Source organism: Culex pipiens, chromosome 2 (genome assembly GCF_016801865.2).
Source record: "Culex pipiens pallens isolate TS chromosome 2, TS_CPP_V2, whole genome shotgun sequence".
NCBI lineage: Eukaryota > Metazoa > Arthropoda > Insecta > Diptera > Culicidae > Culex > Culex pipiens.
The window spans coordinates 115,558,954-115,627,532 of record NC_068938.1 but is presented as its reverse complement, the minus strand read 5'-3'; the positions used below and the strand labels follow the sequence as shown (position 1 = coordinate 115,627,532).

Sequence of the window (68,579 nt, the reverse complement as noted above, 5' to 3'; positions counted from 1 at the left end):
TTGTTGTTGTGCTGCCAGCTGCCAGCCACGTAAACAACGGGGTTGTCTCCGACCTGGCCTGGCCGAAAACTGGTCCGCCGACCGCAGTCGACTCTCCGGGGCCGTTTCCACCGACCAACGACCGTCTCTCGCCTCAGCTGCCTCCGCGGCCGCCCGCGCTAGCTCACTCCTGCCATGCTGCGCTGCTCGGTGGACCAGGCACTCGTTCTACCTCTGCCGCTGACTGCAGCCGCCCGGCCGATGTCGCACGTCGCCCAGGATTTGATGGCCTCCTCTGACTCACCGGAACGGGGCCTGTCCGCTCGCTACACGCCTCGGATTTCGCCGTGAAACGTTAACGCGCCATAACACACCGCGAAAAAACACGACTAACCGCTGAGACTTCTGCCGGAGCAATGGAAGCTCGTTTGCGCGCGCTTGTTGTTGTTGTTGTTGTGCTGCCTGCTGCCAGCCACGTAAACAACGGGGGTTGTCTCCGACCTGGCCTGGCCGAAAACTGGTCCGCCGACCGCAGTCGACTCTCCGGGGCCGATTCCTCCTGCCAACGACCGTCTCTCGCCTCAGCTGCCTCCGCGGCCGCTGCTGCTGACTCCTCCTGCTGCTGCTGCTCGGATGCAGGAACTCGTTCCTCTTCCACTGCTGCACCGCCGCCGTGTCCACGACGACCAGATTGTGGCTCCTCTGACCACCGGAACGGGCCTGTCCGCTCGCACACGCCTCGATTTCGCCGTGAAAAACGCGCCAAACACACCGCGAAAAAACACGACTAGCCGCTGAGACTTCTGCCGTAGCAATGAAAAAAAATCTTATTTCTTCCAAATTAAAGTAAAATAAATGTTGCTTATTTTGTTAGCTATAATGTTTAAAAAGTGAAAATTAACGATTTTTTCACAAAACTCTAGTTTTCTTTTTAAAAGGTCCTATTAGCTATTGTGTTTCATATGTTTATAGGACCTATCTAAAAAAAAAAACTCTGGAATTATGCTATGCTGGTTTGCCAGATTGTTCCTGATTGTTTTGCCTGATTTTGTGTTTCTCTTCAGACCTGGTCACCCTGCCTGCAAGATTGATTTTTTTTATTTCCTAATTTTTTTATTAAGAACTTTTGAAAAAAATGGATACCTACTTATTGTAAAACAAATTTACAGAAAAAAAAGTTGAGCAGATATGAGAGCGAATTTTGTTTATCAAATTTGCAGCCTTATTAAAAATGACAATTCTAGAGTAAATTTTCAAAACAACCTAAGAGTCATAGGTTTCCTATGCAGATCTGGCCTCTTGAAAATTTAATCGAGAATTGACAATTGCGTAAATTTGTCTTACATAAATGCTCCAAATGTGTGCAATTCTTATGAAAATTTTGTTTTAAAATCTGTATTTTGGATTTACTCAATAACTCATATGACCGTATACTCGCTTTCTTATTTCGAAAGGATTAATAGGAATCCCATAGTGCATAGTACCATTTGAAAAAGAACTAAACGGTAATAAAATTCACTTGTAGCCCCAAGCATATTTGGATTTGAATTGTTTTTGATTGGATTTTGATTTTTTTTTTCAAACTATTTCAAAAATCAGTTTAAAACTCAAAATTCAATCAGAAAACCTAGAGTTTATTTTAAATGTTTAAAAAAAACAGAGATTTAATCTCTGTCATTCCTTCATATGCTTTGAAAACTTAATTAAGATAGGGTTTTAGTCTAGGTTTTAGTACCCAAATAAATATGAAAAGATCGCTCCATTGGTGCAAAATTTGCATTTAATACTGCTTGAAAATTTTCTTAACACTGCTTCAGCTGAGAATTTTGTTTTTCAAACTCGAGCATCCCTAAACTAAAACAAAAGCATTCACTTTTTGCAGACAACGAAGAAGCTCACTCGTTGCCTGTCAAGAACGGAACCCTACAAAAGTTTCTAAGAAGCAGTGACAGACCTACAGATTTTTCAGTGCAGATCACTGTCTTCATAGGACTTTTGTTAATTTGATTTGGTTAACCGCGGTGGATTTTCTTGAAATAATTCGAACTGTCAAAAATCCACCAAAACATCTACCACATTGATCACACAAAAAACTGTGGTAGAAAAGTATCCACCGGTAGATCCTTTGGTGGATTTTTGACAGTTCGAATTATTTCAAGAAAATCCACCGCGGTTAACCAAATCAAATTAACAAAAGCCCTCATGTGTTAGCAAAGTTTTCGTAAGTTTTCATATTTTTTTGATTTTTATCAATTACATCATTTTCTTCAGTTTACAGAGTTCAAACTTATTAGATGACATTTCTGCTCAAACTACAACCGATCAACGCCGGTTAGTAAATCAGTGGAACTCCTCCGGCCGCTGTTAGGAATACTGTTTCTTTTCGAACCTCCGGACGCGCGTTTACCCCGTGCAGCTGCAGCTCAAATGCCATCACTACCGTCGGAACCGCCTGCCATGATTTATCGAATATTTCGCTTTATTCTGACGTGTCTTCGTGAACACGCCCATCATCTTCCGGAAGTTGCCCTGGTGCGTCCGGATTCTCTCCAGCATTGCCCGCATCATCTCCACGTCTTTCCGTCAGCAAGCGTGTGTGCGCATCGGCTACCGTAACGACAGCTCCTGGTACACCGAATCCGGTAAAAATCCGTCGTCCCAACGAACCTTCTGATCAAACCACCCAATCGACGGTCAGCTTGGCCGGATCTACGACGATAAACGCAATTATGCAGTCTTCGAGCACCTCAAGCATCGCTCAGTCGACCGGAGGAATGGCACCGACGCTTCGGTAGTCCTGGTCTGTCCCAGATAAGACAACTTTTGATGCTGGCGCCCAAACCACCGCCCATTCTGATCCATGATAAGTAAGGCCCTCAACAAACTCAAGGAACTGCAGGTTGGTTTTCTAGAACTTCTTCTTTTTACCTCACTGATGTTGATTTCGTTTTAGGATTGCGACATGAACGCGGTGCTGAAGGACCACGCCGGAATGACGAATCAATTTCTTCGATAAAGCAACACGAACCTGCCCACGAAGGAGGGCCCGAGTACGGAGTAACGGGTGTTCTATTTGTTGGAAAGCGTCAACCTTGCAGACCGGACCGGAAGAACCGGTCAAGGACACTGCCATCTCCAGACCACTAGCGCCGATACCAACATCAATCTAGAACTCGAATAATATCACTGGGAGTTCCATCAACTAAACACTGGCAGCTCCGACAACTCACTGCGCATTTAGAGCTATATGATCACCAACAAAACAAGAATCCACCCACCATCAAAACGGTCGAGTGCGACTACACCCATCTGCGTGTCTGACGACGGGCATGAACCGAAACCGGCACGTAACCGTCGCCGGACGCGAGTTTCGTTGAGAAGAGTGAGTACTTCTAGAGTAACATTTTTGAGTGTTATTGATTTTGTATAATTTTACAGAAACCTAACCCTTGGCCAACATGAAAAAGTCGGCGAAAAATGCACCGTCGTCGTCGAATCTAACCTGGTCAAGCGGTATCCTTGTTATCTGCAGCTAGAGAACCTTCAAAGAGAAATGACATGGCACTCAAACAACAAAACTCGCTCTCCCGTCTCTTTCCCACTCTTTTTTCATAAAATTATTTTTATTATGTCCTTTTCGGCGCTGGGACCTGGTTAGGACCGAGTCGGCTTTTGTAATTACATTTTACTTAAGGCTAAATCGCTCATGTGCTTCTAAACTAAGGAACTCAATTTTGACAAGTAATTCAAGCGCTGCCCCCCCCCCCTTCACCTCCCCCGTCAGATGGAGCGTGAACAAGCGTTCGTGTTTTATGGATGGTCCCAAAACAGATTTGGGACAATGGGATTGAAACCAATTTGTTAGAATATCCGGTGCCTGTGCCCTCAGGGATGTTCCAACAGGTGATATAAACCGGTCCATAAATGACGCAGTTAGTTACAAACTGAAAATCTCAATAAGATTAAAAGATATAGCGTTATATAGATTTTTGAGCTTTGTACAAAGTTCTTTGTCGTACTGGTCATGTGTAACATAACCACCTGCACATTTTTTTGATAGAAATTTGTATGTTCAGAATCAACAGATTTGTTATTTTGTTGTTAATCTGAACTGAGTTGTGTTAAAGAATTTTTTAGATATATAATACATAATAAGATTTTTTTCGGGTTTTACCTCAAGTTTAACCCTAATTTTAATCAGTACATAAATCTCACGGACTTAACAAAAGCCGTAATGTATAGCAAAAAGCTTGACCGAGCACATCTTTTGTTGGTCGATGTGAGCTGTGAGTCCAAGAGCAAAGCCCCATTCCATTTCAATAAAACGCCAATAAATTATACGCATCCACTAAATTTTCATAACAAACATTAGTTTTAAATTTTTATGGAAACACTTTATTTACGTTTTATATCGAATGAAAAAGCCATTCCGTCTGCATTTCGGATAACAGCTTTAATTTATCGTGATAATTTATACGTCTTTTTAGTGGTTGTGTGCGCCTCCACCCAGCCGGCCTGGCCACAATGTTCCAACGGGGTCGTCGGCAGCCTCTAAAAATGACACCCATCGAACACACCGAAGTCGACGTCGGTAAACTTGAGAAAGAGTGAAAATCACCAGCTCGTTCGGTAGTAGGAGATATGGCTTCCTTTTAACGACGACATTTCGGCTACAAACGATTGCCGAGAAATGAGCAAGACGACGACAAAATTAAGTATCTTTATTACGAAACTAATTTAAATTTCGAGTGTCATAAATAAGATGATTCTGCTTTAAGAGGCTTTTTTTCTCTCTTATTAATAAATATATTTCTACACCATTTAACTTAAGTTAATGGTGTCGCTGATACAGAGAAGCGAAGAAAATGGTTTAAGATGTTATTTTTAATTAACCTTTCCGAGGTCGCCCTTGGCCACTGTTGTGGTCACAGCAGAGCGGCCAGAGGCAGCGGACACGAGTCGTTGGTCGTGGGCTGGTGGACACCACAGCACAATCGAGAAGTCATGTAAAGTTGTGCTAAAAAAACGAAGCAAGAGGGAAATATACGAGTTGAGTTTTCATTCGATGATCACCTTTTGAATTACACTGCAATGCATTTTTTTTGTATAATTTAGAGTGTTAAATAAGATTTTTTCAATGATGAGTAGTTGAAATACTGAAGTTCAAATAAAATAATATTTTTAAAATTATCTAAATGCATTGAATAAATGCATTGCTTAACTATATTGCATTTTCCCTTATCTTTATGTTTAGTTTTCAGTTCAAAATAAATAAAACGAAAGGCTTCCGCAAAACGGAGGATTCTATTTTTAATGATTTTTTATTTCACTTTACTTTTTTTTTCTCGAGAGATCAACACTATCTGGGAAACTTAACGAAAAAGGTGAAATATATATATATATATATATATATATATTTTAACGCAGCTTTTTGTGAATCCACAAATTGTGTAGTTGTTTGTTTGTTTTTATTATAGAGGTTTTACACAAAATTATGTAGTGCAGTGTACTTGAATCGGCATATAATGCGAATTAACTTATCGTTTCGCGGCTTCATGTTAAAAGATTGTCAGTTTTTAGTTTCCGCTATAAATCTTCACAGCCAGCGGTATCTTTTGAGTTTCGAAACGATTCATTCAAGTACAGCTGTACCATTTTTGAAAACAGCAGGTAGTGTATGGATAACAAATAGTGTATTTTGAACATATAAAACAACTAATTTAGAATCCAGCTTCAAGATTTGTTTCACTATCTTTCAATTTTTTTTGCAGACTTTTTCTCACTTCGATTTAAATTTAATGGCTGTGACAAATTTAACTTAAAATCTAACTTAATCCACCTATGTGGTTGGAGCCTTCCTCACTCATTACCAACAATGGCTGTACACAAATTTCATCTATATTTTAGATCCGGATTAAAAAAGTACCGTAAACTGGGGTGACTTTGATAGCCCGGGGTGACTTTGATAGGTTTGTCAAATGCCCGTCAAATAAATATCTAAACATTTTTGAGAATTTTGAGTATGTAAGCATTAAGGGATAGCTAATTTAAAAACATATATGCAAAAATGTAACTGTTACATTGGATGTATCAAAATTAGTGGCCAAATCAAATTTCTATCAATGCCACCCCGGGCTATCAAAGTCACCCCAGTTTACGGTACATAAATATCACTTAATTGGCCATATCTCAGGCAGGGTTGCCAGATCTTCAATGTTATGGACTCGTTGGAAAGGTATTTTGATAACCTAACCAACGATGGGTCGGATGGTGGACCCGGACATAGTTTACATACATTTAAGTGAGATCCGGCTTCCAAAAAGTACATCAATATCACTTAAGTGGCCATATCTCGAGACAGGGTTGCCAGATCTTCAATGTTATGGACTCGTTGGAAAGGTATTTTGATAACCTAACCAACGATGGGTCGGATGGTGGATCCGGACATAGTTTACATACATTTAAGTGAGATCCGAATATATGTGAAAACACATTTTTATACATAACTTTTGAACTACTTATCGAAACTTCAATCTGTATAAAACTCGATCTATGGGACCCTAAACCAAGTCGAATGCAACAGGTTCGGGTCAAATCGGTTCAGCCAGTGTCGAGAAACATGAGCTAGTTTGTTGGTCACATACATACATACACACACACATACACACACACATACACACACACATACACACAGACATTTGTTCAGTTTTCGATTCTGAGTCGATATGTATACATGAAGGTGGGTCTACGACGTTTTTATACAAAGTTCATTTTTAGAGCAGGATTATAGCCTTACCTCAGTGAGGAAGGCAAAATGATAAACATATTCGTTCAAAGATCGTAAGATCTTGGTCACTGCATTAGTGACCTGTGGACAGCATCTTGAAAAACTACTCATCAGCAAGTTTTTATTCGCTGCTTGGTGCGGCAAACGGAGAAAGAAATGATTACTCCGCGTTTTGGGGCCGCCAGCAGTACCCAGAGTGCGGCGCAGGCAGATTCTGAATAATTTATGACCCACGGTCCACGTCGCCGCCGGTGTGCTTTTTAGTATCGCAATTAGTGCGCGTCAAGAGCAATGGCGTAACGTAAGATTTATCGCCTGACCAGATGTGGATTTTTCAGACTCGACACTTTATGGAGGTAACTTACTTGGCGCGCTTATTTTTGATGGTCGTGGCGTTTCTCGCTTATTTTTGATGGTCGGAGAGATTCTTGCTGGCAAGCTGACAAGTAATGTAGGTTCAGGACCAGCACTTAATTGTTCCGAAAGGAAGCTTCCATCCTTCCAGCTTAATTCATTTAGTAATTCACGCGAAAATCGGTAATATTTTTAGAATTCTAATTTTTGTATTTTTTAATCCGACTGAAACTTTTTTGGTGCCCAAAGAAGCCATTTTGCATCATTAGTTTGTCCATATAATTTTCCATACAAATTTGGCAGCTGTCCATACAAAAATGATGTATAAAAATTCAAAAATCTGTATCTTTTGAAGGAATTTTCTGATCGATTTGGTGTCTTCGGCAAAGTTGTAGGTATGGATATGGACTACACTTAAAAAAAATGATAAACGGTAAAAAATTTTTTGGTGAATTTTATTTATCTTTTTGTCACTAAAACTTGATTTGCAAAAAAAACACTATTTTAAATTTTTTGATATGTTTTAGTGCCAACTTTTCAGAAATTTCCAGGTTGTGCAAAAAATCTTTGACCGAGTTATGATTTTTTTAATCAATACTGATTTTTTGAAAAAATCGAAGCATCGGTCGCAAAAATTTTTCAACTTTCGATGTAAAATCAAATTTACAATCAAATAGTACTTTAGTGAAATTTTGATAAAGTGCACCGTTTTCAAGTTAAATCCATTTTTAGGTGACTTTTTTGAAAATAGTCGCAGTTTTTCATTTTTTTAAATTAGTGCACATGTTTGCCCTCTTTTGAAAAAAATATTTTTGAAAAGCTGAGAAAATTCTCTATATTTTGCATTTTTGAACTTTGTTGATACGACCCTTAGTTGCTGAGATATTGCCATGCAAGTGTTTAAAAACAGAAAAATTGATGTTTTCTAAGTCTCACCCAAACAACCCACCATTTTCGAATGTCGATATCTCAGCAAGTAATGGTCCGATTTTTTATGTTAAAATATGATACATTCGCGAAACTTTACGATCTTTTCGAAAACACTATTTCCAAAAATTTTAAATCAAGACTAACATTTCAAAAGGGCCAAACATTCAATATTACGGAAAATTTCACGAATGTTTCATGTTTTAACATTGTAAATCGGACCATTAGTTGCTGAGAAATCGACATTAGAAAATGATGGGTTGTTTGGGTGAGACTTATAAAACATCAATTTTCTTGTTTTTAAACCTTTGCATGGCAATATCTCAGCAACTAAGGGTCGTATCAACAAAGTTTTAAAAAGCAAAATATAGAGAATTTTCTCAGCTTTTCAAGTATATTTTTTTCAAAAGTGGACAAACATGTGCACTAATTTAAAAAAAAATTGCGACTATTTTCAAAAAAGTTACCTAAAATGGATTTAACATGAAAACGGTGCCCTTTATTAAAATTTAATTTCATTTATTTGATTACAAATTTGATTTTACATCGAAAAATAAAGTTGAAAAATTTTTGCGACCAATGTTTCGATTTTTTGAAAAAAATCAGTATTGATTAAAAAATTCATAACTCGGTCAAAGATTTTTTGCACAACCTGGAAATTTCTGAAAAGTTGGCACTTAAACAAATCAAAAAAAAAATAGTGTTTTTTTGCAAATCAAGTTTTAGTGACAAAAAGTTAAATAAACCGTTAAATTACCGTGTATCACTTTTTTTCAGTGTAGTCCATATCCATACCTATAACATTGCCGAAGACACCAAATCGATCAAAAAATTCCTTCAAAAGATACAGTTTTTTGAATTTTCATACATCATTTTTGTATGGACAGCTACCAAATTTGTATGGAAAATTATATGGACAAACTAATGATGCAAAATGGCTTCTTTGGGCATACCGAAGGCACCAAAAAAGTTTCAGTCGGATTAAAAAATACAAAAAAAAAATCGAATGACCGAAATCTGAGAGAACTGCTCACCTGTCTAATTCATATTTGTTTTGTAATATTTAAGACCGAAATTTGTAGTAATTTTGTTTTTCAAACGAACAATATATTTACCTACCTGAATTGAATGGAGCAGCAAACTTAATGTCTAATGAGTCAGCAAGTTCCAGTATTTGACTAACATTCCTTCCTTTTGCTTAACTGTAGGCTTGTTGGGAGGGCACCGATGCTGGCTAATAAAGAGATCGTCAAGGATTAAGCAGTAAATTATGGTTGGCTCTAACTAATCATTTTTGTTTCATTGTTTAACTTCAACTGATCGTCAAAAACGGAGTAGCGCCTCACAGGCAGCCAACCATGATCATGCTCAATTCCAGTATTTGATTTTTGGTCTCCCAAATTTTAAATCCAGATTTCGTTTGGAAGATGTGATATTAAGAAGTAGAAACGGGAATTTTAATTCCAAGAAAATAGTTTTATTTTTTAGCCTTCTTTCCAAATATTGTAATAGAGTACCTATAGCTCGTCAATGTTATTCCTGTGACTTAAACTTGATACGAAGAAAAACAGAGTAAAAATATGTACAAACTGATAGCGACTACACTGGGCATGAGATCTTCAGACAACCTCATGGATGCATATTGTTTGACCCGTTTAAACGCGCTCCGTAGAACGCATACGGAGAGAAATACTGCGCTAACGATGGATGCGGCATCGGCAGTCCGGCCATGGACGGTGGCAGCGGCAGCGATGGCTTACCGTACGGGTGGTACCGCGCCGAAGAGAGCGGACTCAGGGGAGGTGTCGGGTAGGTTCTTTGGAACAGCGGATGAGTTGGTGGTAGCGATGCGGCGGCCGCAGCTGCAGTCGCCGGATTGAGTAGAGCCTCGGACATTGATGCAGCGGCAGCGTGTTGCGTACGGAGGTGCTGGAACAGCTCGTCGGAAGCTGCGAACCGTTTGCCGCAGTAGGATGAATCACTTCCGATCCAGTTGCACACGTAAGGCAGCTGGGAGGCCGCAGCCAGGGCAGCAAGCTGAGCATGTGCGTACATTGCGGCTGAGGATTGACTTGCGGCTAGGGACGCAGCCGCTGCGGCAGACGATTGGTAGTTTTTGCTTCCGGGATGATCACACTGAGTACAACCCGCGGGGCAGCCGGACGATCCGACTTTGCCCAGCATATGAGAGCTTAAGGCACACCCGGTACAGTATGGATCTCGACACACGGGCATCAACGAATCAGCAGCCTTCATTTTGGAGTAGTTGTAGTAGGAGTTCATGGTGGCCGCTTTCAGCATCTGATGGTGGGGGGACATTAGCGCACTGGCGGTCATTACGTCCATCGGGAAGCTCCCGTACGGTGAGTAGTAAGGTGGACCAATGGATACCGAAGTTGGAACCGTTGAGGTTGCTGGCTTCGGAAGGCTTTCACTGCTCGCCGAACTGCTGGTTGCGATTTCGGCTTTGGATGTCGAAGCGTAATCTGTGGCCGTATCGTTGGGTGCCAAATTCGGTGAATCTTTGGATGGGGTTCGGTTCGGACTTGAGTGACGCTCCTTGGCGCCGTTAGGAGTTCTTCGGCTGCTGTGCGCCAGCGAGGGTGAAGCTCGTGACGACGTTGCACTTTGGTTCGACTCACAGCGTCCATTTGTGGGAGGTTGCGCCATGCTGGTATTGGGATGTTTTGGAGATTTGTTCCTCGCAATAGGTTGATGACGTCCATCTTCCGGTTGTGACTTTGCCAGATCGTGCACCACCGATGAGGTTGATTCGTATGGCTTAAAGCTTGACTTGGGTGTATCGTTGGATGATCCGCTCGACAGCGTACCGGGAGACAGCTTGTCGCGACTACCCTTTGTACTCTTCTCTATGTTGGCTAGCAGCTTTGGGTTGGGTGAATCCGATCCGATGGCACTACAAGTCTGCGCCAAAAGCGCCAGCGGGCTGGTTTTGGAATCAAACTGCAAAATGAAAGAGAAATGGAAAAAGTTCTAATTATAAAACTGACAAAACAACTTTTCGCGCAAAACTGAAACGTGTTTATGTCTTGTCGGTCAGTCTGAATGATCATCGTGTCGGCATTGCGGCGGCCGAGGGTTAAGTAAAACTTGTCAAGTCATTTGATATGGTGGTGTCCATCAACTAGACGAGACAAGACGTATTCCGTGATATAGGGTTAAACGAGGCGATAATTTGACTTTTGATCATTTTCCGCTTTGATTGTGGCGGCGCGGCAGCCTCTTTCTTTTATTTCATCACATCTCTGAACTGAACGGACCACATAATGACCGCTCGTTGACTTGCTCGACTCGCAACCCGACCCCGACGGATGGCATTAATGCGCGAACAGGCAAAGGACACACAAATAAAGTTATTTCCATTTCATTCTTGCTCTTGGCGGCGGCTGCGGCCGAGAAAAAGATTTGCCGCCGGCTCGGGACGACTCTCGGACACTTTGGAGAGCGGAAACACTGACTGTTAGTGAGTGACGGTAAGGGGTCGTGCATAAACCACGTGGTCTCCTTAGGGGGGGGGGAGGGGGTCCAAAATCTGACCGAAAAAAACCATGAAAAGCCATGGGGGGGAGGGGGGGGTCGACGGCTGACCACGTGGCCTTTAAAAAAAATCTTTTCTATAAAAAAAAAACAAAAAAATACGCTCATTAAGTTTACTTATATGCATACATTTTTTGTTACACTTTAAAATCACACAACTATTGTGTTTAGAATTATTGCTTATATTTCAATGTCACAATATTTTCCAATTCAATATTTAATTATGTATATCAGCAGATTCATATCAATACTTTGAGCCTGTTATTGAATGAACACTTTTTAATACTCATGTAATTCCTTCTTACAAAAGTTTAAAAGCTCGTCAGCTGTGTGCTATCTTGTGACATAGACCATTTTGGTCAAAAATGAGTTATTGATGACGTTTTGCTATACTTTACAAACACTACAAGATGCTTTAACCCGATTTTGGAAACTCGCTTCCGTTTCCCGGATATCGCAATACACACTTGTGACATAGACCAATTTATCATCAAAATGATCGTGCACACTTGTGACACGTCATACATGTTGTTTGAAAATGTGGAAAATTTGTCTTGTTTTTCACAAATTTCTGTTGATACACATTTTCTGAAGGCGATACAATCTTTTTTTTTTTTGAAAATATACTGATTAAGTCGGATAAACTATTGATTTAAGTCTATTTTTGTTTGTATGGAAATTCTGTGCACACTTATGACACGTAGTACAATTTTACTTTCGAAACACACTTGTGACACGTGCTTTTCAGATTTTTGATTACATAATTTACTGCATCTTTTAACTGGTGTAACCAAATTAGTTGAAACTTGAGGCGTTTGTTAAGCGATAGTATACAAACCGATTGCTTGCGAACCGATTGCTTCAAAAAATTTGGCTCTACCATTCATAGTTTTGAAAATATTTATCATCAAACTTTAAAAATCGATTTTTTCGAATAGTACTAAATGGTCGTTGTCACAAGATAGCACACAGCTGACGAACTGTTAAAAAATAAAGTGACAGTATCCAAAGTTAATATACCCTAAAAATGCAAACAAAATTTCTTTTTTATGTTAATGGTATCTTGTAGCTAAAAATGTGCTTGCAAATTTGCATTGAAAGTAGATGTAGAAATATATTTTCAAAATCTTAGATCTTAGCTACGGTGATTATTGGTCCTATAAGTGATCGAAGAACCCAACCCCGCCTTTAGACGGGATTTGTTACAATTTTAATGAAAATGGTGCTATTTTGTAGCAGAAAATGTGAAAAACAAGCAAAATTAAAAAGTGACTGTAAAAACAAGAAAAAATTAGAAAATAGGCCAAATACTACCAAAAACAAACATAAACTAAACAAGATAAATGCAAACTAAAATACTTAAAATTAAACAAGCAAAACATAAAACAAGAGAAGTAAAGTTTTTTGTAGAACAAAAGTTGCTCAAAATGACTTCCTGAACACGGGAAAAATAAAAAAATTCGAAAAAAATTTGAGTATTAGAGGGTTAAGCTGGGAAAATGTCCTATAACTTCAACTTCATACCTCAAATAAAACCACTCAAATATATAGACACATTAAAATAATTTGAGTTTAAAAGAGTCACTTAATTTTCAAATACCGATATCAATATGTGAAATAAATTTCAATACAATGCCGTTAAAGATCAACATAAATAAAACTCCTTAAAAAGATGGAACGGTTTTTTCAACTCGTTGGTTGGGCATCCGTGTATATTGGACATACGTTGGGCGTCCCAGTGTTAATAATTTCAAAGATATTGAAAAGATTGGAAAAATAACTTATATTTAATTATTTTTTTGTATATATTTTGAGGTAATATCTCAGCAACCAAAAGTTGGATCAAAAATCTTAAATCGTAGATAATTTCCTAATCATTCAGATAGCCTATTTAAACAACTGAAAATATATTGTAAAATCAATTCCAAATTTAAGCTCAATCTTTTTTTAAATTTATCAAAACACGTAGTCGACAGCAAATTCAATTTAAAGTAAGAGTAAGACTTAAACAATTTGGCGGTCCATGATTAAAAGAATGGTTTTTAGCGCGTTGTCTACAACTTTGCCAAAGACACGAAATCGATTTTTTCGATTATTTTCACATAACTTTTGTTTGTACAGCCGTGCAATTCTCTACAAAATCGGTCTACAAAATCGGTCTGAAACTTTTTTGATGCCTTCGGTATGCTCAAAGAAGCCATTTTGCATCATTAGTTTGTCCATATAGTTTTCCATACAAATTGAAATATGAAAATTCAAAAATCTGTATCTTTTGAAGGAATTTTTTTATCTATTACGTGTCTTCGGCAAAGTTGTAGGTATGGATATGGACTACACTGAAAAAAATGATAAATGGTTATTTATTTTGCTGATTTTTTGTTTCACATTTTGTCACTTAAACAGGTTTTTGTATTTTTTTAATTTTGTCTACTTTTCAGAAATTTCCAGAACGGGCAAAAAATCTTTGTTTGAGTTATGAATTTTTAAATCAATAATGATTTAAAAAAATCGATATATTTATCGCAAATTTTCAACGCAAAAAAATTTCAACTTTATTTTTCGATGTAAAATTGAACTACAGTGAAATTTTCATAAAGTGCACCGTTTTCAAGTTATAGCAATTTTTAGGTACCTTTTTTAAAAATAGTTGCAGAAATAAATTACACAACTCGACTTTTTTTGGACACACTGAATCTTTGGAATCAATCATGTTTAATTAAAAAGAAAAGTAGCTTTAGATTGGATTTTTATGAATGTTAGGAATAAAATTAATATTAACATAAATATAAGCTTTCATATTTAGATAATTTCCTTAAAATAATATAAAAATATTTTTTCCTGAAACAAAACTTTTTTTTTATTTAATAATTTTGATTTAATGAAAATATTTAAAAGCGCATTTTAATTAAATCATGAATGCTGATTATATAACAAAGTAGTTTTAATTCTTAAAGCATATTTATTCTGGATGCAATTAATTGCACTGCAATTCCATAATTTTGAATGCATATGTTTTACTTAGTTTCTTGTTTTGTTGAGAGTTTTTTTTTTTACTTTCTGTACCTGTGATTATACTCAACTTCTGGGAAAATGTTGGTAAATCATTTAGGAACATTCCTCAACATTGTTTATTTCGATATAATTTGAAATGTTTTTACTGTGTTAAAATAACAACAGTAATATCGTTTTTTGACCCAAAGTCATCCCCACTGACAGCATATAATTTGTGGATAAACATTTTTGAAATCTAAACTAATTTTGTTTTTTTTTTTTAGATTTTTCGCTTGGGAGGAAAAAGCCACGTGGTCATATAGGGGGGGGGGGGTTTGCTGTGAAACCACGAAAAACCATGAGGGGGGAGGGGGGGGGGTCAAAAATACTCCAAAAAAAGGCCACGTGGTTTATGCACGACCCCTAATTTTTTTTTTTGCGCAATCTTCACTCTTTGCTGTGTGCGAATCCACAACCCGAGCGAGCGCCGACGACGACAGTTTGGACAGCTGACGAATGACGGTTGGGGCTCGTGAAGGCGTGAAATTAAATTGGACAGCACGGAGAGGGAAACAAGGCTTTACCCGGCCACCACCGGATTCTACAAAGCAGCATGGCCGGTCCGGTCGACAGTTCAAAGCTAAGCCTGTCAAAGCGAGCTGTTATGACATTTTGTTGGATGACGAGATTTCGAGTGTCAGAAACTTATTACATGCTGCGGGATGACGACGATGATGACGGCGGTGTCGCGGCAAAGGTGATCCTTGTCACTGTTTCCGACTGACATCGTGTGTCCCCCCCTCAGGTATGACAGGATGAACTGACTTTCGTTGAGTGTTAGATAATCAGAACGTGTAATATTAAAATTGGTTGAATATTGGATCTATAATTAGAAATCATTTTTCTAATTTATTCAAATTTGTTTCATACTGTTTTGCAAATTGTAAATATGTAATATTAAGTTTACTGCCCATGATCACAAAAATGACCTATATGTAAAAACAGGAACCTGTTAAAAACGCAAGACAAGTTTGTCTCACACCTAAGGCTACGTGTTAAGTTTTTCCGAAAAAACTTTTTTTTCAGATTTCCTGAATAAAGAATAAGATATATTTTTTCTGAAAGGTCACACGATTTTGAACCAAACTGCATCAATAATTCCAAAACATATGAAAATGCATTCATGTGAACAGGGGCAGTACAGTACTTCTTTTTGCTACCCCCATAGATAAACGTTACATTATACATACAATTTACAATTTTATTTAAAAACAAAATCTATAAAAAATAATTTCTGTCGGTAAGACCGTTTTCAGGGAGCCCAAATCTATCAAACCTTGAAAAAGTTTGTAATGTAACAGAAAATCAACTTCTCTAATTTTAATAAATACGCTAAACTCGGATTTGACCCATTCCAATCTACAAAGTGAACACACATTCCCTGTCACATTAACACCAATCTAGATATAAATTCCCTCTTTTTCTCGAGCTTGGGAGTTTAGGTGTTAATAAATAAATACTAATTGGCTGCAATATTGGATATTCTTATATAGATTTATACTGCCCATGTACGCATAAATGTCCCATATGCAAAAAAAAATACGCATTTGAAGTTTGTCCCACACAAAAGGTTACATGTTATGCTTTCGCGAAAAAACTGGATTTCTAGAACAAAGTACTGGATGTTGTGGGCTTTTCTGAAAGAGCACACGATTTTGAACCAAACTGCAAAAGTGATGAAAATGTATATGGGACATTTATGCGATCAGAGGGAAACCAGTGAGAATTTTGGCTCGATCCTCGTGCCGATTAAGGATCGTGCCAAAATTCTCACTTGGAAGAAGCAGTCTTAGAACGACGTTTGAGCTCAACGATCCAAAATCAGGTTTTTTTTCTGGATTTCGCGATTGGATAATACGAAGTATCAATAATCGACTCAGAACTGTTTACATGTACTCCATGTAATTTTACCATAATTGATATGCACATTATTCTGAATGCTGCCCGTACAAATTTCAAGGTCTTAGAGGCAAAGGATCCCGTGGTCAGAATGAGCTAAAATTTTTAATATAGCCTAATGATTGGTCAATAGGGTGCCCAGAATACAAGACTTTTATTTCAAAACCACTTAAGCTATTTTAGAATTCTGGGTCGAATATGAGCAAAATCGGTCAACATTAGGGTGACAAGAAAATTTATTTTTTTGAAAATTTTAGGCAATAATAAGTATCTGTGCTAGTTTGGAGCCAAATCGGTTAAGGTTTAAGGATCACTTTTTATCGTTGAAGATAGTGCGTCCATCCCGGGAATTCCCGGGACAAAAATCCCGGGATTTTTCCAAAACCGGGAATTCCCGAATCCCGGGATTTTTTATAATTTGTCCCGGGAATTCCCGAAATTGAAGAAAAATCAAATTTTATTCTGGAAATTCAGATTTGATTGTGGAAATAGATAACAAGTTGAATACTTAGTAATCGATAAGAATTTTAAAGCATTAAGATTTTTACTCGGCATACATCAGCTTTCATTTATTATGGAAAATTGTGAAAATTTTAGTTTACATAATGTATAGCGCTTTAAATATTTCTATTTAATTTTATATATTTATACAATTAGTTCACCGATTTCCAAATGTATTGCTCTAAAATCTACTGTAGCTATTCAAAATGTAGTGTCGAGTTTCCCCATTTGGCGGTAGTAACTCAATGATAATTTTTAAAATATGTTTTATATAAAACATGAAATTGAAAACCTGTCTGAAATTTTACATTGACCGGTATCATTTTATTTGTTTACACTTCTTGTTTTTTATTACATTTTCAAAGAAATTTTTCAGGCTTTTGCAGTCACGCCATAAAAAAATTTATGAAAGAAATATATTTATAAAAGACATATTCAATTTGAATCACAATATATTTTAAATTGTGGTTTATCCAAAATCCAAAGCACAACACAGATAAAAGACAATTTTAATTTCTTTTAAGCTATCTAAAAACTGCTGTCCTTGTTTCGATTGAACTTTAGATTATCACCAGTTAATATTGTTGAGCTAATTCTATGATTTTTAGCTTGAAAACATAACCAATATAATGAAAACATAGAATTTATGACTGTATCCAAAATTTCCCGGGATCCCGGGAATTCCCGGGATTCCAAAAATATTTTTCCCGTTTCCCGGGAAATTCAAAACCCGGGAAAATTGGACGCCCTAGTTGAAGATTATATGAGGAAAATCGCGAAAATGTATGGGGAAAACATCGCTTCAGGATATAGGCTGCAGTTAGCGCAGGTCTCGCCCAAAATTGCCCATGTGCGAGATTCTCGTAGGAAGATCCGAGTTGATCCTGATGAGTTATTAGCAATGCGATGAAAAGAAATCGGCTCATATACTTAGAAGAGCAATTCTCTACCAAAACCGGAAATGGATTTTATTTGTATTTTTTGATTTAGCTCAAACTTTGTGGGGGCCTTCCCTATGACCAAATATGCTATTTTGTGTCATTGGTTCACCCATACAAGTCTCCATACAATTTTGGCTGCTGTCCATACAAAAATGGTATGTAAATATTCAAACAGCTGTAACTTTTGAGTGAATTTTCTGATCAATTTGGTGTCTTCGGCAAAGTTGTAGGTATTGTTGAGGACTTTTGAGAAAAAAATAGGTACACGGAAAAAAAAATTGCAGATTTTTTTAACAACTTTTTGTTCACTAAAACTCAATTTCCCAAAATACGTTTTTTTTGATTTTCGAGATTTTTTGATATGTTTTAGGGGACAAAAATCCGCAACTTTTGAGCCATAGAGAAACATGGTCAAAAAATCTGCCGCCGAGTTATGAATTTTTGAAAAAATAGTGATTTTTGGAAAAAATTTAAGTTTTATGCAAAAACAAATTTGACATTACTTTTTAATGCAAAATTGAATTTGCAATCGAAAAGTACTTTACAGATTTTTTGATAAAGGGCTCCGTTTTCAAGATATAGCCACCGAAAGTTTGATTTTAGCGAAATATTTGCAGTTTTTCAATTTTTAAAAATAGTGACCATGAGTGACCATTTCTAAAAATATTTTTTTTGAAAAGTTCAGAAAATTTTCTATAAAATTGTCTAAGAGACATTGAAGATTGGACCTCTGGTTGCTGAGATACAGCGGCTTAAAGAAAAAGAAACACGAAAATTGAAGTTTTCTAAGTCTCACCCAATCAGCCCACCATTTTCTAATGACGATATCTCAGCAATTAATGGTCCGATTTTCAATGTGAGTACACGAAACATTCGTGAAATTTTCCGATCTTTTCGAAAAAAATATTTTGAAATTTTTAAAATCAAGACTAACATTTTAAAAGGGCCAAATATTGAATATTACGCCCATTTAAAATGCATGAAACTTCAATTTTTTCCAAAAATCACTATTTTTTCAAAAATTCATAACTCGGCGGCAGATTTTTTGACCATGTTTCTCTATGGCTCAAAAGTTGCGGATTTTTGTCCCCTAAAACATATCAAAAAATCTCGAAAATAAAAAAATACGTATTTTGGGAAATTGAGTTTTAGTGAAAAAAAAGTTGATAAAAAAATCTGCAAATTTTTTTTCCGTGTACCTATTTTTTTCTCAAAAGTCCTCAACAATACCTACAACTTTGCCGAAGACACCAAATTGATCAGAAAATTCACTCAAAAGTTACAGCTGTTTGAATATTTACATACCATTTTTGTATGGACAGCAGCCAAAATTGTATGGAGACTTGTATGGGTGAACCAATGACGCAAAATAGCTTATTTGGTCATAGGGAAGGCCCCCACAAAGTTTGAGTCAAATAAAAAAATACAAAAAATAAAAATGGTCGAAATCGGCCGATTTCGTAGAGAGTTGCTCAGAAGTGTATAAGGAGTATATAGAAAGAATGTAAGAAAATATTTTTTTCAAAAAAATCACCAAAAATCATGATCAACACGGATCGTTTTGCATCCTTCGACAAAGTTGTAGGGAATTAAATTTCCTATAATGCTGCAACAATGTTTTTCCCCATACATTTTCGCGATTTTCCCCATAAAAACTTCAACGATAAAAAGCGACTCTTAAACCTAAACCGATTTGGATCAAAATTGGCACAGTTACTTATTTTTGCCTATTGAATCGAGCCAGGGAGTATCCCTGTTGTCGATTTTTTTTTATTGTCACCCTAGTCCTACTGTTTGGTCTGCATGCTGCGCTACTTCCATACAAATATTCCCAAAAGTGAGATTTTCATTGCAAATTTAATGCTCTACAACTTTGTAGAACATAGCAAAACTTGACCCTGATAAGTTATTAGCAATTTAAAAATGTAATTTTAGTTTGAAAAACTTTGTTTTCACTAACTCCAGGCTCGGGTGTCAATGGGTTAACCTCAGCCAATTTCGCCAAAAATTGGCACAGACTATTAAAATAACCCAATAAACACATTTTCGCTCATTGAAAAAGGGGGTCATAATTTCAGGGCACCCTATTGGTCAACCTTCGATTTCAGGGTGCCCGAGAGGTATCCGGATTTACACCACCATTATACACTCAGACATTTATGTAGTTTCGATACTGAGTCGATGATATTTATGAAGGTGGGTCTAAGAGCTTTATGTGAAAAAGTTATTTTTAGAACATGATATGACAGCTTTATCTCTGTTTGAGAAGGAAGCCTAAAACTGGAAGATATCGATCACCATTCATGGTTCCTGGAGAAGCCCTGGAATATTCCCCCAGGCGGTCAAAACGTCAGTCATCTACCTTATCACTTCTAGTGAAAATAACATAAGTAGCAAAGCTAGTTGGTAGTTCCTGCAATGTAAACACAAATCACTCGAAACAGATATATTTCATTTCGGTTTTTTCGGTCCATTTCATCTCACATTATGCGGCTGTCTTTTGCGGCAGACACACACACACATACATTAAGAACAACAATAACAACGTACTAAACCGGGAGCATTATGAAAGGGAGTGACGGCTCAGCTCAGTGGCTCAGCTCGGCAAAGTGCTCTGAGTTGGCCGGTTTGGTGGCGGATGATCAAAGGCCCGGAACGCCGAGTAAACAAATGCGATTCATCTGCACCACTTTCGGCGCTGGTTGTGGCCGCGTACGTCCTTCATGGCCACATCGGATCACCACTGCTGGTGGGTCGGTTTGGGCGGAGCGCGCTCATAATACATATTCTGTGAAGAAGATCCATCCATCGTACAGAGAGAGAGTGAGAAAGCAAACTCGCTGAATGATGAGTGATGAAGAAAAGGAGAAGCCGCGTCACTTCTTCTTCTACTTCCAGGGATCGCCGGGACGGACCGCCCGGGAGAGCATAAAAGCACCGCCGCCGCCGCTGCCGACAGCCGCCATCACTATCGGCCAAGCCGCCACCGACTTTTCACTTTCAACGCCCGATTAACCTTTCTGCTTGCCGCCGCCAAACGGTGCGCGATTGATATGCGCTCTATAAACATCGTAATACAAACTTGACAGGCTACCAGGTTGATTTCCTTTCAGAGTTCAACGCGTTGGTTTGGTTGGAAGCAGCGCGCGCCCACAACGAAGATTAATTGGGAGCTGACGAACGGATGGACGGACGGAAAATTGAGCCGAAAACGACGCAGTGATGAAAGTGGTGCGGTAAATTAACTCGTGTTGGGAGCGATGAAGAGCATCCGGGATGGCTTCCCTACTGAATGTTGAGGGATATTGTTTGCATATCTAATTGCAAATTTGGCACCCGGTGTCAAAAAAGAATCTTAAAATAGGTATGCATTATTCAAGCACCGCATTCATTCTGTGTCGAGATTTTAACTTTCTGTAAAGTATTTTTAGGACAAAAAGACTGTGGAGCAAGCTGTGGAGTCATGGAAGTCGGGTCTTTTTGAGGAGTCGAAGTCGAAGTCGCTAGATCTCCAGAAGCTGGAATCGGAGTCGTTTAATTTATTGAGGACTGAAAATTGAGTTGTTAGATTGCATTACAGTCCAGACTCGATTATCCGAAGGCCTTGGCAAAATTTCACTTCGGATAATCGAATCACGAAATAAATATTTTTTTTGTCTGATTTTTGATTGTCGCCCTTCAGTATGACCTCTTAACTACTCTTAAGTGATTTAGAGTTTTTAATTTCAAGATGGCGGCCAAAACGGCGGTGATGAAATATTGAAAAAATGCATTTTTTTATTTAATAGGCAATCAACTATTCAAACTTTGCAAAAATTGTGTCGCAGAACTCGAATTTGATGTTAAAAATAAGAAAATAAATAATATGAAATTTTTTTTTTGTTCATGATTCGATTATCCAAAGTCCCATACAAACCTTCGTAATCGAAACTTCGGATAACCGAGGCTTCGGATAACCGAGGCTTCGGATAATCGAGTCTGGACTGTATACCGAATGACATTTAAAATCTAACCGGTAACACTTTTTAATTGTAATTTTTTTTATAAAAGTTAATAAATTGATAAATAAATGGCAATAACTCTACAACAGTGTGCTCAAACGAAATACCGAGTTTAATTGTAATTTAAAATCTTAAGATTATGATTTAAAAAAATCGAGAGAGTCTTTAAAAAAACGCAAAACACCGTTCTACACTAAACCAAAATTTCTTCAATTAAGCCGCAAATCGTATTGCAAGCCGCTCACCTTAATCAAACTAAATGAAAAAAATCACTATAGTTATCGGGATGAATTGTTTGTTTACATCCAACGTTACGTCGATTTTAGCGATTTGAAAATGTAGGTTATTATTCAAAATTTAATAGCAAATTGCTGAATAATTTTCGAATCGATTGGAACATAAAACGGCACGATTCGAATCGAGGGAAGGAAGATATAAGTGTTTGAAATCTTACAAGTTATTCCTGGGCCTGCGGCCCGGGTTTTTTTGGAATGGCACCTCAGTACCTTCGAGTAAGACGTAGTCTACGTCAAAACATTTCTGTCTCGGGTGTCAATGGGTTATCATTTACCAAAATTGCTCAAATTTGATACAAAAAATCAAATTATTCGCTATTCGAGCCTTGGCGTTCTCGATTACGAGATTCCTACTCGAAACTAGGTGTTCGAAGGCTTGATTGTTGAGGCAATTGCAAACCTCTTTTTACACCTTAGCTTCCATCCACCCCGGGATTCAAACCGACGACCCTTGGATTGTGAGTCCAACCAGCGACTCCACCGAGTCAGGACCCAGAGAGACGACTCCTACACCTGGATTGAGCTAACGACCTAACCTCTAGGTTAGACCGGGGCCAACATTTACTTCCCCGTCCGACGGAAGGCGTGATCAGATAAATATCGTCTCGAAAAATGCCACCGAGACCTTCTGGGATCGAATCCAGGTCGACTGGGTGAGAGGCAACCACGCTTACCCCTACACCACGGGTGCTTAAGAGCGAGTCCACGAACAGGGCATACCCCTTTGTATGGGACCTCGTTTGGACCTCACCAATCTGCCTGAAATTTTCAGGGGTTGTTTGTACATATAAAACTAGCATTTGGCCAAAATATGAGCACTCTAGGTCAACGGGAAGTGGGGCAAATCGGGACACAAAGTTTAAAGGTTCAAAAACGTCAAAAATCTTAAAAAGGTTATAACTTTGGCAAAATTCTATTAAATTTCAAAATTCAAAATGCATCTAAAAGGGCTCAAAAAATCCAACAAAATGCAGGATAGAACATCCTGATTGGTTGAATCTAAAGGGAGTTATTGGCATTTTAGTGAAAAAATAGCATAATTTTCAAACTCAAATAAAAAAGTGTTCCATCCAGATATCAACTCGGTTCGACCTGCAGCTTGTAGGGGACATCTGGGACTACCATCTGAGACTGAGAACGCTTTGAGTAAGGCAGTTTAACATATTAAATAGACACTTTTACTTTTAGTGAAGTTTTTGGTTGTAAATTTTTGCTCGGGGGACCCCTTAGATCCCATTTTCTGGTGATAATTTTATCATATTCGTGTTTCTGAGACAATTTCACAATAGAAACATAGATAAAAATGTTTATTTTGATCCATTTTAACCCTTTAAAAAATAAAAGTTAACAAAAATCTTCGATTTACATTTATTGAAAATCAAGTTCGTTTCCAAGGATACTAGATGACACCAGAAAAAAGCAGCTTCATAATTTTTTTTAACTTTTATTTTTTAAATGGTTAAAATGGATCAAAATAAACATTTTTAAGTATGTTTCTATTGTGAAATTGTCTCAGAAACACGAATATGATAAAATTTTCACCAGAAAATGGGATCTAAGGTGTCCCCCGAGCAAAAATTTACAACCAAAAACTTCACTTAAAGTAAAAGTGTCTATTTAATATGTTAAACTGCCTTACCCAAAGCATTCTCAGTCTCAGATGGTAGTCCCAGATGTCCTCTACAAGCTGCAGGTCGAACCGAGTTGATATCTGGATGGAACACTTTTTTATTTGAGTTTGAAAATTATGCTATTTTTTCACTAAAATGCCAATAACTCCCTTTAGATTCAACCAATCAGGATGTTCTATCCTGCATTTTGTTGGATTTTTTGAGCCCTTTTAGATGCATTTTGAATTTTGAAATTTAATAGAATTTTGCCAAAGTTATAGCCTTTTAAAGATTTTTGACGTTTTTGAACCTTTAAACTTTGTGTCCCGATTTGCCCCACTCCCCGTTGACCTAGAGTGCTCATATTTTGGCCAGATGCTAGTTTAATATGTACAAACAACCCCTGAAAATTTCAGGCAGATTGGTGAGGTCGATGCGAGATGGGTATGCTTTGCTCGTGGACTCGCTCTTAAAATAACAAAAACAAGGCTTCCGCTTGAGGAGCTTGGGGTAATTTTTCTTGGTAAAGGTACCAAGGGGGCACTCTATTCCTTGATTACGAATCATTTTATTCCTTGATTACGAATCTGAGGTGTATTTTTCGATATCTCTTGACGGAAGGGCCGTACCTTTAATTTTTTTAACATTTTGGTGTCTAAAGAACTTTTACGTAAATTTGGACGCTCGATTTGATGGCGTACTTAAAATTGTATTTTTAATCGGAAAAAATACAAACTTGTTTTTAAAAACTTTTGCTTTTTTCGTTTCTCAACTGTTTTCCGAAACCTGTTTTAAAGTTTACCGATTTTTGATTTTTCAAAATGTTTTGGATAGAAAATGGCTAGAAGTCGGCACAGTGCGCTCACTAGACCGAAATTTTGTTTTTACCATCAACCACGTGAACATTTTTCTGGAAAATCATTGTTGTAGCACAGAAGTTAAATTTGTTAAACGTTCGTAGTTAGGGTACGATGCACGATTTGTGGAGAATTGTGGGTCGTTATCTTCAGTTATAAATTTCCATACTTCACTTACTTCCTTAGATTTAGATTGTGTCATAATTTAACATCAGTTTTAAGCGCATTTGCAATAATTCGAAACCATTTAGACGTGCGCAGTAAGCAGGATGCTGATGCTGAGATTGTAGCTAGTATTTTATTGATGATTTATAACCTCAACTACAACCTTCACAAACAACTGAAATTCAGTAATCATGAAGAAAAACTTGTTTCATTCTACGTAACTGCCCCTGTTCGCATTTTCTTCACTTTTGAGTTAATGATCCAGTTTTGTTCAAAATTGAAATCTTTCAGAAAAGCCCAAAACATCCGTTACTTTGTTTTAGAAATCAGGAGGAAATCCTGGCTACGTGCGAATGCTTAGCAAATAGCCTTATGTGTGGGACAAAATTGCCTTGCGTTTTCTCAGTTTGCTGTTTTTTTTAGCAAATGGGACATGTATGCGAACATGGGCAGCAAAAATCAGTTACCGATTTTTATTATTATTTAGAACCTAAAATTCGAAATACTTTCAAATTCGGTTGTTTTTGTGAGCATATAGGAAATATGTTTCTAAATAAAAAAATAACTCACATCAATTTCAATAGCGAACAAACTTAAAGCTTTAACTATGGTACAACGCAAAATCGATTTCCTCAGCTTATAAGAACAACAGGCCTAATGTTATAAACCAACTTAATTGTTCAAATATAATTTATGATGGCAGGTACATATAATTTAACGTTTTTCGAGTTTAGATATTCTTTTTGCAGTTGTTCGCTCGAAATCGCAACGCTTCATCGAATGCTAATTACGTGCCCAAAAGGTGTTAACAAACCAATTAACACAGTCTGCTCGCATGAGTGCGGTCGGAATGCACTGCAGTTATTGAACACTGATTACAGACACCTGATAATGAAACGAAACGCAAGCTGACTGCATTGTGTGAATGAGCTGTCGTACAAGGGTTGAACTTCCACCCGCGCTCATTCACACTCTTGTTTGGCTTTGGCTGCTAGACTTTGAAGGCAAAAACGGCACTTTGAGCGGGGGCTCAGTTCAGTGTATTGGATTTCCTGAGACCGCCGGCGAACATGCCTTACATCAAGTTCACACGCGGCTCCCAGTCAGCTCCAAGTCAGAAGCGATAAAAAATTACATCACTTGTTGATAGACGAATGATTAATGTTTTCCTTTCAACCTAATTGTAAGAACTGAGAAACCGCCGTCGTAGTCAGGGCTGAGCTGTACGATTTTGAACTAGTTAGTCGCTGTTGGCGGGTTTAGGGCGCCAATGTTTTTGGCGAGGGCGCTTCTCCTCGTAGGGCGCCTATATTTGTACAAGGGGCGCCAAGTGATGAGCGGGGGGGGGGGGGGTGGAATATGCTGTTCGTTTTTTGATTACAAAAAAAAAATAACAGCTACGTTAGCAAATGAAAAAGTGAGTTTCAGAAAGCCACATAACTTTTATCCATTTGCCCATCGGCAAACTGCAACAGTTATTTAGCAACAGTACGAGTATGAATCCCCTATTCGGAAAGGTAATCAATTTTCATACAAACATATTTCATTTAAAATCACTTCTCATTACTTCTTACGAACAAATCTAATCTAATCTATCTAATCTAATCTAATTACTTCTAACGAACAAAAACAATTTAAATGATAGCGAAAAAGCGAAGGATTGATCTTAGATAGTTTACCAACATTTTCCAAAAATATGATGGAATTTGATGAATCGTTTAAAAATTGAAACTAAAATAATGCTCTAATACGAAGCAATGATCAAAACAAGTAACTCAGCAGTGTTACTCTTTCAAAGGAATCGACCCATTTCAAAGAACCTATTAGAAGGTTGATTTTTTGAAAAATCATTTTTGGTGAAAACCGTACCCCACATATATAAAGCTGCCAAAATCGCGGGTTTTGTTCTTGGAATGTGACATTTTCAGCAAACGTTTTTTAGATGTATCCTACTCTACCCTTTAAACATCATTAAGTTTCATTGAAAAGACTGAGGAATTGCAAATTCCATTAAAAAAATCATTTTGACCCGATTGCACCCCTACTGAGGTAACTTTATTAATGATTTGGCAAAAATAGCCACTCCAGCCGCAATAAATTAAATCATCGCAGCGAACAAAAATGTATATTTCAAACACAGATCAGACCCTGATATACCATAACACCGGTCATTGTATGCTAGCGATGCATAAAACGAACAGTGTGAACAGAGCGAACAGCAACGTAGCAGCATCTAGAAAAAGGAAAGAATCATCAAAACGGAACACGTTGAAGCGCACTGCTAGTTGATTCAAAACAAACGCGGCAGCGTTTCGCGGCGCAACTTGGCAACTTAGCAAATTTGCAAAATGCAAAGTTTCTCTTGGGCCCTGCTGAGGGCGCCAAATGGTTTAATGAGGGCGACATTTTTGTTAAAGAACTTGTTAGTCGACGACTAACCTCGACTAACCTACAGCTCAGCCCTGGTCGTAGTGGTGCAGCGAGTTGTTTATTTCTCCTTCGAATAAATCATAACCGATATTTCACGGTTCGCCGAGGCTGATTTCCTTTAATCTATCCTGGCGAAAACCAAAACCACAACCGACAGACAGACTGACCGACCCCGGCAAATCTTTCCACGGTTTATCGCACGCGTCAATTTCACTTGCCTTGTGGTGTGAAGTTTCCGTTCCTTTGGCGAACGAACGTGCTGCTTGTTGTAGAGCAGTTCTCTAGGAAATGGCAATTTTTTACTATACTTTTTGTATTATAACCTCAATAACGCTCAACATAAGTTTTGAAAACTAATTTCCATCGAAATCAAATCAAATCAAACATAAAATTTGCAAAAATGTCTTACTTCTTTACGATCTAAAAAAAAAAAAGCAAAGCAATCCACTTTAACGACCCCCGGGTCTTTTGTGGTCTCTGTTGCAAGTTTCTGCTCATTTCTAGGCGTCCGAAGGTTATGTGTGGTGAGTCACTCAAAACCTCTTTTACGCTAATGGACCGACGTTTTACTTCCCCATCCGATAGAAGGCGTGGTCAGGCAAATCTTGTCTCGAAAAATGCCACCGGGTCCGTCTGGGATTGAACCCAGGCCATACTGGGGTGAGAGGCTACCACGCTAACCACTGCGCCACCGGACCCGGCCTTTACGATCCGTCATCAGGATAAAACCTTCAAATTCAAGGTCCTATAAACGTATGAATTAGAGCGTTCATTTTCCCGGGGTTGCAAAACTCCCGGGAAACGAGAAATTTTCAACAAATTTCCCGGGAAATTCGAAATTTAGCAAAAATTATTCTGGTCCTGTTTCTGATTAATATTTTGCAACTGAGTTGTATAGAACAGCAACTTTAACGATCAAAATGAGTGTGAGGATCAATGAATGGCTTAACTGCTTGTAAAAAACCATGCAACTTTGAAAAAATATAAAAAATCTAATTTTTTATGCTCTATTTCGAATCGTACCAAATCAAAAAAAATATTGGTTTTGTTTAGTTGAGAAGTCTTTTCAAATCAAAGTGTTTGGATAGTGAAAATCTATGCTCCACAACACTAAAATTGCTTTTAAATTTGTCTCAATGACTATAAAGTTGACATGAAAAAAAATCATACAGAAATAATGTTTTTCATGACAAATAGCTTGTTCAAGAACAAATTATACTTTCCCATAATTTCGCTACCGGTTAGCGGGTATTGGATTGGACCACACACATGGCCTAGTAAATTAGATTAAAATAATTTCCACAGTGTGAAACTGGTTGAAATTAAACGATATTTTTTCATATTTAACTCTCTTACGCACTTGGTAGCTCACGTGCTTAATCAATTTATAACTTCAAACAAGTAATTTCTCGAATAATTTAAAAAAATCTACTCGAACAACCCAATTCAATTTTCATCCAATTTGGTCAAGGTGAACAAAAAAGTTAAACAAATCTCAATTTTGATCTGGTCCGGAAAAGGTGAATATCTTATTTAAAAAAAACAAAATTCGTTCAAATAGGTTGTATTGGAATTACGGGTTCTTTATCGGTATTTTTCGGTGAAATTAAATTCTCAAAATTAGAAGAAAGGAATGAAACTGATAGGTGGAGTTTCATTCCTTTCTTCTAATTTTGAGAGTTTAATTTCACCGAAAAATACCGATAAAGAGCTCGTAATTCCAATACAATGTAAGGTGATTAAAACAATTTGGGTAATAAATAATCAGTCCCAATACTGAGCGATCAAATAGGTTGTAGAAATTAAAATAGTTAATATTCATTCTATAATAGCGTAATTTATGTTGACCAACATATAAGCAAACAATATTCCTAGTTGAGAATGAATGCTTCAGAAATAAATATTATCTGAATTAAACTTTGACATGAAATTTACATGAGTGCTTCCTATCGACCAGATCACAAATTATAGGTTAGGTTTTTCGGCTTTTCGGTCTTGGCGGGAAAATTCGAAACAACGCTTATTTTCTCGTATCCCGCCAAGACCGAAAAGCCGAAAAACCTAACCTATAATGAAATTTACAGACAAGTTGATCAGTAAAACTGATTAATAAAGAATAAAATCAAAACAGGTTCTATAAATATTTTTTTTTGTATAACTTCTAAACATTGGTGCCTAAAAGGAAGGAAAATATATACTTCCGCTTGTATTTCGGGAATTCCCGGGAAATTCACAATATGCCCAGGAAACGGGAAATAATTTTTTCCGGGAAATCCCGGGAATTCCCGGGACGGGAAATTGGACGCTCTAGTATGAATGACAATAGCTTATAGCACCTTTACGAAATAACTCTAGAATTGTTCAAATCGATCCATTATACTTTAATAAATACTTTATCTATAACTAAAATACCTAATTTTATAAAATTTTGTTCGAACAGAATTATTTCATTTCAATGGTCTTTGCTACAATTCATATATGTGTGTCAAGTATAAATTTCAAGTTTAACAAACATTTGGAAAGATTCTTTGTAAACATGCATGAAGACATATATTTTAAAATGCCTGTTTTCACCTTTATGAAAAAATATCGCTTTTACAGAGACCTGCTCTTGTAGGAATGCATGTAAGTTCGTCTGTTTGCATTGCATTTCCAGTGCGGCGACTACATCGATGTTTACACCTCGATTTGCTGAATTCTTATGAATTCGAACCGCCAACCGCGGGCTGGGCCGGCCGCTTTCCAAACCTCGGAATTAACAAGTCATAAATTTAATGCTTATTAATGAAGCGTGTTGTTGGACTGAGTTTGCTTGCCTTTATTTATTCCGCCATAAAACAGCAGAAAGTTTATGAAATGGTACAATAATCGTTAATGAGAGATTCGTGTTTTTCGGCCCCGCGGGCAGTACAAATGAGGCGAGGAAAGATAAAAGTCGGGCCGAACGTGGGCGGGTCGTTTGATCTATCGGTTCTAATTACATAAACTAATTAACTTTCATTGAAATAGAACGCCCTGAGTCGGTGCTGCGGTCGGACCGCGTGGTTTTATTTGTATACACATCCCAGTCAGTGGAGGTACGTGTAGTTGCGTGCTTGGAGAGTAGAGGGTGGCATGAATGGAACAGCTCAAATTGATGGTATGTTTTGTGTACAAACATTCTCATTCACGCTGGTTCTTAAAATTTCATGTTGGTGATGACGGAGCGAGGATTTGTTTTGCTTTTCATTGCGCCTCCCCGTTGTTGGTTGGTGCAGTTTTTGTGGAAATCGAGGGTTTTGGAAGGTGGCGTGAGAATATCTCGTTATCTTTTTTTTAAGAATCGTTTTTCACACACCTTAAACTTGTACACATTTTATTTAAAGTTTTTGTCAACCCAACTCCCCCCCCCCTCTCCCCCTTCAAAGTTGGCCCGAAAAATCAGGGGCATAAAAATATTTTTTCAAAAAACTTCACAATTTCAATGGGAATTTAAGTGAAATCAGCTGAAATGAATTAAAAATGCATACCCCTGCGTTTGGAATTATTTTGAGGATGTTTGAGTTGATTTAATTCTCTTTTGAATTCTTGTATCGAAAAAAGCTTTGTTTTCGCTAAAATGTTTGTTTTTGAAAACTAATGATTGCAAAACAACTGAATTGGTGTGAAATGCATTTTGAAACACTTTTTGCATTCAAATGTTGAGACTATGGTTTGTTTTTTACATTTTTAAATTAAATCACTTATCGAAAATTGTACCTTTGAAGAGACTTGTTTGCAACATTTTTAAAGTCACACGAAATATTGTTTTTTAATTGTAAAAACAGTGTTTCTCACAGTGGGTACTAAGCCCTACTAGTGGGGAAACCGTGTAATAGAAGAAGTTCTATTACATTTCTATTCTATTCTATTACGCTAAGTACACAAATTTTCAGGTTTTGTAGAAATGGCTTAAATCAAATATTAAATTATTATGTCAAAATATATAGTTTTGAATTTTCAAATCTCAATAAGGTTTTAGGTGCAAGAAGCTGACGGCAATTTTAAAAACATTTTTATAACTTTTTATCGGTTATGTTTTTGCTTTGAAAACTGTTAAGTCTTATACAATTCAGTACTATATTAGAAAGCGAATAGCCAAATTTGAACCAACCACATATGCAAACATTCAAACATAAAATATTATTCTTAATCAAATATCATAGAGAAAATCAATCACCTCGGTAAGCTTGGATTTATCTTTAGAAAAAGGAGAAAACACTTTCAGCGAAAAATTTGTTGAGCTATTAAACTGCTGATAAGCTGAGTGAGAACAAAATAGGCACGTTCCCCCTACTAACTCAGCAGTGAAATCATCCGATCGTACAAAGTAGCGCAGCTTCCTGACGATGTTCAATTTATAATAACCGTCAGCAATGCGCCAAAAGGTTGCGCGGTTAAATTCTCCTTTCAGCTGTCATCGTAAACGTTAATTTATGACTTATGAAAATGAAAATATAATACCAAAAACAAGATTTACGTCGGTCGTGAAACACCTTGAAGTGGTTTATTCGCTGGCAGCAACTGGGAGCAACTCCATGGCGGGCAAGGCCTGCTTGGATCGGCTAGTCCGGCGATGGTTGGTGGGGTGGCGGCACCAAAAAAAAACCTGCCTGCTTTGACACGATCTCCTTCGATTCGGTGCATTTGGTTGCATGCACCGGTACTGCTGCACCTTCGTAGTAGGCCAAACTGACTGGCTATGGCCGCATATCGTGATCATGGCTCAAATTGGATGCTAATTAATTCAGCAGTGCTGCGTTTCACAGTCGGTTGTCGGTCCGCTGAGCCCTGTAGCAGCATAAATGCCGCCCCGTCGTATCGGTATCTACTTATTATGATCGTAAAAATCTAGTTACGTTAATTGACACATTTTGATTGATACGTTTCGTGTGTAATTCAATTAATGTGCAGACCAGTGGAGTTGAAATGTTTTTCATTATTTTTTTGCTGCTACTAGACATCTTGTCAGTTATAATATTCGTGGTGGTCGAACGTGTTTTTGGTAGGGTGGTTATATAACTAAGTAGGTTAAGAAAGGACCAAATTTAAAAGTATTCGTCCTTTTTGACCAACAAAAAAGTGCCCCCCGGAAAACAAACCAGTCAGTTCATAGTCGATTATCCGAAGTTCGATTATCGGTTTTATAGAAACTTCGGATAAACGAATTATGGACAGAAAAAACTTTTCTCACTTTTAACACCAAATCCAAGTTTGGCGACTGATTTAAAGGCGTGTATCGTACTTTTGCGACAAGTTTTGCATCATTAGTTTGTCCATATAATTTTCCATACAAATTTGGCAGCTGTCCATACAAAAATGATGTATGAAAATTCAAAAATCTGTATCTTTTAAGAGAATTTTTTGATCGATTTGGTGTCTTCGACAAAGTTAGGTATGGATAAGGAATGCACTGAAAAAAATGATACACGATAAATTTTTTTTGGTAATTTTTGATTTAACTTTTTGTCACTATAACTTGATTTGCAAAAAAAATACTATATTTATTTTTTTTGTTATGTTTTAGGGGACATCAAATGCCAACTTTTCAGAAATTTCCAAGTTGTGCAAAAAATCTTTGACCAAGTTATGAATTTTTGAATCAATACTAAATATTGGTCGCAAAAATTTTAAAACTTCATTTTTCGATGTAAAATCAAATTTGCAATCAATAAGTAGTTCAGTGAATAGTCGCAGTTTTTCATTTTTTAAATTAGATGTTTGCTCACTTTTGAAAAAATATTTTTGAATAGCTGAGAAAATTCTCTTAATTTTCCTTTTTGAAGTTTGTTGATATGACCATTAGTTGTTCAGATATTGCCCTATATTGCCATGCAAATGTTTAAAAACAGGAAAATTGATGTTTTCTATGTCTCACCCAAACAACCTACCATTTTCTAACGTCGATATCTCAGCAACAAATGTTCCGATTAACAATGTTAAAATATGAAAAATTCGTGAAATTTGCCAATGTTTTCGAAAACAATATTTTCAAAATTTTCAAATTAGGACCAACATCACAAAAGAGCGTAATATTGAATCTTTAACCCTTATGAAATGTTAGTTTGACAATTTTGAAAATATTGTTTTCGAAAAGATCGGAAAACTGGAGAGTGGATGAATTATTTTGACCGAATTTTCATGAAAAGGCATTTTAAAGGCTTGTTTGAACAAATTTTAGCCGGCTAAGCTGAAATTTAAGCATTTTTTTTTATTTTTTATTTATAGAATCAAAATAAAATCATCAAAATCATAAACATATCAAAGAGACACCCCGTCCTTGATCCCGACAGATCGTGTCTGTGAACATTTTCAGCTGCGCGTGAGCGGTTTGATTGACATCACGTTTCACAAGCCTTATGTTGGAGGTGCTCAGCTCTCGTTGCAACAACATTAGCACACGTATCACTCGTTATGGCATGTAACGTTGACGGTGATAGTATCTCGAGGCTTGTTTTAGAGCCTAATTTGCCATTAAATGTGTGTTGACTGCAATTTACAGCCTCGAAGCTGAGCTGACAGACCAGCAGCTTTTGTGTGACCAGTAGGGTGATATTTTGGCTTTCCAAATATTACACCTAAGTGGCGGCAGAAAAATGCCCTGCAAGTCATAGTTTTCTGCACCACGCAAACATTCCGTCGGCAACAGAATGCAAAGCAATTCCGACAATTTGTTCAGCATTTCGCATTATTTATGACTTTTAATAATTTATGCGGTGTATGGAACATGTTATGCACGTTCGTTTTTTAATTGAAACACAAATTGAAAATCGTCCAAGCCTTACTACTGACACACATTCGCACTCCACAAGCCTGCTGCTGCTGCTGCGGTCGGAATAAGTTGTTAAAAGCGCTTTGGGTTGGTGCAAACAACAAGCTGCCACTGACTTTTGCTGGTTAGTGCAATAACGACGGCTGCGGCGGAAAATCCACACAAACGACAACACGCGCGGCGAACAGAGGAAACATAATCCGCACAAAAGCGCAATATCAATAATACACAATACATTAACCACTCGATATTGTCTGGTTTGTGAACGAGAAGTGCATAAAGCACACACCGACACACAAACCGACACCCATTCTGCCGTGTGAGTGTGTGTGTGCGAAATCGAGACGACGAGAGAGAGACCCTTTGCATACAAAAGCCATAAAACATCGCATTTAAATAATATATACGGCCATAATTTATTGATAATAGCTTTTAATGTGGCACATTCAACGGTAGAAAACTGCAATATATTAATAGATTTTATTGAAATCTCTGCCGTATAAATTATTGGATAAACGATGCTGGCGACGAGGCTTCCGGAGAGGACTTGGAGTCCCACGGTTTGTGGCCATTGTAGTGTGCGCAGTGGCCAGAGGTAGAATGGATGAAATATTGACCACGCCAATGAGCGCGCCCGGTACGCGATCATATTCGCGTCTTCAGCACGGGCGCGCAATCTTTCAGCGATCGCCAACATTTTCACACTAGGTGGCATTTTCGCTGATTGCAGCTACAACTCACAGGCCCATTTGGGGTCACCCCCCACGCAGGGAAGCCATTGTTGGGGTTGGGATTTTGTTAAAAATATGAGAATTTGTTATCAAACTTATTTGATATTTGATATTATGAAATTGTACAGCCCAATTACAATATGTTGAATTCAATCGGTTTTCCAAATTTATCAACTTTTTAGACTCTATTGAGCAATTCCAGCTCAAATCAGGTTTTTTTCTGGTACTTTTGTACCCGACCCTCTCCGATTTCAATAACACTTTTTAGACATGTTATCCCAGGCCTATATAAGCCATATTTGTGTATATGGAGCCAGTTGCACTCGATAATGACATTTGAGAAGGGCGTAAATTTTTTAAATATCTTTGTATTTCGTAATTTAAATATTGCTGTATCTCGAAGCCGTTGCATCGTATCAAAAAGTGGTCAAAGACAAACTTGTAGGAAATTGGACGGGCTTTCTGTTAAAAATAAACTGAAAGAAAAATACTCGCCACTTCTATGATAATTCTCTATTTTTTTAAGCTAAATTTAAAGGTGATGTCTCGATTATTTTTTCGTTCAAAATTTTTGTGGAAATAGCCTAAGATGTTATAAAAAAACTCACAAAAATTGCAGGATTGTATGCCTCTCCTACAAAAATACAAAAATCATTTACTAAAACTGTTTTTTTGTAAAGTGGTCTAAACGCCAAAATTTTCAAAAACCGATAGTGGGAATCGATTCCCCAGACAATTTTACATAAAAGTTTCCATATTGACCATTGTCCTATGTCCAATCCTTGTGAAGATACAGCGATTTTAAAAATAAAAATGTTGAAAAAATAGGTTTTTTGGTGGGGCAAACTTATAGGAAATTGGACGAGCTTTCCGTTAAAAATATTTACAAGATTGAAAAATCAAGTCTGTCATATAGAAATTGGCAAAAACCACCAAAAAACCTATTTTTTCAACATTTTTATTTTTAAAATCGCTGTATCTTCACAAGGATTGGACATAGGACAATGGTCAATATGGAGACTTTAATGTAAAATTGTCTGGAGAATCGATTCTCACTATCGGTTTTTGAAAATTTTGACGTTTAGACCACTTTTCAAAAAAAAAAAACAGTTTTAGTCCTGAGTCCAATCCTTGTGATGATACAGCGATTTTTAAAATAAATGTGTTGAAAAAATAGGGGTTTTGGCCATTTCTTGAATTGATTTTTCAGTCTCGTAAATATTTTTTTATTGGAAAGCTCGTCCGATATCCCATAAGTTGACAGCATTTCAATTGGATGTATGGGCTCACAGATATAAGCTTAATTACATTGCTTATAACTGAAATCATGCTTTTTTCAGTGTTATAAAGTGGATGGTATCAGCCTGGATAGTAAATAAGCTTGCATAAATAATAAAACGAGTAACGAGTTATTTTTTTTTTCAAAAATAGTGCATGGACCTTGTGTGTCCTAAAAATAATAATCTTGCTAGAAATCTTACCAAGTGGATGGTATGTCTCTTCTTAAACATTACAAATCGTAGCAACATAGCAAAAATACCCATGGTAAAGTTGCATGAAAAAGCAAGCACGTCACCTTTGTGAGCAGAAGCATGTTATATTGTATGTAAAAACTTGTACACAAAAAGTATGTAGGTACGAAAGAAAAAAAAATATTTTGCGCAATCCAAAAATAACAGCAATTTTGATAAGATTCTGATTACTAAGTCCGCGCCCCAACCATCTTGGCTATATTGCCGCTGTACAGTTGCATGCTACGCTTTCTGTGTCCATGTTTTTTCATGTTTTTGTATGCGATTTTACACAGATTTTATTTACTGTGAATATCACTCCAGTTTACGATACTTACACAGAAAAAAAAGTTGAATTTTGAAAAGTTGAAAATATGGTAGGTTGAATATTACCCATTTTTGAGTAATATTCCATAAAAAATGTGTAAAAATGTGAACCTGATGAATATTAATCAAAAACTGATGAAAATTCATAATTTTCTAGGGTAAAATTAATCATTTTGTTTTTTGACACAAAATCTGTCACCATTACCTGATGAATATTACCATCATTTTTTTTATGTGTATTTATTATTAAATATAGTAAATTTCACCACTATTGGTATGGATGATTTTCAATTTTCGAGTTAAAAAATAAACCATTAATTCACAACTTCAAACAATTTTTAAGCCAGATGAATTGGTGCTTAAGAATCGAACAGAGGCCCATCGATGATTTATGCCGCTCTATCGAAAATAAAGTCTCATTCGACCAATTGTGCCAAAGCCACGCTGCTGCCCAATGATGATGGGTTGGGCCCCGTTTCTGTTATCGATTTCCCATTGTTGTATCCCACGGCATGAATTAAAATAAACGACCCAACTGTCATTATCTGTGGCGAAACCAATTTGTTTTAATGAATAGCGGTCATAAATCATATGATTTATGGGTGTTTACAAAAATATTGCCATTTTTACCGCTCACTCCAGACCCCAGAAATGAGCTGTGAGAATAAATTATTTCATTAATTCGTCATTTATATTCATTTGGTGGCGCGGGCAAACCGAAAAGCAGCAGCGGCCGACCCTGCCAACAGTTTGTTGGCGGCAGCCGAGAACCAACCAGTCCAATCATTCTCGACACTGACTGACGGGACTGGTTGAATGACTGACTGTGCGAGTTTTGAACCGTTTCGGTGTGTTAATGGAGAAATTCATCAATAATTATTACCGCGCAACACGGTGAGGGCGTAACCAGACGAATGAGAATTTAATTCAATAGCTTCATCAGCAAGGTGATTCTACACTCCTCCGCAAGGCCGAGCCCTAAATTTATCTAGGAAGAGGTTTCTCCTCATGAGAAATTAATCTACACCCAGTCTCATGAAAAAAGCCTATAATAGGGAAAACAAATAAAGAATATAATTTAGATCAATAAAGTCTCTCTCTATGATGCGTAAACAAAAAATTGCTTTAAAAATACTATAAATGTATGAAAATAAAAACAAATCATGATAATTCATGCTATGCTGTAGGTATCTTGAAGAGCTCTTTTAGTACTCCTGAAACTTTTTGCAGCTTGAGCGCTTAAACTCAATGCAACCATTCATCGAACGCAACATAAACGGTTTGTGTTTGTTTGTAAATATTCTTATTTTCAACTTACTTGAATTCGGTATCTGAATTTGGTATGTATCTGATAAATTTCAACGTCATAACAGCATCTCGTTTAAATGCACTTTAAGTGCAGATTTAAGCGTTTAATTCGGTGTTAGTCAAATTTACAGATGGAAATGTTTTAATTTTCTGAAATTTACGATTACGAAAATCAGTGTTTTGGATTTTTTTCCATTTCAGAGGTCGTGAAGTCTGCGCATTAGCATGGTTGACTGCCAAATGAGTTGCTACTCCGTTATTGACAGTTCAGCTGAAGTAAAGCAATGAAACAATAATGATCAGTGGGAGCCAATCATCCGTTCACTGTTTAGCCCCTGAAGATCCCTATTTAATTAGTCAATATCGGGGCCTTCCCAAGAAGCATGCAATTCAACAAAAGGAGGAATGTTAGTCCAATACTTGAATTTGCAGACTCTTCAGACATGGAGTTTTTAGTTCCATTCCTGACGACACCGCATGAGACCGTTGAATCCACAGCATCTCATCCAAGCATCACGTGAATGCATGCTCACGATATGCATCTTTTCTCCTTATTAGTTGGATAAGCTATTGGCTTTTCGATGCCTCCCGAGCTACGATGCTATGGGGAGGACTTTGATCATATAAACCCGACGTCGAGCCCTCCGAGCTACGATGCTATGGGAAGGTCTTTTTAAGCACAAAAACACTCGCGCATTTTGATGTCTAATATAAATAATTTGCACCACGATTAACTCGACGACCCAATCGTCAGCGTCGTGAAGTCTGTTCAATAAAGTTTTTTTTTTCTGCATACCTGCTAAGCCAGTTGGCTTTGATGTTTTGTCGAAAAGGGTAATAAGTAATGCTAGAAAATTTATATTTGACAACTTTTTGCAACGGACTGTATCTGACCGACAAAGCTCATAAATAATTTACGGCTAACTGTTACGGATAAATTGCGCTTGAAAGACATTTGTTACGCTTCCGTTGAAAGGCATTCTATATTTTCTTTCTCCCAGAATCGTTGGAATTTCGGTTAGAAGCGGGCGTTTCAAATTACTCACAGCAACATGACTTAATTTAACGGCGAATTAAACCTTCGCCTAATGTTTCAACTCTGGCCGTGGCGTGGTGAGGCGAACGTGTTAACTGCTGCATGGCGAAGGATTAGACTTTTATTTATCCCCAAACTGCTGCTGCTGCTGCTGCTGGCATCGTGACAGGATTGCCACACAAACATCAAAGCCGCGGCTCAGTGAATGCTCGTGGCGAGATTTGAGATTAGTGCTTTCAAAGGAACATACACCAGATTAACTGCCATCAGCGAAAAACAAAACTACCAGCCTGTCTGCTCGCGGTCGGTCCTGGTGACGGCGACGCAGAAGATTAATCAAAATTTATTGACCGTCAAACATTTCATCTTGGCCGCCCCAGCCCAACAACGACAAACGGAATCTCGGCGAGCCGTAAAGCGGATGCGCACGAATTTGAGCCAAATGGATTTATGGTTGTGTTTGCTCATTAGCTGTGTAAATTAATTAAGTCGAATTTAAAGTGTTTTCGCTAGGCAAAGCGCCGAACAGTTTGCTAATAATGACTGTATGTGTGAATTTGGTGTGGCATTTATTTTCACCAAGAATTTGAGCATTTTATCGGCTATTTATTTGTGCTATCATGTTTTTTTTCGATTTGGTATCAGCGATGTTCTCTGTTCGACCATGGGTAAAACATGTGCTGAAAATAATTTTGTAATCTCAATAAAAAGCTTTTGTGATTATGAAAATTTGCTTATTTGTCATTTAGCAATTTAATTTTGTAAACTGGAGTTAAGCATTTTTGTCGTATAAATCTGTCAAATTTGTTTAGATTTGTTTACATCTGTACTTTTTTAATGCTTATCGCTGAATTGAACATTTTATAATGTAAATCGTGTTTTATAGAATTATGTTTCGAAAAATGTTATTTATAATAACTTTTTACTAAGACACATCATATCTCATATTTCATTCAATCAAAATCACAATTTGGACTCTTGTTGGTTAGAATTTGTACATTCTAAATTTTAGTTGGGATATTATTTACAAAAAGTCGATTTTTGTACCCAAACTTTTATAAAAAGTGAAAAAATTTAAAGTTGATTTTTAAAATAATTACCCCCAAGGAAATCAACAATCTGCTCAAAATGATGGCCCTAACCCATTTTTTAAATATTTTTCATTAAGCTTATTATGACCAGTTATAAGGGGAAAATTTGACCAATTTTGTCAAGGACATTATTTTGGCCATGAAATGTGGTTTTTATATGAAAACTTTTTCCAAGAATTTGAACAAAAATTTTCTAAGTGTGCATAACGATTTTTTTTTTCATTGCTAGAGCTTTGGGTATTTTCAAACATTTTTTCAAGATCGCTATTTTGATTATTTGCTCACTAGGAAATTTTGTGTGGTCTTAGTTAAATTGGCTGATTTTATTAAACATTTGAAAATATGTAATATTTGATTGAAACCAAGCAAAAATTTACAATGGGCTAATATTTTGTAAACAATATTAAAATCATGTATTTACCATGGCAAAAAACAATTTCGTTCAATATCGAATTGAATTATCGGGAACATTTTTTTTCTCTGTTATCGGATTTTCTTGAAATAATTGTTGATAACAGAATGAGTTATTTTACAAACAAATTTATGTTATTATTTTGTGTTATTATAACAGCTAACCTGGGCATTTCAATGATAAGTCCTGATCTTCTGACAATAACAAAACTTAAACATTTCCAGTTATTTCCACCTCAGGCTCGGGTAAACTGTAGCAAAAGTTTTTTTTCCTTCAAACCCCATCGAGGCAACAGGACTCTTGCCAACCCTGCCATATTCCTGTAAGAACTAATCCACAACGCATACCAACTTCACCGCTTCTTAATAGGTTAAGGAGGGCGGTACGCTTTGGTCTTAATTTCGCTTTCCTCGAAACGCCACCATCATCGCCGGTCGACCCCTCGGGCGTACGTAACTTTCGCATGAGTCCATTTTGGTGCCCCAGCCCCGGTATTGTGATTATAATTTATAAACACGCTTTCACATATTTTACCCCGTAATCTGCTAATTTATGGTCTCTTTTAAAGTCAACCTTGATGATTGCACACGGGATTGGAGCCGCAGGGCGGTGCGCGGCCGTCGGAACATGGGTTTCTTTCGGCATGGTCTCTTTCCTTCTCTCGTCCGTCCGTTGTTGGTTGCGGCCAGCGCTAAAAAAGTACCGACCGCAGCAGAGGGGCTCGTTTGTTGAATTTATTTATTTATTAATTTTATTTGCGTTATTTATGGTATGTTGCTTCTCCGATCGTGGCTCGAAATTGCACGTTTCGTGTCATTTTCAGCATTTAATGAATGTCTTCCTTTCGGCATGAACGTCGTCGTCGGTGAAGTCGTCGCCGCGTACAATCCAAACAAAGATATCATCACTTTTTACAGTCAATTGAGAAACGGTTTCTCACATTTTGAGCAGCTCTCCAAGTTGGGTCGGCTCGCCGAGTTTGCTAGGGAATATGATTGAATTATTGCGCCGCTGCCAGCACAACTGCCGCTCCCTTCTCGCGCTTCTGATCTCGGCTCTAAGTGGCGCGGCGGCGTTGAATGTCAACTGACTTAATTGGCCCGACAAACGGAGTCAAGGTGGTACCCGAGCTGTGTGTGCGGCGAGGCGACCCCACAATGTCTCATAGCAGCACAGAGCCCGCCATGTCATGATTTATTGCTCGTGACCGAATACTGTCAGCGATTAGTGTTCGATTGGACGTTAATTCTTCGACTCCGACATCATCAACACGTCAATTAATCCGCGCTCGCGCATCGAGTCGCGTCGGCCCCAAAGCCAAAGACTTAATCGTATATCGCAGCGTAGCCTCAGCTCAGTTGCCTCAACAGTCTCCGGAGTAAAATATAAGCAGAAAAGACACTGAGTCGGCTCAGGCCATTAATTACACGCGAATCTGAATGCAAGCAAGAGCAAGAGCTCCTTTTGCAGCACAGGAGTAAGCCCCTAATGTATTGAGAGAATAGCTTTGCTTGAGCGCCGTGTGTATTCTACTTTTCCAACCGATCCAAACGTTCCGATTGAAAAGCTAGCAATTTATGGGTCGTATATATGCGCGCTGATTATGAATATAAAATTTATTTAATCCTCTTAGTGCCTATAAAGACGTTTCTAATGGGTCATAATTTAGCGGGCGGCCAGATTTGATCTCCTTTTGCCGCCAGGATTGGTGGTGGCCGGTGTGGAACGAACGAAAACGATAGGTTCAACAACGGCCAACGACACTGCTAATTTGTGTCAATAACATTTAGTTCCCGAATGAGAGGTTGTTTGAGTGGCCGTTAGGAGGAAGTTAGACATAATTCAAATGTGAGTAAATGTTAAGCTCGATAGCTTATTACGAAGATTCGAATCTTATTTTTATAATCACATTGTTGATCAGAAACTGTAGGGGAGAGTGGGGAGACTTGGTCCAAGTGTTTAGGTACAAATATGTTGATTTATAGAAAATTTTGCGGATTTGTACAAAACAAAACCATAATCAAACATATATTTTAGTTGAGACATAATTAGTTTTAAAAAGTATTTCGTTTTCATTTTTGCAAACATTTTTGAAATTGGTTGGATTAAGAGCGAGTTTTTCACCCATGTGAAACAGGTCGTATCGAGGTGCTCCGATTTTGATAAAACTTCCAGCGTTTGTTTGTCTATACATGAGATGAACTTTCGCCAATTTAAATTTAACACTTGTAGTCCCAACGGGGTCAAAAAAGTTGGAAATGCATTTTCACCGGCTCATACAACCCTTGGGAAAAAAGTTGTGTTGCGACGGAGCGCGTCCGAAGCAGTCCCTTGTTCTGCGTCAGTGTCAGTGTTTGTGTATTGTTTGACTGGTGCCCGCCCGAGCAGGGGTAAATAACACGGGAATACCATATTTTGGTATTACTTGGCATAATAACAAGTACCAAAATGTGCCCTTGGTTGCCCAGTAATAGATGGTATAATACCATGAAATCATACCAAAAAACTGTATGGGGAAGACCAAAGCAATACCAAAACGTGCCATTCCAAGGGCAAATGAATACCAGACAAAAAACAACTTTCCGGGTAAATAAAAATCTCATTGGACAAAAAAACAGTGAGAATTTTCCATGGGATTACAGATGGAATTAAATTTGGCTAATGGGATTGTAATGAGAAATGGGTAGAATTTTGATGCTATATTTAAATCCTTCGAACAGGCAGGAAAACGAAGTCTTGCTTGGAGAGCTAAAAAATATCAGGTAAAGAAAACTAGAGGAATACTGGAATCGAACTCATGACAGGTAAGGTGCAGACACCATTTTAGCTACCCGTTTACCAACTGAGCTATCAACGCTTGTTGAAAATGAGCTGCGGCTGCATCAACATGTTTTAGTTGCAGGCAAAAATATCAGGAAATTCAAAGAAAGAGAAACAAATTAAACCAGAACGAGAAAGGCTATAGCCCAGGCAGCGTGGCATTTTTCGTGGGATATTCGAGGATGCATGACTCTAGCTGAATAGGATTCAACACAAATCCAATATTAAAAGGATTTTAGAACGAAGTTCGAATACCACATGCATACCAACATTTTGGTATTGAAAGAGTTATTTTATCAAATTAACAGAGATTGACATTATTTTTTTAAGTTTATTGATTATGACGAAAAAGACACACAATTTTAAGTAAAATCCATTATAAAATTTTATTTTTTTCACGTTAAACCTATTGTTGTCGTAAAGATAATCGTCTAAATATATAAATGTTATTTTTTTTTATCATTTTCAAATGTATCAGCATACTTTTAAGAATGTTAAACATCATTTAAATTAGATTATTTTATGAATCACCTTTATATTAAAATATTTTTATTTAAAATACCTTTACAATACCAATGTATGGTATTCCCTAATTTATAAAGATCATTAAATGACTTTTTTAGACCAAAATAAAATAGTTGGCTTTAATTTGGAGTAGATTTGCGTTTTTAAGTATGTAAGTAAGTAACAGTATGTCAAAATTCGACATTTTCTTAAAATTTGCCCTATAACAAAATAATACCAAAATTTGGTATAATACTACAGATTGGTATTAACATACACTTTAGACATTTTTTCAAGGGCTCGCGAAAACCAAAATTTGGTATTGATACCATTGAATGGTATTATTTTGCATTTCCCTTGTTATTTACCCATGCTCGGGCGTGCTGTCGCTTGGAATTGAATAAAGAAATCAAAACAATCTGAGCAAGCGGGAGCACGGGCGCAGCTGGACAGGTCAGCTGCGTAAAGACACCAAATCTGTGAGTAAATGTAATCTTGTGAACTGTTAAATGTTATTAAAAGGAAAATACACATTTTCAGTTTTGAAGCATGAGGAAAATAAGAAGTTTTATTTTACCCTGCTGACGAAAACGGTGCCCGCGATGAGCATTTTCCCGCCTGTCTCAATGGAAATGCCTTTTTTATTATAACTTTAGTTAGACGCATCTGTTTTGAATCTACCTTGTTGGAGGTGATTTTTGACATTCTTCTGGATCGAATGCAACAAGAATCATCCAAATCGGTTGAGTTTTCGCCGAGATACAGCCGGATGAAGTTGGGCAGGTTTCCGAAGCGGTAGGGTTTGTTGACCCGCTAGGGAGGGGTGGTGACAGGGTCGCGATTAGTTTTGGTGAGGGGCAAGTGGGGGGGCTTAAAGGGAGTGTGTTAGAGGATATGGTGAGTGGGGGAAATGGTTGTGACTTTCACAGTGGTGGGAGCGAGAGTGTAAGTCACATCAAAAAGATACAAAAAACAATAACGGGATTGGTCGGGGGGTGGATTTGTTCTGAATAGCTTTGGGGTGAGCAGATGTAGGGAGTAATGTTCTTGTTTTAGATATGTCCGGGAAGAGGAGCAGGGGGAAGAGCAGAGTGACTAATTATAAATTTTGTGTAGGTGTTGTGGTCGAGGGGGGAGATTGAGGTGTGGAGTGGTGAGGAGGTAGTGGTTTTGGGGCGCATGGGTAGAGAGGGGGGTAGATGGGTTTTGTTTTTTTAGGGGTAAATATTTTGTGATGAGTGTGTTGCGAGGCGACGGGGGTGGATTTTTAGTAATAGGTGTTTGTAGGTTTGGGGGGGGGGGGAGGGTGGGAGGTGAGTTGGGGAGGTGGGGGGGGGGGGGTGTGGGAGGGGAGTGTGGGGGTGGGGGGAGTGGGTGTGGGGGGGGGGGGGGGGGGGGTAGGAGGGGCGGGGGTTCGGGGGGGGGGTGGGTTGGGGGGGGGGGGGGGGGGGGGGGGGGGGGGGGGGGGGGGGGGTGAGTGGTGTGGAGTGGGGGGTGGTGGGGGGTGGGGGTGGGGGGTGGTGGGGGGGGTGGGGGAGGTGGGGGGGGGGGGAGGAGGGGGGGGAGGGGGGAGGGGGTGGTGAGGGGGGGGGGGTGGGGTGGGTGGGGGGGGAGGGGGGGGGAGTAGGGGAGGGGTTATGGAGTGTGGGGGGGGGGGGTGGGTGGGGTGTTGGGGAAGAGAGAGGTGGGGGGTTGTTGGGGGTGGGGGGGGGGGGGGGGGTATGGGTGGGGAGGGTGTGATAAATGGTGTGATAGAAGTAGTATGAGGGATGTGAGGGGATATAGTGTGAAGGGGATAGATAAAAAGGGAAAAAATGGGAAAAGATAGATTAAAGGATGTGATGTATGGTAGGGAGGAGATGTAGTGGGTTGAATGGGAGGGGGGGGATGATTTTTGGATAAGTTGTGTGGGGGGTGGTTATTAGAGGGCATTTGGGGGGACGTGTGGTTGGGTAGGTTGGAGGAGGGGGGGGGTGCGGTAAGGGCGGTGGTAGATATTTCTTGGGGGGATGTGGGAGCGTAATGAATAGAATAGAGTTTAAGATGGGTTTGAGGTAATATACAAAAGAAGTGATTTGACACCGTTCCCAGCCGTGTTGGACAGAGCTTATTGTTGATATAACGTGCCTTTCTTATCGTTCAGGTGTCATTTAAGGCATTTTGATTGATGGAAACGCTTTGATATCAGTTATGTTAGGTGCAGTAATTTTGCAGTTTGTTTTAAGGTTATTTTTAATACATTTTTTTTTTACGGATCACATCAACCAGAGTCAGAGTCTGGTGTACCCAGATTTTCATAACAAACATTTTAGTATTTTTGTATTATGGAAATTACCGATATAATTTTGAATTCATTCCTCATTTCATTGGCAACGAAAAAATTAAACATAGTTAGACTTCCATGAACACCAAGATGAATACAATGTTATTTTTAAAGGAAAAGCTATATATTTTTTTGTAAGATTTGCATATGTTTTCATACTGTCATCTTTACATAATTAATATTTGGTTAAACTCTATTTCCATCAGTCACAAAAAATTAAATAGAATTTAAAACTAACAAACTCTTTAAATGGCTTTCTTTCCTTCATATATTTAAAAAGACCATAACATTTTTTTCACGTTGAAACTTTTAGACTTCATGTCCGATTGTGTGTGGTGAAATTTTAAAACATATTCTGTACGTACTAGGCTGGCTCAACTTTGATAAATAAAATGTATTAATAATTTGATTCTGTTTTAAACCTTCAATTAATTATCAAATCTGCTCCTTCGATTTGAGTTGAGTTGAGTTTACGCTTTGCGCATGTTATTATGTCTCCTGTGTTTCGTTGTTTCCCTTTACTGAAAAAAAGCTACAATCTTGCTCTTTAAATCCACCTTAATAACTTTTCAAACCTTGGGCGTAAACCGGTAAGGTTAAGCCCTAATAGAATGCTATTTTGGTTTCCATAGAATGTCCTTAGATCAGAAGTGCTCGGAACGAAATTATTTCCATCATTAGAGTGTAACAAAAATGACAAATCATTCTAATTTTAAATGAGATTTAAACCTGAAAAAAAACTTTTTTTTAAATTGACAGATTATTAGGCAATTGGCAATTGTGTTCTAAAATGAAGCTTAAATTTGTCATATAATTGTTCACAACGATGAAGCTAATTTTTCTGAGAACAATGACCCTTTGTACGACCACAAAGGATGGATTTAAAATGGATTTTTAAATTAATTTTTAAAAACTAACTTCGCGGCCCTTTTTGACAGAAAAGGTCCTACTTGACAGTTCGTTCCAAGAAGACCATAGTTGATCTATCGAAAAAAAAATTTCTTGTAATTTTTTTTTGCATTTAAATGAAAAATAGTGATCAGAAATGGGTTTTAATCGTGTTTTTACCGTTGTACATAAACATTTACATATTCGTCTGTTGTGTGCAATCTTGTGACAACGACCATTTAGTACTATTCGAGAAAATCGAGTTTTAAAGTTTGATTTTCAAAACTATGAACGATGGAGTCAAACTTTATGAAGCAATCGGTTAGTATACTATCGCTAAACAAACGCTCCAAGTTTCAACTAATTTCTTTTCACCGGTTAAAAGATACAGTAAATTATGTAAACAAAAATCTGAAAAGCACGTGTCACAAGTGTGTTTTGAAAGTAAAATTGTACTACGTGTCACAAGTGTGCACAGAATTCACATACCATCTAAAATAGGCTTAAATCAATAGTTTAACCGACTAAATCAGTATATTTTCAAAAACAAAACTATTGCATTGCCTTTAGAAAATGTAGTTATGTTGATACATTTGTGAAAAACAAGAAAAATTTTCCACATTTCCCAACAACATGTATGACGTGTCACAAGTGTGCACGATCATTTTGATGATAAGTTGGTCTATGTCACAAGCTCTATTAAAACCCAGAGAGTAACATTTCGCCTCTTATTAATTCAAGCAAAACAATGGAAATGGGCCAATGTCGGTTTGTAAAAATTCATTCTATCCTGCTCATTATATATTAGGGTGTTTCAACTAAACAAAAAAGTTCTCAGATTACGGCAAACCGAGGTTCCCCTTGTAGAGGATACCCGTAGGGATGAGTCTCCAGCGGTTTAAAGTTTACATGAAATTTATCATGGGATTTTTTGGATTTCGTTCAATCGATCCTACAAGTCTGGAGACAACATAGATTCACTCGGAATAACGACAGGTGTGTAGTGAACACATTCCAGAAGGAATTAGGGTTATCCATTGTGTTCCCAAGGTGTGCATTGGATCGACGTCCGGTATCTCCAGAATCAACGATTCACCCTTCAAAAGCATCGCATTGTCCTTAGTATGCTATGACGGCTAAGTGAAAACCACGACGCCACATACCAAACGGTGAACACGTGGAGAGGTCGATTGCATTATTATTACAAAATTATCATGCTTCGTTATTTAGAAAAAAATAAAATTCTTACAGGAACATCAATAATTATAATTGAATTACTTTAAAGAATGTTTCTGAGCCAAAACTTGAGTGCATGCTCTGTTAACCCCTTCCCACCCAGAGCAAAATCGAGATTTTTTACGGTTTTCCTTGCCATTTTCTACAGAATTGACCAAATTGGATGGAATTTGAATTGGAGGCAGTAAACATCTTAAAGAACACTGTGCAGGAAGATTGAGATCATTTCATTCATTAGTTTTCGAGAAATTGTAATTTGAAGTGAAACATTAGTGGTGCTCTGGTGCAACCATGGGCGTTAGAGGGTTAACATTCACTAACGTGAGCAGGATAGACTGCGTGTTTACGAAGCCACATAGGCCCGCTTTTTGCCAGAATAGACCCTACTCTCCTTTTTGGAGGATGTCGTCTTAGTGGTACAAGCATTAATAGCGATACAATCGAAACAGATCTCAAACCAGTTTCAAATGAACTCACCGTGTTCGGCAACGGAGACAAGTATTCCGGTCGAATGTACTGATTGCTGGACGTCAACATTGTATCGGCCGTTATCAGCACCTGGATCTGCGATGTGGTCCTCCTGGTCCTGATTATCTCAGCTCGTACAGATTCGTGAGAACTTTCTCACTCGCTTGCTGCTTTCAGGTGATTAATGCGCTTATCACAGGGACGACACCACGAGCTCACTGCGCACACTGTGTAAAGTTGAAGTAATTCCCGTAAATCAGCGTGCCGTAATAAATCTGATTTCCTCGCTTGTTATTTGTTTGTTGTCACTTTTGCTTTCACTTCACACAGCCTGACATGTGATTGCAGACACAGGCTCATAGGGTGGAGGATGATGATGATGGCGCGCGCAATAAATTGGCATCGCACCGTATTTTTCACACACAGCACAACAACACTTTGATATGTAGCACAAACATAAAATCACTGCGCACTGTAGCCCGAAGGAAAATACATAAATTTATCCGTAGCAGCAGTGGCAGCGGCGGTAATCACGGCCATAATTTCATTCACACTGCGGAGAGCAATATTTTCCGCTGGATCTCATTTTTTCTCATTGTATCCAGCAAGTAGGTGAGTGTGAGGCAGCCGAAAACAAAGCGAAACACAGAATAAAAACTACATAAATCACTGAATTATAATCCCCTGAGCTAGATTTATATCCATTTAGATGCAATAAATCCACATTTAGTTGAAGTTATGTAAATTAATCCGTAATTTTTTCGTCTAGGTTTTTCCGTTGAGCAATTTAGCTGCTGTATTTTATACGTTTTATTGCGGCATGATAGTAAACGTTCGTAATTTATGTTACTGCTTTACACTACCGCAACGTTGTTGGATCCGTTCCAGTTGTGAGTCCGGAGCAGTGCCACAGCAATGTAGCCATAAACTGCCAATTGTTGATGACAATAAAAACAATCATCTCATATCAGCGGCAATTGCTCCTCGGGTGCTCGCGGTCGCACATATTTTCAATAAACGAACCCGTGAGAGTCCACGTCGTCGTCGTCGTTACACACATTGGCATCACTGGCAGCACTCTCGTTCAAGAGACAATGACCATTCAGCATCATTAGGTTTCATTGTCCATCGTGTGTCCATTGGGGAGTAGAGTCCGCGCGCGCGGCGTTCCACGTGGACTGCACAGCGTGGTCGGTCACGGGCAGAACTGTGTGTTGTGACTCGTCGGGCGAAACGGGTTCAACGAAATGAGCCGGACTCGCAGAGCAGCACCACGAACCGACGAAGACCTAGGAAGAACCGGTGCTACTCAGCAGGGTGATTAATAACATTTGTGCGCCCCTTAAACGATCCCCGCACAATAACTGACAGCGACTAACAAAAACATGCGACTACTAGTTTTTTCCGCTCGCGCCAACCAACTGTGCGAAACATTCTCTCTTGCTCTCAGCTCTCCCACTGCATTGGCAACAGCAGAGCAAGTCGTCCTCGCCGTGTGCGTGAGAAAGAGTATGGCTGAGCGAGAGAGCAGTGTGGAGAGCGAGCAACACGAGCGCTCTAAACACGACAGGGATGCCTGCTCCTTGATACATTTGATGGCAAAAGTTCGAACCTAATCATTTTAAATGTAATTTTTACAATTTTGCTTTGTGCTTCAATCAGAACAGCATAAACAGTTGGTAAAACAACTCTGTAAAAGCTTTTATAAAAAGATTATTACAAGATAGACTTTCAAGTACAATGACCACAAAATCAGCACATCTGGCACCCCTGCCAAAATGTTAAGTGCTACTACAGCTCCTTGCAGAGTGGGGGGCTTCAAAACGTAAACAGAGCGCTCGCTGGAACTGGAGCTGGAACCGGTCTGCCTCCCCCCTTTCATCTGTTTCGGATGTGTTGGTGTTTGCGTTGGAGCGTTCCGATGGAGCAGTGTTGCACCGAGGAGCACATGGCGTCCGAGACTTGTGGTGTTTACAATCCACACACACGCTGATGAAATTCCTCCACGAGAGAGCCTCAGAGAGGGAGAGCGAGCATAAGTGGATCATTTCACAGCTGGTAAATTTCGATTGGAACATGCGCTTTTACGGTACGCGCCATGATTGCAACGTGTTGATGTATGTGACGTCAAATTTATTATGGCCGCTTGGAGTCGCTGAGCTGCCCTGCCGACGTAGGACTCTTTGTAGTTGTTGGCTGGTGGTGGCGGCGGTTTTACACCTCGTTTTGCTCACACCACAATAACAAACGAACGCCACACCACGCGCGCTGTCTTGGGGGAGGGGGCTCGGGTTTGAGGGCTAGTTGGTTAGCTCGGTTGGTGAGAATAATACATTTTCGCACAGGCGAGTGAGGCCAGCGGGTTAAGTGATGATTGCCCTTTGCTGGTCTCGATTGTTTTCATTGTCGGGAAAATGGGTGCTTGTGGGTTTCGGAAGCGAGGGAGGAAGTGGCTCCATTGAAGACATGTCTTGACTTTTTTTTTTGATAAGGTCCTATAAACAAATGTAAACATTGAGTGTATCCCGCTTACTCCGATGGACTTTGACATAAGGTGTGAAAGGGATACACTCAATGTTTACATTTGTTTATAGGACCTTATCAAAAAAAAGTCAAGATGTGTAAAGTGTAACAGCTTTTAACATCTAGTTCATATCAGATGTGTCATGTTGAGGGACCGTGAAGTTAATTTTGTATTAGTTTGTAATTTTTGTGTTTAGTATTGTCTCTTCTTGATTTTACTTTTTTTGTATTGTATGTAATGTATGGGATGCACATAATGTAGTAATTTGTAAATTTTATATTTTGACAAGTTTAGAATTTAGTCCTACTTATTTCAAGAGTTTTGTGAACCCATTTGAAAAAAAAAGAAACATCCACATTAACGAACCCCGGGTCTTTTGTGGTCTCTATTGCAAGTTTCTGCTCGAACCTAGGAGTCCTTGAATGGGGAGAGCACCCAAACCTCTTTCTACTCCAAGGAACCTTCCACCCCAGTGTTTGAACTGACGACCTTTGGATTGCGAGTCCAACCGCCGCCAGCGATTCCACCGGAGTAGGCTTGGTTTGGTGTGTTGTTTGTACTTATGGCATGGAGACGACTCCTACACCTGGAATGACTTAACGGCCTAACAACCAAGGCCGGGACCGACATTTTACTTCCTCATCCGATGGAAGGTTGGAGCAGATGGGAATCGAACCCAGAATCATCCGCTTACAAAGCGGACAGCGTATCCATTCGGCCACGCACTGCCACCTGTGAACCCATTTTAGTCAAATTCGAATTTTTGTTCATGATTCATCCTGGTTGTCTTGGTTTTGTTAAGTGCGATTGTGTTGCAAATTGTTTTGTTTAATCAAAAAAGTCCCATATCATCGTTGATCGGGAGGCACGGCGTCATGTGAATTGATGTATTAACTCAGGGAGGGAAAAAAGGCCCAATAAAAATTACGATAGTTTATACATGAGCCATAACATTCAGTTAAGGTTCTTTCCTAATTGGACTGGCATTTAATTCAAATTTACGTTTGATATTAAGCTGACATTTTCACTCAGATCAAAATGTATTTAAGTATATTGTTGGCCAAATCACAACAATCAACTGTCCACCTAAGCGCACGTGTTTGTTTCGTCAATTTTCCCTCCTTTCTGTTTGTATCAACGAGTCCGTGGAAAGGGGGGGAGGGGTCTCGCTGTCGCATGTCAACCGGTCGACCGGGCGTTACGCTTGTCGGTCGGTCGGAGTGGTTTGCGCCACCACCAGCCCAGCACCACATCACCGTCGAGCATGTGTCGGAGGTGTCAGCGGGAGGAGAAAGTTGTCACCACGCCAGGGCCAGAGAATAGGAAAAAGGAGAGAAAATGTCAGCAGTGTAGAGTATCATTTATATTAAGTGACAGTTTTTGCAACAGAAAGCGACACGTAAAAAATAGCAATATGTCATGTTAATTTCGTTTATAATGTACACGATCCATTCTGGGGGTTTGGCTTTTTAGAGGTTCTCATTCTTGTGACCGTCGTCGTTCCTACATAACGAGGTGTGTTGTGTCTGACGGGCTGAAATATGACCTATTGGCACAAAGAACCCCACATTGGATTGATTTATAATGTTCAAGCTAAAATAATAAAATAAGCTAATTACAAATATAATGCAAATTCATAATATAGAAGTATGTATTTCAATTTGAATTTTCAAATAAATGTGAATGACCATGAGTCTCCATTGAGCATACAACGTGGAGAAGCGTTGTAGTTTACAAATAAAAAATGTTTTTCTTGGAAAAATCCTTCAGTAATTTTTTTTAAACCAGCCCTGCTTTTATGTTTGTACTTTTGTCACTGGTTTTGCTGGTGCGTGGTTGAAAGTCTCTCGCAGCATGTCACTGTCGTCAGGCATGTCAAGTCACGCGCGATGTTTGGCATGACATGTGTTCGTTTGCTTGCTATTTATCTAGACAGCATAACAGAAAAGACCGACAATACGAGACGCAGCGCGCTGGGATAGAAGAGAAAGACAGAGTGAGAGAGAGAGAGAGATAGAACACCGCCGGTGAGTTTTCATTTTACTGGCTGTCAAGTTGTTTATGCTGTGAACCAACATACCTACATGTACGTAGCTACGTGTACATCCGACCTTCAATGCCCACACTCCGCTTGGCACCCCGTTTTTGCCTGTCGTGATGCCCATCAACATCATTCTGCCATGTATCACAATTTCAATTATCACGTCGTGGAATCTGCCTCTCATGACTCGACCCGACTTGGTCGCATGCATTTCGTGTAAATGGGATATTTTTTTGCTCCTCATCATCATTCATCCTGGTTTGTGTTGTCACGTTGACATTTTGTGACATCTTTGCTTCTTTGTTGTGGATTTTTTTTTCTGTCCTGCTGGATGAACTACATTTTTAGGTTCTATTCTAGTGGTTTCTGGTGATGGGGGTTTCCTTTTGGTTTCCTCGAATAATTATTTTACTCTATTTTGAGTTGAACTAGCACTGGTTTTAAAACTCTATAATAAAGAATTTAAAGTTTGTGTTCTGTTTTGCTACACATTCATCATAATAACAGCATAAACATAAAAAATTGCATTGTGGCAAATATATTCCTGAAATTATAGCAAATAATAACATAATTAAAAAACATTGAGCTGATTTCAAAGCTTTTTGCCTTCCTCACCTTACTGAGGAAAGGCTATAAAATCACTCGCAAAATTAACTTCTTAATTTGACCCACCTTCACGTATACATATCGACTCAGAATCATGTTCTGAGCAAATGTCTGTGTGGATGTGTGTAGGTGGGTAGACAAAAAATTGTCACTCGATTATCTCCGGACTGGATAAACGGATTTTGACTGTATTAGTCTCATTCGATCCGTCTTGGGGTCCCATAGGTCTCTATTCAAAATCAGCAAGTTTAGTAAAGTACTTCGAAAGTTTTGCTAAAAAAAACATTTTGGCGTCCGGAAGATTGTAAAAAGGGTGGTTTTTACAAGAAAACCTATCATGTTATACATTTTTAGAAAGGTATTGAAAAGACCTTTCCAATGAGTATAAAACATCGAGGATCTGACAACCCTATCAAAAGTTATTAGCACTTAAGTGTTATTTATTAGGATGTAACAAAAATGACTTTTTGGCGGGCATTCAGGGGTTTGTTCCGGTGGGCATACTGAGCCCAAATCCCAAATATGAGCTTGATTGGACGTAACAGGAGCTGGCGCTCCGCCCTTCAATTTTAAAGGGGATTTAACCCGTAAAAAAATGTTTTTTCAAAAATGTCAATTTTCGAGGCATTTTGGCCACTGAAGCGTTTACCAAAAACATCACTGGCGTGTAGGCCAGATCCTTGCGCATCTTTTGGTACATATATCATTGAAGTTTGGAGCACCCTGGCGCTCGGTACAGACCTTCAAAGTTTGGCATTTTTTCGAAAAACCGGCCCCGGCAAAAAAGATATGCGTCGCGTCTCGCGACGCCCGAGACGCCATTTGATTTTGCTGGGACCGATTTTTCGAAAAAAATGCTAAACTTTGAAGGTCTGTACCGAGCTCCAGGGTGCTCCAAACTTCAATGTTATATATACCAAAAGATGCGCAAGGATCTGGCCTACACGCCAGTGATGTTTTTGGTAAACGCTTCAGTGGCCAAAATGCCTCAAAAATTGTCATTTTTGAAAAAATCTTTTTTTACGGGTTAAATCCCATTTAAAATTGAAGGGCGGAGCGCCAGCTCCTGTTACGTCCAATCAAGCTCATATTTGGGATTTGGGCTCAGTATGCCCACCGGAACAAACCCCTGAATGCCCGCCAAAAAGTCATTTTTGTTACACTCTATTATACACTCTTTATAGGCCGGATCTCAGATATTTCAATAAAAATGATGTCCGGGTCCATCATGCAACCCAACATTAGTAAGATAATCAAAAGACCTTCCAAATGAGCCTAAAACATCGAGGATCTGACAATTCTATCAAAAGTTATTAGCACTTAAGTGTTATTTATACACTTTTTGGAGACCGAATTTCAGATATTGTGATAGAAATATTGTCTGAATTTTCCATGTGAACTATCGTTGGATAGGTTTTTTTATCAGACCTTGCCGATGAGCCAGAAATATTGAAGGTCTGTGAACCCTATCAAAAGAAATGAGTAATAAAGTTGATTTGTTAAACATGTTGAGGGGGAATGTTGCTATCTTTACTGAATGTATTGACTATATGAATATGAGGAAGGCACCAACCACCTAAAGGTGGATTAAGTAACGTTTTTTAAGAAGCATTTTCTAAATTTAAGATGCTGTATATTTTGTCTTTTTGTCTGTGTTGTACCGTTAGAACTGTTAGAATCTGCGCCGAGTTTTTATCTCCCTTCCAAGAATTTATTTCTTGTTTCCAAGCACCAAGGCGGAATCACTGCTTTGATCTTAGTTAGAGGAACAAAAGGATTGTTTGGTTTTCGTATTTAGGATGGCTTTTGCTCAAAATTTATTGCATGCCTACCAGACATCAAATCATGAATCAATCGACAAACGTTTGGTCGGCTTCGTGGAGAGTTAGCAGCCCAAACAAAAACAACGAATAAATCTGTCAAGATTTATAACCATTCGTCGTGAGCGGGATATTTCACTTTAATTTTTATAGTGGCTGCCTTCGAAATATGTTGAATCTTTTTCAAGATTATATTTCTTTTGTCGGCAAATTTATACCTAACATTTTTGTATGTTTAAGTCTTTCTGAGATTAACACTGGTTCAGCATAAACTGAAATATTTCGCTATCTCGCTGGTGTGACAATGCACTTTTCATCGTTAGTGCCAATGCTGACTTCAAAGCCATATTCATGCCGACTAATTTCCCAGAACCCACTTTCGGAAACCCCTCGAATATTTGGTTAAATAAGCTATGTCATGTATCCTGTCATCACCTGCAAAAAAATAAAAACACTTTCACGAACCTCCTGGTGTGGAAATGTTCTTTTTTGCATTTGACTACTGGAAATCCGACCAAAACGAAGTCTCACTGTGCCTAAGTTTAAGCTTTCACCCACCAAGGACGCTTGCTCGTTTGTTGTTGTTGTGTGACTTTGCAAAGTGCCGACGTCCTGTGCCCCAAAAGTGGCCAAGTGTTGGGGGGAGAGGTTGACTGTGTGTTTTTTTCTACCACCAACAACCAGAAAAGCATCACGCAAAACAAACGACGCGATGAATCAGTGAGTCTGTCGAAAGGACGAGGGTTAGACAGGATACAATAAATCATTCATAAAGTGATACACAAATACTCTGCTGTTTTGCACGCCGTCATGCCCCACTTGCCTTCTGCCAGAGTACCTTTTCCCCCAGGATGCTGAACCCGCTGACAAAGCTGGGCGAGTGATTCTCCAGATATTTGCAAAAAAAAAAATCAGCGTGTCCAAGTCCGTTTTAAGACATATTTTATTAAATGTATCATTTATTTTTTTACAAAATTTTTATTAGGGCATATTTTAACAATGAAAACAAATTTTGAAAGTTTCAAAAAATTAACTTGATAAAAACTGATAGTTGGAAAATAAATTTGATCTGACTTATTAAATTTATAGAGTAATTGAAATGCAACCAAATATAATTTTAATTTAAAAATGTTGTAAGGAAATAATAAAGTTACAAGGAACCAAACAATGGTGCAGAATGACTAAATTCGGTCCGAATATAATAATATGGTGAAACAAATGCGGTTTTCCTAAGAACTGCTCCAAAGTATCGGGCAAGTGGAAGCTCATTCATCTTACATGCTTTTGCCACGCTGAAAGGACGATATCTTTCGGTTATGTTTCATGTTCACAGGGACGAACAAACACAGGTTTTTCCATCTGAGTACATTGAGGAGGTGGGGGGGTAGGGGGGAGGGGGTTGGTTCACTCATACAACTGCTCCTCTTGTGATTTGTTTTTCACTTCCTGTCCGTCACCACATTACGTTGGTTCTGAGTGGTGAGTACGAGATTGTTATCCTTGATGTTCTTGTTTTTTTCGGAGTTGTTAACTCAGTTTAGCCATTTTCAAAGTTTACGTTTTTTTAAATTTCGAATTTTAAAATATCAGAGTATTTTCATCAACTCTGAAAAAACAAACTACCTAATTATTGCTAGACAACTGTAATCGTGAATGAATTTTACATTTATTTTTGTTTTCAAACCATGACATTCTATTATTTCTACCAGTTTGTTTTTGCATCCTTATCGACCTCAACCAATGCCAATGTCAATGAGCTTGAAAAATAAACAAACAAATTAATGGAAGAATTTCTACGCAATCTCAACAATCCGAATCAACATTTGAGAATCTCAGTATTTATTTTGTTTAGTGTAGAATATTGTTTATAGAATTTTACAAAAAAATTAACAATGATCACCAATTTGTAACCAGTCTGTTAATCACTCAACAACTGTACGCCAAACATCTAGTCAGTGTCCAATTACCACCGATGTGTGCAATAAATCACTGAAAGAAACCATCAACGGTAAAGGACTTGACCCTATAATGGGACTAGCACCAGTTTTTTCGTCTTTCGTTTTCGCCACCAAACCGCTACAGTTTTCATTCTCTCAAGCGTTACCCAGCCCTAAAGTCACAAGTCAGGGGAGGAAAACGGCTGGATTTATTAGCACCATAAATCAAAATCTTTAACATTTCCTGTGCCATTTAGTGTAATAAAAACTCCCTCTTCGAAAAAAGCGGCAATAAACTATAATTTTCCCCATACAACACTCCTCGTGCTCTCGATTCTGGGCTTTTCTGCTTGCTTTTTTATTGCGGTAAGATGATTGGTGGGTAGTAAATAATGGTCTTTTTGTAGAATGTGTTCTGCCTTACCCTCGTTAGAGGTGCTGGCCTAGCCGGCAAGAGTGGCGGTAAATTTTGGTGCATCTAGTCAGTTTCCTTCTAAGTTGTTTTTTTTTTTTGTTCAAAGTGTGAGAATGTCGCATCAAAAACCGCATTAAAATCCGATTTGCACATAATTGAAATATATTTTATAAATTTTATGATTTCAATGAAGTTTCGAATAAATTGCGCTCTGAGCTGTAAAGTTTCGACTCCCTTCGCCACCACTTGAATTTAAACAGCTGTTCAAAAGTTTTTCTATACCGTAAAACGGGGTGACTTTGATAGCCGGGGTGACTTTGATAGGTTTGCGATTTTTCCGCAAAATGAAGAGTACAATTAAAATACGTAAGGAATGGTTCAGAAACATACTGACCGTGGTAGAGAAGTGTTCAAAGTACCTCAATAATTTAAAGTACCTCATAAATTTTTGAAAAGTTTATAAAGTTAGTTAACTATAGTTAAGAAAATGTTGATGGAAGTCATTATTTTAAACTTCTCAAAGTGTCATGGTTTTCTCAATGAACATGATTTTTAACCGGAAAACGGAATGCATTTTCGGATTCTTTGGACAATTTTCCACTAGGAGAAGATTAAATAAGTTTGTAAATAATAAATAATATGTGTTTTTGAAACACAATTAAAAAAAATCTCCAAATTTATAGGCAATTTCAGTTGAACAATTTTCCTGTAAAGTGTGAAAACTTGTGATTCGTGCTTCGAATTCAGTATAAAATGCAATATAAATCGATAATTTTATAAACAAATCTATTTTTAACAAATTTCAGGCAAAATTCCGACTTTTAAACAATTTTACCTAAAAATTAATATGTATTTTGTAAAAAAGCTTATAAACTTAGTTAACTAAATGTAAACATTTATTTTTTTTCTTACAAACTATATCAGCTATTTTAGTGATGGTACATTTAACGTACAAATAAAGTTTGAACATCTTAAATATGATTTTAACAAGAAAAACTATGACTATCAAAGTCACCCCGGAATTAAAACTAAGAATTTTTAACGTAACTATTTTTCTAAACACTATTAAAAAAAACTTTTTTTTTCCAAAATAGTGCATGGACTTTGTGTGGCCTACCCCAGTACATGTTTTAAAAATAATAATCCTGAGAAAAACCTTACCTGTTGGAAAATATTCTAAAAACAAATTGAAATCCTATCAAAGTCACCCCGGTTTACGGTAATTGAACTTGTATATAAATAAAATTGAACCAAATATATAGATAAAATTTAATCACTGGCGGTACCAGGCTCCGATAGAAGGGGAGCACACGCATGAGAAAATTTTTGATTACGGCGGTTGTAAAAGATTCCCGGACAAATCTAGAGTTTGATTTTCTAAATGTTTAATAAACATATGGAAGACAATAGCTTGGTGGGGAACGTGCCCTTCAGGTCCCCGCTGGTACCGTCAGTGGATTTAATACCAAGCGAACATGAAAAAAACAATCTTTTTTTTTAACTTAAATTGATTCTTCTGTCTTCTCACATTTGTTTTGGACTTCTGAATATTTACAAACTCTTTGATCTAATACATACAGTTTATAAATCACACTTAAAACTTTTATGTGAAGCGTACCGCAAAAGTTGATCTACTTTCATTTTTGGATAAAAACTTTTACAAGAGAAAATATCGCGCCCGCACCACCTTTCCTACCATGACACACACATCAAAAAGTGATTTATGAGCCCGTGATAAATCATAAATTTCGTCGAGCTGACAAGAAAGTGAATGGCGACTAAATCATCAGCGATTAGCCACATATATCTACACAACACCCATTTCACGACCGCGGTAGCAGCTAAACAAACGACGACGACGACGCTGACATCGGATCGATAACGATGGAAAAACAAGCCCACATCACTACATAAGTCATGCCTTCACGATGATTAATTACTGGAATCAGTCCTGGGCACGCATTAGTACAAATGTTGGACCTGGTCATCGTGACTGGAGTGAAAGAGCCGGCCAAAATCTCATTTACACTCTCGTCGAACGTCCATCATGTCCATGCCCGAAGCGTCGAAAGCGAAAGAAGAGGGGCCCATCAGGAGTGCGAGAAAAAAAAAGAATGTAAATGGATAAATAAACAAATAAATAACAAACATCATTTATCAAAAAATATCCTAACTGTCAAAACTAACGGCATGTTAGGTCGGTTTCTCACTGCCTGCCAGAAGTGTGGCAGAAACCAGTGTGAATTATGGCCTGTTGTTCCTGCCGCTTAGTCGCGTTTGCACCATATTCTCCAGCCTGCTCTCCCTGGCCTCGCGGTGCGGCGGAGGTGGTGGCAATGGCCTTGTAGGGGAGAGCGGCCGATGACACTATGTATCGGTAGTGAGGTTTTTGTTTTCAATTTTATTCAACGTAAAATTTTATCCGGGGAAGTTGTCAACTCAAACTGATGCTCCAGTTACAGAATTATGAAGAAGCGACGTTAGCGACGACGTTATCGTTTGAACTTTTATTGTAGAGCAAATCTCCACAAAAATCGGAAATGGATTTTATTTCAATTTTTATATTTGACTGAAATATTCCAGGGGGGGTCCCTATGTTTAGGGCTACTGATTTTTCACGGTTAAAAAAATTTAAATTTCGCGTCATAAAAACGAATTTGACTTTATAGCTGTCGGCCACTATTTTCTTTCTTTTATCTACAAGACAAGGACTTCGCCGCCCTTGGCTTTTAAGTGTATGAGAGTATGGCACGGAGCGACGGCGCCAAATACCCATACTTACACTTATAAATTTTGAGCACCCGCCGCGGGATTCAAACCGGCGACCTCTGGATTGTGAATCCAGGGAGCGGTCCGATTGATTCTCGGGTGGGACAAATTCGCGCATGGCAATTACAAAACATTGGAATTTTAATGGCAATTTCTCGATACTCTACATTACATAAATTTAACGCAAAATTGTGTTATTTTAAAATAGGGTAATTCTCCGCCAATTTGCGTGATACTTTGTTTTAAAGGGTAACTTTTGTCCCTGATCACGAATTCGAATTCCGTTTTTGGATATCTCGTGACGGAGGGGAGCAGCAGGGACAGCAGTGTTTAGAGCATTTAATGGTTTTAAATTTAGAAATGGATGTACACATTTTGTTGGTCTGAACAACTGCTGTGTGAGTTGGTGGAGAATTACCCACGTGCATTTTGATTTTTTTTTAAATGTTCAGACATGGCCGAATGGTTTTTCTCTAAAGTTTGTATGGAGAACTAGGGCGGTTCGACGCTATTGCATACAAGCAAAAATTGCATGCAATAAGCTACATAAGCGTAAATCGTCCAGTTTTAAAAGCATTGAGTAAGCCGTGCGGGTTGGGGCGTGAGTTGAGTAAGCTGGATATGAAGTAAAGTTCAATATTACCAGAGGTAAAATTCAACATTTTTCCTGACAAAAAATCTGTCATAATTCCCAGATGTAAATATTACAATGTTTTTTTAAATGTGTGGTATACTAGCCCAGATAATGTATTATTGTCATTTAACTGTAGACATATCTCCCCTAGCTTTATGGTGGTATAGGCAGGACAGACCATTCCACACGTATCTGCAGAGGTATGAATCAAAATGAATTTCAATCCCGTCCCGTGTAGCACCACTTACACACACACACACACACACACGAGGAGTATTACGGCGGAAGTGCAAAAAGTGACAGTCACCAACAACGTGTTGTTGTGATGGTCCTCTACCACCACACCCTCCTCCTCAGACAGGACACTGTGAGGGTGCTTTCTGCCTGCCTGGCGTGTATCGTATTCCAGAGATTGTAAATTTTCACAGCCTGTGCAAACCAGAAGGGAGGGAAAAAAGGGGCGCGGTGCAGTTTCCCATTCCGGGGACTTTTTTTTCCATAAGGTTTATCTATTTATCATCGTAATAAATATTTTATTTCACAGTGCATGGGTAAAAAATCTGTCGTTTATTGCAACAGCAAACGATTTTTCAGCATTTCGAGGAAAAACTAACGCCATAAAACATGATACTGGAGTAAAAATATAAATTAAAATAAAACCATTATGGCAGAGCGGTGCGGCGAATGGAGGATAATAACTATATATCATTTTTAGCGATTAAATTCAAAAAGTGTTTGTGTGCGGGTAAGGATTTCATATTTATGGCTTTTTTAGTTGAAGCCCGCCACGAAATAAGAACCTATAATATTACTTTCTTTTCACGCAACGGATCAGTTTCGCAACCCTTTTGCACAATTTCCTATCCTTTCAGGGGCAGTCTATTGTGTCATCTGTTGTCCAGAAACTGGCTGCAAAGGAAGTTCGAGATACCAGTAAGGAAGAGGGAGAAAAAAATACCCTTACCACTCATAAAACATGGCATCTAGTAAAGGTGGTAAATGGGAAAATTCAGTCTCTGCTGCTCATAACGATCGGGAACGAATTTGATGATTTATTTAATCCAATTATCTTAATGACGCAGGACATAAATTTGAAAATCAAATAAAATCTCACACCGTCTGGGCCGTGACAGGCTAGACCAGGCTGGCAGAAGCTTTCATATTCCGGCTGAATTGATTTCACTCACTTATCCCTTAGGGGGTTTTCCGGCGAGGTGGTAGGGTGTCTCTCTTTGCATTTGCACCCTTCAGCTCGTTTGAGATTTGTGTTTGCTTTTGGACGATTGTTACAATTGTTACGGATTCATTTCGAATTTTTACAGGGGATTTTGTGGTTTACTCGCAGATTGAGTGAGACCCTCGTCAGCAGGCCGAACCCCTACCAGTTAGGCCACCAGCCAAGCATGGTTAGGGCAGATCATCCCGGGCCACGTTGTTGGCAGCCAAAAATCACTTCAATCATCGCAACCAAGCAAAGAGAGGGGGAACAAAGTTGCACTGCGGACGTCGCATAAACCCGTTTATATCCGCAAATAATTGCCTCAATTTTTCAGCCATTAGTTTCACGTCTAGAATAAATATTCGGATTGTCGGGAGTGGGCCATATCCGGAGGGCACGCAAACATCCGCTGCGAGCAAAATTATGATGACAAGCGAGCGCAATTTATTATTGTCGGCAGGATTTGCAGTTGAGTTTGATTGCGAGGCGCATACGTGTGACATGTGGCCTGGCACTAATTCAGTGAGATGCCGAATGTTGATTTGATCGATGACCCGCAGAATTGGGCATTAGGGAAGTGGAAGATTGTTTTGTGGATCGATTTTTCTGCGTGAAAGGAGATTGATGAAATGTGTTTTTTTACTATTCACCGAGTATTTTTCCGAGAACATTAAGATAAAAATATTGGGAAAGTTTTGGTACCATGAAAGAAGGGCTCTTTCCCGAAAATTTTCGGGTGCATCGAAGTATTTCGTCAAAGGATTCAGAGCAAATATTTTAAAGATTTTTTTTAAAGAATTTTAAGAAAAGTCGTTGAAAATCGATGGATTTGCGTGATATCCATCAAATTTCTTATGAATATGTCTTGAGGTACTCTGATTTACATATTTGACCTCCAAAAAAATGTTTCCGATCCAAATTTACCAGATTTCTAGCTTTCTTTGAAATTAACATATTCAAAAATGCAAGAACCAAGACGACTTCACAAAAATCTTTTCGGTGTAAAATTTGTCATGAAAAAAAGGCAACATATTGTCAAGATTCAAGTTTGACCATTAAACATTGCTAAACTTAGAGTATTTCATTTAAAAGCTACATTTAAAAACATTTTTGAATCAAACACATTGTGAAGAACATTTAGCAAAATAAGTTCCCTTAAAAAGAATTAGTTTTGGTTAAATATAAGCAGAGATATGCCCAATTTCCTAAAATGAAAAGTGACTTTCTCCAAAATTTCTGGATTTAATTCCATATAACATTATGAATACCGCCAATTGATATTTTTTTCAATATTCTTAGGAAAAAACTCAATGAGTTTCGTCAAAAATTTATATAATTCATCTTTTTAACAAATAAATATTATCATCATTATAATTATCTGAGCATGCGGTGTTCACCGTGTGGAAGAAAACCTATTCTGAAATTGAGAAGAAAGCCACTATTTATTTTACGAAATTGGGCATACTTGTTCTCTACAATTCGATTGGTTCGAAAATGTTTTAAAATGCAATTGTGTAATATGACAGCGAGTCGAAAAAATAATTTTGGGAACCTATTGGGTAAGGAATAGCATTGTTAATGTTGAAATTTTTATCCGAGCAATATTGCTGTATTTTCATAACAAATTGTTCATAGAAGATATTTTTAATAAGTCTTCCTTGTTCTTCCAGCTTTGATTTTGAGGTAATTTCAAAGAAAGGTAAAAATCTTGTAAATTCGGATCGAAAACATTTTATTGGAGGTCAAATATGTAAGAAATTTGATGGATATGTACATGAACCCGTTGATTTTAAAAAAAATCTTTAACAAATTGCTCTAGACCTCCCGACGAAACATTTCGATGCAACCTGAACAAAGTAGGGAAAGAGCCAAAAATCAGAATTGCCGTTTTTTTTATCTCAAGTTTGTTCTACGAAACCCACCGTGTCTTAGCTCATATTGTATAAGGGAAATTTTCGATTGTTTGGCAGATTAAGGATTCGGGTATTTTTCGATCCAATATGCCGATACTCACTTTGTATAACAATTATTTTGCAAGACCTGTGTTATAATCATGTTTGCTAGCTTCTTACTGAGCTACTTATTTAAAGGTTCATTTAAAAAACTATAATCGAATGCTTATGTGCTGATGCGCTAACATAAAAATAGTTTGTTAATGATTTCTAGACTTCAATTAAAACAAGTACTCTTCCAAACTCCTGAAGAAGTTTTGAAGAGAGTTTTATCCTACCGCGGTCCAAACTACTATGCTGTTGCTATCTTCAAGAGCTCTTGTAGAACTCTTGGAAAAAAAAATCTTACTTGGGTATCCTGTTCATCCACAATTATTCGATTTTTTTTTCTGTAAAACAAATAAAAATATACTTTTTTCAGTAAAGATCATTTTAAGGACGTGCAGATGAATTATTAAAAGCAGGTTTGAACTCATTTGTAGTAAAAAACATTTAAGTAATGTATTTGCTTTTGGCAAAACATGTCCTGCGTTGCATAGCCAATGGTCCCTGTTAAGAAATTACCGTTGCATTAAACGAAAAACAAAAAAAACTCCCCGCCAGAGTGGAAGTACCTAATGCTTATCGCGTCTGGAATAGGCCAAGCACGGCGGCTCCCGGGGCCACAAGGCATAATGGCAAAGGTGACGTGTAATTTGAATTTATGACCAGCCATAAACCACCCACAGGAAAATTTATTTCTTTCTGTCTGCAACTATTCCCGGGGCAGGTCCTTAAACGCCGTCCCCGTTCTGGCCAGCCCCTGCCGCCAAGACACATTTCGCCCCGGCCCTGGCTCGAATGGGCGAAAATAATCATTTGGAGCTGAGCATGATGCATGACCCTGAGCGTAAATTGGAGGGTTATTGTTTGCTAGGTGCAAGATTTATGACTTAAGGAGTATAGTGCTGTGGTGGACGAAATTTTAGTGTCGAGGAAACGCTCTGGAAGCGTGAAAATGAATGTGCTGAGTTTGTAAACAAAACATAAAAATTACTTGATGGTCACGAAACGTCCTTTTGCCGAAGATCGATGTATTTGAGCGGGAAAAAGAGCTTATGCGATGAGTAAGAAATTCATTTAGAGTAATTTATGATACTTTTCTCCAATTTTAAAGTAATAGTAATTATCCCTCACAATTTTACAAAAAAAAAAACAGGTTTGAAAATCATTCATCCTCGTCGTGATTACTCATCACGATAACGTTCTCTTGAAGGATGGAAACAACAAAGGCCAAAAGTGGCTTCTGAACCCCAACAGCAGAATTCAACACCTCGTCGTTTTTCTTTCCCGCACATTCACAGGAAGGTCCTGCCATCGGATTCCGGAGATCTTTATCGTTTGATCGGTTTCAAAATAATGGATGTGGCGTGTTACGGGAAACGACCGTGGCATCTCTACATCCTCCCAGGATCAACACGTACGCCTCTTCGGAACCGACACTACAGACACGTTTACAAGGGCCAAGCGACACGGACAAAATGTCCTCATTTGTACAAAAACGGTCAAAATTTAACAAGAAAATATATCACAATAAGCTCTCGCATGAGGCACATTGAGGGCATGAAAGAGGAAAAGAAATCCCGTGCAGGCCCCGAAAAGGAAGACAAAGTTGAGGAAATAAATAATGCGAACCGTTCTCAAATTACAAACAACCGAGATGAGATAATATATTGTTCACTTCTACTTAATAACTTATCAGATAAATCACATCTCATTTATAACACACCGAAAAGGAAGAAGTGGGAAGTGGCTGCAGCCAAAAAGAAGACGAAGAAAAAGCAAACAAAAGAAGGCAAGAAAATCTGGCGCAGAATAAGCCAATATTGGTGTGGATGGCTGGAAGCAATGAAGCAAAAAAAAAAAAAACCTAAAAAACTGGTTGTACAAATTTTTCATCCACGCTGAGATTTCACCATACACGATAAACATAAACCTTAAATCCCATAAAATACGAAACCGAAATGTGAAGAATTCATTATTCCTTTTTATCTTCTGTTAATTCCTTTTTCCTACTAAGCCCCGCGTGGTCTATACGTTTCCTTCTCAGCGTGCAATTATTTATGATCTGTTTTCTCTCTGCCAGCCTGGGCCCGGTTCTCCACGAATTGGGCTTTATGCTGTTTGTGTTTCTGCACGGCTCGGGTCGATGTGGCTTGTCTGGTTTCAGGCTGACGGGGAAATTCTCTGAGATTTCGTAAATCGATTTTTTTTTTATTTCGATCGATTTTTGCCTTCCTTACCGAGGTAGGCTATAAAATCACTCGAAAAATGAACCTCTTAATTTGACCTCGTAGATCCACCTTCACGTATACTCATAATCAAATTCTGAGCAAAGTCTATGTGGGTCTGTATCTCTGGACTGGATGAACGTATTTTGACCATTTTGGTCTCATTCGATCCCATAAGTCTCTATTCAAAATCAGCGAGTTTAGTTAAGAGCGAGTCCCCGAGCAGAGCATACTCATCTCGCGTCGACCTCACCAATTAGAAATTACAGAGGTTGTTTGTACATATATAACTATCATCTGGGCCAAATATGAGTACTCCAGGTCAACGGGAAGTGGGAAAAATCGGGACACAAAGTTTATAGGCTCAAAAACGTCAAAAAGCGTTTATAAGCTGTAACTTAGGCAAACTTCCATTAAATTTCAAAATTCAAAATATACCTGAAAGGAGCAAAAAAATTGCAACAAAATGCGGGGTAAGGCATCCCAATTGGTTAAACCTGAAAGGAGTTATTGTCATTTTAGTGTAAAAATAGCACACTTTTGAAACTCAAATAAAAAAGTGTTCCATCCTTATATCAACTCGATTCGACCTGGAGCTTGTAGGAAACATCTGGGACTACCATCTGAGACTGAGAACGCTATGGATAAGGCAGATTAACATATAAACTATACACTTTTTGATTTAGTGTTTTATGTTGGGTTGTTGGGTTAGATCCCAATTTCACAATAGAAACATGCACGACAAGATTGAAACTTCTTTCATATAAAGAGCGACAACAATGCACGGAGTTTTTTCGGTTTTTATTGAATATCTCAGGATTGAAATCGAATTTTGAGGATCTGTGAAGGTCAAAAGATGAGGCATTGTGAGCTGCACAAAATGGCGTTCTTAACTCAATTTGGCCCAAAATGCACGTACGACAAGTTAGCACGACGGCGACGAGCTGCTTTTTTCTTGTGACTTCTAGTATTCTTAGAATCGATCCTAATACCGTGGGGGTGACTATGGGTTGAAAAACGATACACCTCTCGTAATTTATTAGTAACAAAAACAATTTAAATAACATCGAAAATCTTTCAACTTTGATTTGTTGTTAGATAGTTTACTAACATTTTCCCAAATTATGATGGATTTTGATGAACACTACCTTAAATGCCAATGATGAGTACATGAGTACACAAAAAAGTGTATAACTATTTGCTAAAATGCGTTTTTCCATAGAACTGTCCTGGCTTGCAGGCCGGTCGGCAGGACGCAGAGATTGCCAATTCCGAAGGGATCCCAGAGGCCTAATAAATAAAGACTCTCGAGCATATGTTTACTCTCGTTTCATTTTTTATCTGTTTGGCCTCGGCCGGGTCCTTTCTTTGGCAGGCATTATTTTGTGATCTTTTCTTCCCTTACCCTCCTGACCTGACCGAAGCCCCGAAGCACCATATTGTTTAGCAGCACCTTGTCAGAATCCTGCCGATTTTTATTGTCAGAACAATGGACTTGTGCAATAAATTAGGTACCAGTCTAAAGACCCACTGGCAATGATTGTATTACTGCATGCATTTGCGCACATCTATCTGGCAGGCAGGCAGGCAA

General features: G+C 38.1%; 1 protein-coding gene and 1 long non-coding RNA gene across 2 annotated transcripts; one reads left to right on the top strand and one right to left on the bottom strand.

Moving 5' to 3' along the window:
• Positions 1-2,185: 2,185 nt before the first annotated feature.
• Positions 2,186-3,493, top strand: LOC120430178 (uncharacterized). The gene is made up of 3 exons (XR_005607571.1): positions 2,186-2,878; positions 2,933-3,361; positions 3,418-3,493. It is a non-coding gene; the product is annotated as an uncharacterized LOC120430178 (long non-coding RNA).
• A 6,015-nt stretch (positions 3,494-9,508) lies between these two features.
• LOC120430177 (zinc finger protein Elbow-like) lies at positions 9,509-50,186 on the bottom strand. Its single transcript, XM_039595258.2, has 2 exons — positions 48,811-50,186; positions 9,509-11,011 (listed from the first exon to the last, which is right to left on the bottom strand). Exons 1-2 carry the CDS (start codon positions 48,868-48,870, stop codon positions 9,677-9,679), a joined length of 1,395 nt encoding a protein of 464 aa, XP_039451192.1. The 5' UTR covers positions 48,871-50,186; the 3' UTR covers positions 9,509-9,676.
• Positions 50,187-68,579: the final 18,393 nt, after the last annotated feature.

Coding starts and splice junctions, on each gene's coding strand:
- LOC120430177 (XM_039595258.2), bottom strand. CDS start 48,870: ATGTTGACGTCCAGCAATCAGTACATTCGACCGGAATACTTGTCTCCG. Junction 11,012..48,810: donor TGTCTCCGTTGCCGAACACG/GTGAGTTCATTT, acceptor TTCATTTTGCAG/TTTGATTCCAAAACCAGCCC.